A 72,089-nucleotide genomic window follows, 5' to 3' on the forward strand; every position below is an offset into this window, starting at 1 on the left:
TAATTACATCAGTATTACAAATAGGACTTTAAAAAGGGTTTATTTGCTTAAATTAATAATTTAAACAAATAAGTAATATTTTAGAGTGATTGTAGGATGGTTCAGGTGGTATTAATATAATTTCAATAAATTCAAACCTTAGTTCTTTAGACTTTAATAACACCAGTATTATAAATAGGACTTTTTAAAAAGGTTTATTTAATTAATTTAAATGTTAAATCAATAAATAAGTAATACTTTAGAGTGTGTGTATCTTAGATTTACTAGGTTTTTTCCAATAAATTTAAACCTTAGCTCTATAGACTTTAATTACAACCACTATTATAAATAGGATTTTAAAAGGGTCATTTGTTTAAATCAACATTCTAAACTAATAAATAAATAAACATAAATTTCTTATTCGATTGGCTATGGGACACGAGCCGGGGACTGATCCACCCACGGCGGGCCGCCATGGAGGAGGGTGTATAGTAATTGAAGGCCGAAACACCCTGTGATTCTATGGTTTACTACTGATGACGTGTCTCACAATTTAGGATATCGTTGGGTTAAAGGGAATTTTAATCTTAGCTCACACCCTTAACCTTAAATAGGATTTATTCCGTCTCTTATCCCTGAACTCAAAATATAACCGTTAGTTTTAACCTCTTAACCTAAAATTTTAAACCTAAACATAACCATTAGTTTTAACCTCTTAACCTAAAATTTTAAACCTAAACATAACCATTAGTTTTAACCTCTAAACCTAAATTCTTAAACCTAAACATAACCATTAGTTTTAAATTTAAGTTCTAGAACCCTAGATCAGCACAACCCTATGTTCTTATAACCCTAGGTGTATCTGACCTCAAACCGTTCTACGGGCACTATCCCTTAAGACTTATTTTACCCTATCTGGGGTAGGAGTGCTCGGTAATTAATTTCTCCCCAGCCTAGCCCAAAACACGATCGTTAGCCTACTTCAATCTATCAGGCGCCATATCCGTCGATCGTTTGTATGGAGAGCGCTGGAGATGAGGCCTGAGTTGCAGGCCCGTGCACCACGTGGGTCTCTGGGTTTACGCCAGAGCTACGTCTTTTTACCCTAACCTAACCGGCCAGTGCCGCCCTCGGTCACCTTGTCTCCGGCCACCTCCACGGTTGATCTTAACCTGGTGGGCAGAGGTTAAAAAAGTCTAACTGTTAACCTCCTTTTATATACAACATGCATAAAACAACATTAACTTTCTGAATTAACTAATATTCATTTAAATGTAATCTAGACACCCACTCAGGCACCCTAGTAATTGGGGGCAACAGTATTGAAGCTCATACATGAGCACATGCTGTAATGTTTGGACCGAAAGGCACGGGAGATCCGTTGCTTAGGACGACCGAAAAATAAAGGCTCGTAGGCGGCGGCACGCTAAGAGATATGGGGGGAAGCTGTCGGAGGCGTAAGTGCATTGCCACACAAGGGGTCGTCGGGCATGCGTCTAGAGCACGATCTGGAATAGCCAGGATCTAGATTAGGGGTCAAGGCACCCTCAAGGACCAAAAGGAGGGCAGAGGCCTAAAACGACCCAATACTTCTTGCCACCCTCGGAGGTTTGGGCCACCCCGAGACGGAGGGCACTCTTTAGCTTAGGCTCAGACTGCGTGTCCTGACTCTGGTTTATGCTGTCCTCGAGCAACCTTCTGTTGATCGCTGTCTGCCTCACGACGCCCTAAGATAGGCGTCTGCTGGTCCAATCTTGCTTCTTTCAGAGCGTTACAGCTCAGGCAAGAATGATAGAATATGCGTCGTAGGTTATTAGGCCTTAAAACCATTTACAATACTTGATTCAATGTATTCACTAAATAGGTCAAACATCGCTCACTAGGATATGAGGGAGATTGCAACTGTGATCCACCCTTATACAAAATGTTTTGGCTGAAACTTTGGCCCAAACCACTAATTAGAGACGTTTATTATATAATTTAACTTAAAATAGTAAATTATTACATTAGAAGCGATAAAATTCTAAATATTAGGTACACTGCGCCATAGTATATCAGACTTTGCTCTAAAAATAACTACAAAGTCTGATTCATTTATTATAAAATAGGTTAAAAATTGATAATTAGATTTATGAGGATGATTGCAACTGTGATCCATCCTTATACAAAATGTTTGGACTGCAACTGTGGCCCAAATATTAATTTAGAGACATTTATTAGATATTTTAAACTATAAGATTTTAGTTTTTTACCTTGTTGGCGTTCCATATATTAGAGATTCTTTATCCCGTTGGCGTTCCACAATCGACTGCGCCCCAAAGCATTCTGGGCAACCTAAATCTGGAGTGTATTTTAAGAAATAACTCCTAAACTACAAAAGATAGAGTCGTGCTGTTTTTTGCGACGTGATGTTTGTGACACACTGAATGTAAACAATAAATAACTGAATAATACAATAAAAATTTTAAATCTACCATCAGTGTGAAAAATAAGCCTACTAAGGACCTGGGTTGGCCTCCCACTAAGACTTAACTTGGCTGGGGATTTTACTGTCGTTTGGATAAGATTTTCCTCAGGAGAACTACCCATTAGAAGTCTTCTGACCCGATCTGGGGTCACCTGCTGGGAGCCTGAGGTTGCAACACTCTGTCCAATTGGTTCCGGAAACCTTGCGGTGCTAACACAAGGGCCATTGGCAGAGAGGTGAGTCTTGGTTATCTACCAGTCTTCACTGTATTTAGCATAGAATGAAGGTTATGACTGTATTAGAAAAAATGCTAGTTAATTTAAACCTTAGCTCTGTAGTCTTAATTACATCAGTATTACAAATAGGACTTTAAAAAGGGTTTATTTGCTTAAATTAATAATTTAAACAAATAAGTAATATTTTAGAGTGATTGTAGGATGGTTCAGGTGGTATTAATATAATTTCAATAAATTCAAACCTTAGTTCTTTAGACTTTAATAACACCAGTATTATAAATAGGACTTTTTAAAAAGGTTTATTTAATTAATTTAAATGTTAAATCAATAAATAAGTAATACTTTAGAGTGTGTGTATCTTAGATTTACTAGGTTTTTTCCAATAAATTTAAACCTTAGCTCTATAGACTTTAATTACAACCACTATTATAAATAGGATTTTAAAAGGGTCATTTGTTTAAATCAACATTCTAAACTAATAAATAAATAAACATAAATTTCTTATTCGATTGGCTATGGGACACGAGCCGGGGACTGATCCACCCACGGCGGGCCGCCATGGAGGAGGGTGTATAGTAATTGAAGGCCGAAACACCCTGTGATTCTATGGTTTACTACTGATGACGTGTCTCACAATTTAGGATATCGTTGGGTTAAAGGGAATTTTAATCTTAGCTCACACCCTTAACCTTAAATAGGATTTATTCCGTCTCTTATCCCTGAACTCAAAATATAACCGTTAGTTTTAACCTCTTAACCTAAAATTTTAAACCTAAACATAACCATTAGTTTTAACCTCTTAACCTAAAATTTTAAACCTAAACATAACCATTAGTTTTAACCTCTAAACCTAAATTCTTAAACCTAAACATAACCATTAGTTTTAAATTTAAGTTCTAGAACCCTAGATCAGCACAACCCTATGTTCTTATAACCCTAGGTGTATCTGACCTCAAACCGTTCTACGGGCACTATCCCTTAAGACTTATTTTACCCTATCTGGGGTAGGAGTGCTCGGTAATTAATTTCTCCCCAGCCTAGCCCAAAACACGATCGTTAGCCTACTTCAATCTATCAGGCGCCATATCCGTCGATCGTTTGTATGGAGAGCGCTGGAGATGAGGCCTGAGTTGCAGGCCCGTGCACCACGTGGGTCTCTGGGTTTACGCCAGAGCTACGTCTTTTTACCCTAACCTAACCGGCCAGTGCCGCCCTCGGTCACCTTGTCTCCGGCCACCTCCACGGTTGATCTTAACCTGGTGGGCAGAGGTTAAAAAAGTCTAACTGTTAACCTCCTTTTATATACAACATGCATAAAACAACATTAACTTTCTGAATTAACTAATATTCATTTAAATGTAATCTAGACACCCACTCAGGCACCCTAGTAATTGGGGGCAACAGTATTGAAGCTCATACATGAGCACATGCTGTAATGTTTGGACCGAAAGGCACGGGAGATCCGTTGCTTAGGACGACCGAAAAATAAAGGCTCGTAGGCGGCGGCACGCTAAGAGATATGGGGGGAAGCTGTCGGAGGCGTAAGTGCATTGCCACACAAGGGGTCGTCGGGCATGCGTCTAGAGCACGATCTGGAATAGCCAGGATCTAGATTAGGGGTCAAGGCACCCTCAAGGACCAAAAGGAGGGCAGAGGCCTAAAACAACCCAATACTTCTTGCCACCCTCGGAGGTTTGGGCCACCCCGAGACGGAGGGCACTCTTTAGCTTAGGCTCAGACTGCGTGTCCTGACTCTGGTTTATGCTGTCCTCGAGCAACCTTCTGTTGATCGCTGTCTGCCTCACGACGCCCTAAGATAGGCGTCTGCTGGTCCAATCTTGCTTCTTTCAGAGCGTTACAGCTCAGGCAAGAATGATAGAATATGCGTCGTAGGTTATTAGGCCTTAAAACCATTTACAATACTTGATTCAATGTATTCACTAAATAGGTCAAACATCGCTCACTAGGATATGAGGGAGATTGCAACTGTGATCCACCCTTATACAAAATGTTTTGGCTGAAACTTTGGCCCAAACCACTAATTAGAGACGTTTATTATATAATTTAACTTAAAATAGTAAATTATTACATTAGAAGCGATAAAATTCTAAATATTAGGTACACTGCGCCATAGTATATCAGACTTTGCTCTAAAAATAACTACAAAGTCTGATTCATTTATTATAAAATAGGTTAAAAATTGATAATTAGATTTATGAGGATGATTGCAACTGTGATCCATCCTTATACAAAATGTTTGGACTGCAACTGTGGCCCAAATATTAATTTAGAGACATTTATTAGATATTTTAAACTATAAGATTTTAGTTTTTTACCTTGTTGGCGTTCCATATATTAGAGATTCTTTATCCCGTTGGCGTTCCACAATCGACTGCGCCCCAAAGCATTCTGGGCAACCTAAATCTGGAGTGTATTTTAAGAAATAACTCCTAAACTACAAAAGATAGAGTCGTGCTGTTTTTTGCGACGTGATGTTTGTGACACACTGAATGTAAACAATAAATAACTGAATAATACAATAAAAATTTTAAATCTACCATCAGTGTGAAAAATAAGCCTACTAAGGACCTGGGTTGGCCTCCCACTAAGACTTAACTTGGCTGGGGATTTTACTGTCGTTTGGATAAGATTTTCCTCAGGAGAACTACCCATTAGAAGTCTTCTGACCCGATCTGGGGTCACCTGCTGGGAGCCTGAGGTTGCAACACTCTGTCCAATTGGTTCCGGAAACCTTGCGGTGCTAACACAAGGGCCATTGGCAGAGAGGTGAGTCTTGGTTATCTACCAGTCTTCACTGTATTTAGCATAGAATGAAGGTTATGACTGTATTAGAAAAAATGCTAGTTAATTTAAACCTTAGCTCTGTAGTCTTAATTACATCAGTATTACAAATAGGACTTTAAAAAGGGTTTATTTGCTTAAATTAATAATTTAAACAAATAAGTAATATTTTAGAGTGATTGTAGGATGGTTCAGGTGGTATTAATATAATTTCAATAAATTCAAACCTTAGTTCTTTAGACTTTAATAACACCAGTATTATAAATAGGACTTTTTAAAAAGGTTTATTTAATTAATTTAAATGTTAAATCAATAAATAAGTAATACTTTAGAGTGTGTGTATCTTAGATTTACTAGGTTTTTTCCAATAAATTTAAACCTTAGCTCTATAGACTTTAATTACAACCACTATTATAAATAGGATTTTAAAAGGGTCATTTGTTTAAATCAACATTCTAAACTAATAAATAAATAAACATAAATTTCTTATTCGATTGGCTATGGGACACGAGCCGGGGACTGATCCACCCACGGCGGGCCGCCATGGAGGAGGGTGTATAGTAATTGAAGGCCGAAACACCCTGTGATTCTATGGTTTACTACTGATGACGTGTCTCACAATTTAGGATATCGTTGGGTTAAAGGGAATTTTAATCTTAGCTCACACCCTTAACCTTAAATAGGATTTATTCCGTCTCTTATCCCTGAACTCAAAATATAACCGTTAGTTTTAACCTCTTAACCTAAAATTTTAAACCTAAACATAACCATTAGTTTTAACCTCTTAACCTAAAATTTTAAACCTAAACATAACCATTAGTTTTAACCTCTAAACCTAAATTCTTAAACCTAAACATAACCATTAGTTTTAAATTTAAGTTCTAGAACCCTAGATCAGCACAACCCTATGTTCTTATAACCCTAGGTGTATCTGACCTCAAACCGTTCTACGGGCACTATCCCTTAAGACTTATTTTACCCTATCTGGGGTAGGAGTGCTCGGTAATTAATTTCTCCCCAGCCTAGCCCAAAACACGATCGTTAGCCTACTTCAATCTATCAGGCGCCATATCCGTCGATCGTTTGTATGGAGAGCGCTGGAGATGAGGCCTGAGTTGCAGGCCCGTGCACCACGTGGGTCTCTGGGTTTACGCCAGAGCTACGTCTTTTTACCCTAACCTAACCGGCCAGTGCCGCCCTCGGTCACCTTGTCTCCGGCCACCTCCACGGTTGATCTTAACCTGGTGGGCAGAGGTTAAAAAAGTCTAACTGTTAACCTCCTTTTATATACAACATGCATAAAACAACATTAACTTTCTGAATTAACTAATATTCATTTAAATGTAATCTAGACACCCACTCAGGCACCCTAGTAATTGGGGGCAACAGTATTGAAGCTCATACATGAGCACATGCTGTAATGTTTGGACCGAAAGGCACGGGAGATCCGTTGCTTAGGACGACCGAAAAATAAAGGCTCGTAGGCGGCGGCACGCTAAGAGATATGGGGGGAAGCTGTCGGAGGCGTAAGTGCATTGCCACACAAGGGGTCGTCGGGCATGCGTCTAGAGCACGATCTGGAATAGCCAGGATCTAGATTAGGGGTCAAGGCACCCTCAAGGACCAAAAGGAGGGCAGAGGCCTAAAACGACCCAATACTTCTTGCCACCCTCGGAGGTTTGGGCCACCCCGAGACGGAGGGCACTCTTTAGCTTAGGCTCAGACTGCGTGTCCTGACTCTGGTTTATGCTGTCCTCGAGCAACCTTCTGTTGATCGCTGTCTGCCTCACGACGCCCTAAGATAGGCGTCTGCTGGTCCAATCTTGCTTCTTTCAGAGCGTTACAGCTCAGGCAAGAATGATAGAATATGCGTCGTAGGTTATTAGGCCTTAAAACCATTTACAATACTTGATTCAATGTATTCACTAAATAGGTCAAACATCGCTCACTAGGATATGAGGGAGATTGCAACTGTGATCCACCCTTATACAAAATGTTTTGGCTGAAACTTTGGCCCAAACCACTAATTAGAGACGTTTATTATATAATTTAACTTAAAATAGTAAATTATTACATTAGAAGCGATAAAATTCTAAATATTAGGTACACTGCGCCATAGTATATCAGACTTTGCTCTAAAAATAACTACAAAGTCTGATTCATTTATTATAAAATAGGTTAAAAATTGATAATTAGATTTATGAGGATGATTGCAACTGTGATCCATCCTTATACAAAATGTTTGGACTGCAACTGTGGCCCAAATATTAATTTAGAGACATTTATTAGATATTTTAAACTATAAGATTTTAGTTTTTTACCTTGTTGGCGTTCCATATATTAGAGATTCTTTATCCCGTTGGCGTTCCACAATCGACTGCGCCCCAAAGCATTCTGGGCAACCTAAATCTGGAGTGTATTTTAAGAAATAACTCCTAAACTACAAAAGATAGAGTCGTGCTGTTTTTTGCGACGTGATGTTTGTGACACACTGAATGTAAACAATAAATAACTGAATAATACAATAAAAATTTTAAATCTACCATCAGTGTGAAAAATAAGCCTACTAAGGACCTGGGTTGGCCTCCCACTAAGACTTAACTTGGCTGGGGATTTTACTGTCGTTTGGATAAGATTTTCCTCAGGAGAACTACCCATTAGAAGTCTTCTGACCCGATCTGGGGTCACCTGCTGGGAGCCTGAGGTTGCAACACTCTGTCCAATTGGTTCCGGAAACCTTGCGGTGCTAACACAAGGGCCATTGGCAGAGAGGTGAGTCTTGGTTATCTACCAGTCTTCACTGTATTTAGCATAGAATGAAGGTTATGACTGTATTAGAAAAAATGCTAGTTAATTTAAACCTTAGCTCTGTAGTCTTAATTACATCAGTATTACAAATAGGACTTTAAAAAGGGTTTATTTGCTTAAATTAATAATTTAAACAAATAAGTAATATTTTAGAGTGATTGTAGGATGGTTCAGGTGGTATTAATATAATTTCAATAAATTCAAACCTTAGTTCTTTAGACTTTAATAACACCAGTATTATAAATAGGACTTTTTAAAAAGGTTTATTTAATTAATTTAAATGTTAAATCAATAAATAAGTAATACTTTAGAGTGTGTGTATCTTAGATTTACTAGGTTTTTTCCAATAAATTTAAACCTTAGCTCTATAGACTTTAATTACAACCACTATTATAAATAGGATTTTAAAAGGGTCATTTGTTTAAATCAACATTCTAAACTAATAAATAAATAAACATAAATTTCTTATTCGATTGGCTATGGGACACGAGCCGGGGACTGATCCACCCACGGCGGGCCGCCATGGAGGAGGGTGTATAGTAATTGAAGGCCGAAACACCCTGTGATTCTATGGTTTACTACTGATGACGTGTCTCACAATTTAGGATATCGTTGGGTTAAAGGGAATTTTAATCTTAGCTCACACCCTTAACCTTAAATAGGATTTATTCCGTCTCTTATCCCTGAACTCAAAATATAACCGTTAGTTTTAACCTCTTAACCTAAAATTTTAAACCTAAACATAACCATTAGTTTTAACCTCTTAACCTAAAATTTTAAACCTAAACATAACCATTAGTTTTAACCTCTAAACCTAAATTCTTAAACCTAAACATAACCATTAGTTTTAAATTTAAGTTCTAGAACCCTAGATCAGCACAACCCTATGTTCTTATAACCCTAGGTGTATCTGACCTCAAACCGTTCTACGGGCACTATCCCTTAAGACTTATTTTACCCTATCTGGGGTAGGAGTGCTCGGTAATTAATTTCTCCCCAGCCTAGCCCAAAACACGATCGTTAGCCTACTTCAATCTATCAGGCGCCATATCCGTCGATCGTTTGTATGGAGAGCGCTGGAGATGAGGCCTGAGTTGCAGGCCCGTGCACCACGTGGGTCTCTGGGTTTACGCCAGAGCTACGTCTTTTTACCCTAACCTAACCGGCCAGTGCCGCCCTCGGTCACCTTGTCTCCGGCCACCTCCACGGTTGATCTTAACCTGGTGGGCAGAGGTTAAAAAAGTCTAACTGTTAACCTCCTTTTATATACAACATGCATAAAACAACATTAACTTTCTGAATTAACTAATATTCATTTAAATGTAATCTAGACACCCACTCAGGCACCCTAGTAATTGGGGGCAACAGTATTGAAGCTCATACATGAGCACATGCTGTAATGTTTGGACCGAAAGGCACGGGAGATCCGTTGCTTAGGACGACCGAAAAATAAAGGCTCGTAGGCGGCGGCACGCTAAGAGATATGGGGGGAAGCTGTCGGAGGCGTAAGTGCATTGCCACACAAGGGGTCGTCGGGCATGCGTCTAGAGCACGATCTGGAATAGCCAGGATCTAGATTAGGGGTCAAGGCACCCTCAAGGACCAAAAGGAGGGCAGAGGCCTAAAACGACCCAATACTTCTTGCCACCCTCGGAGGTTTGGGCCACCCCGAGACGGAGGGCACTCTTTAGCTTAGGCTCAGACTGCGTGTCCTGACTCTGGTTTATGCTGTCCTCGAGCAACCTTCTGTTGATCGCTGTCTGCCTCACGACGCCCTAAGATAGGCGTCTGCTGGTCCAATCTTGCTTCTTTCAGAGCGTTACAGCTCAGGCAAGAATGATAGAATATGCGTCGTAGGTTATTAGGCCTTAAAACCATTTACAATACTTGATTCAATGTATTCACTAAATAGGTCAAACATCGCTCACTAGGATATGAGGGAGATTGCAACTGTGATCCACCCTTATACAAAATGTTTTGGCTGAAACTTTGGCCCAAACCACTAATTAGAGACGTTTATTATATAATTTAACTTAAAATAGTAAATTATTACATTAGAAGCGATAAAATTCTAAATATTAGGTACACTGCGCCATAGTATATCAGACTTTGCTCTAAAAATAACTACAAAGTCTGATTCATTTATTATAAAATAGGTTAAAAATTGATAATTAGATTTATGAGGATGATTGCAACTGTGATCCATCCTTATACAAAATGTTTGGACTGCAACTGTGGCCCAAATATTAATTTAGAGACATTTATTAGATATTTTAAACTATAAGATTTTAGTTTTTTACCTTGTTGGCGTTCCATATATTAGAGATTCTTTATCCCGTTGGCGTTCCACAATCGACTGCGCCCCAAAGCATTCTGGGCAACCTAAATCTGGAGTGTATTTTAAGAAATAACTCCTAAACTACAAAAGATAGAGTCGTGCTGTTTTTTGCGACGTGATGTTTGTGACACACTGAATGTAAACAATAAATAACTGAATAATACAATAAAAATTTTAAATCTACCATCAGTGTGAAAAATAAGCCTACTAAGGACCTGGGTTGGCCTCCCACTAAGACTTAACTTGGCTGGGGATTTTACTGTCGTTTGGATAAGATTTTCCTCAGGAGAACTACCCATTAGAAGTCTTCTGACCCGATCTGGGGTCACCTGCTGGGAGCCTGAGGTTGCAACACTCTGTCCAATTGGTTCCGGAAACCTTGCGGTGCTAACACAAGGGCCATTGGCAGAGAGGTGAGTCTTGGTTATCTACCAGTCTTCACTGTATTTAGCATAGAATGAAGGTTATGACTGTATTAGAAAAAATGCTAGTTAATTTAAACCTTAGCTCTGTAGTCTTAATTACATCAGTATTACAAATAGGACTTTAAAAAGGGTTTATTTGCTTAAATTAATAATTTAAACAAATAAGTAATATTTTAGAGTGATTGTAGGATGGTTCAGGTGGTATTAATATAATTTCAATAAATTCAAACCTTAGTTCTTTAGACTTTAATAACACCAGTATTATAAATAGGACTTTTTAAAAAGGTTTATTTAATTAATTTAAATGTTAAATCAATAAATAAGTAATACTTTAGAGTGTGTGTATCTTAGATTTACTAGGTTTTTTCCAATAAATTTAAACCTTAGCTCTATAGACTTTAATTACAACCACTATTATAAATAGGATTTTAAAAGGGTCATTTGTTTAAATCAACATTCTAAACTAATAAATAAATAAACATAAATTTCTTATTCGATTGGCTATGGGACACGAGCCGGGGACTGATCCACCCACGGCGGGCCGCCATGGAGGAGGGTGTATAGTAATTGAAGGCCGAAACACCCTGTGATTCTATGGTTTACTACTGATGACGTGTCTCACAATTTAGGATATCGTTGGGTTAAAGGGAATTTTAATCTTAGCTCACACCCTTAACCTTAAATAGGATTTATTCCGTCTCTTATCCCTGAACTCAAAATATAACCGTTAGTTTTAACCTCTTAACCTAAAATTTTAAACCTAAACATAACCATTAGTTTTAACCTCTTAACCTAAAATTTTAAACCTAAACATAACCATTAGTTTTAACCTCTAAACCTAAATTCTTAAACCTAAACATAACCATTAGTTTTAAATTTAAGTTCTAGAACCCTAGATCAGCACAACCCTATGTTCTTATAACCCTAGGTGTATCTGACCTCAAACCGTTCTACGGGCACTATCCCTTAAGACTTATTTTACCCTATCTGGGGTAGGAGTGCTCGGTAATTAATTTCTCCCCAGCCTAGCCCAAAACACGATCGTTAGCCTACTTCAATCTATCAGGCGCCATATCCGTCGATCGTTTGTATGGAGAGCGCTGGAGATGAGGCCTGAGTTGCAGGCCCGTGCACCACGTGGGTCTCTGGGTTTACGCCAGAGCTACGTCTTTTTACCCTAACCTAACCGGCCAGTGCCGCCCTCGGTCACCTTGTCTCCGGCCACCTCCACGGTTGATCTTAACCTGGTGGGCAGAGGTTAAAAAAGTCTAACTGTTAACCTCCTTTTATATACAACATGCATAAAACAACATTAACTTTCTGAATTAACTAATATTCATTTAAATGTAATCTAGACACCCACTCAGGCACCCTAGTAATTGGGGGCAACAGTATTGAAGCTCATACATGAGCACATGCTGTAATGTTTGGACCGAAAGGCACGGGAGATCCGTTGCTTAGGACGACCGAAAAATAAAGGCTCGTAGGCGGCGGCACGCTAAGAGATATGGGGGGAAGCTGTCGGAGGCGTAAGTGCATTGCCACACAAGGGGTCGTCGGGCATGCGTCTAGAGCACGATCTGGAATAGCCAGGATCTAGATTAGGGGTCAAGGCACCCTCAAGGACCAAAAGGAGGGCAGAGGCCTAAAACGACCCAATACTTCTTGCCACCCTCGGAGGTTTGGGCCACCCCGAGACGGAGGGCACTCTTTAGCTTAGGCTCAGACTGCGTGTCCTGACTCTGGTTTATGCTGTCCTCGAGCAACCTTCTGTTGATCGCTGTCTGCCTCACGACGCCCTAAGATAGGCGTCTGCTGGTCCAATCTTGCTTCTTTCAGAGCGTTACAGCTCAGGCAAGAATGATAGAATATGCGTCGTAGGTTATTAGGCCTTAAAACCATTTACAATACTTGATTCAATGTATTCACTAAATAGGTCAAACATCGCTCACTAGGATATGAGGGAGATTGCAACTGTGATCCACCCTTATACAAAATGTTTTGGCTGAAACTTTGGCCCAAACCACTAATTAGAGACGTTTATTATATAATTTAACTTAAAATAGTAAATTATTACATTAGAAGCGATAAAATTCTAAATATTAGGTACACTGCGCCATAGTATATCAGACTTTGCTCTAAAAATAACTACAAAGTCTGATTCATTTATTATAAAATAGGTTAAAAATTGATAATTAGATTTATGAGGATGATTGCAACTGTGATCCATCCTTATACAAAATGTTTGGACTGCAACTGTGGCCCAAATATTAATTTAGAGACATTTATTAGATATTTTAAACTATAAGATTTTAGTTTTTTACCTTGTTGGCGTTCCATATATTAGAGATTCTTTATCCCGTTGGCGTTCCACAATCGACTGCGCCCCAAAGCATTCTGGGCAACCTAAATCTGGAGTGTATTTTAAGAAATAACTCCTAAACTACAAAAGATAGAGTCGTGCTGTTTTTTGCGACGTGATGTTTGTGACACACTGAATGTAAACAATAAATAACTGAATAATACAATAAAAATTTTAAATCTACCATCAGTGTGAAAAATAAGCCTACTAAGGACCTGGGTTGGCCTCCCACTAAGACTTAACTTGGCTGGGGATTTTACTGTCGTTTGGATAAGATTTTCCTCAGGAGAACTACCCATTAGAAGTCTTCTGACCCGATCTGGGGTCACCTGCTGGGAGCCTGAGGTTGCAACACTCTGTCCAATTGGTTCCGGAAACCTTGCGGTGCTAACACAAGGGCCATTGGCAGAGAGGTGAGTCTTGGTTATCTACCAGTCTTCACTGTATTTAGCATAGAATGAAGGTTATGACTGTATTAGAAAAAATGCTAGTTAATTTAAACCTTAGCTCTGTAGTCTTAATTACATCAGTATTACAAATAGGACTTTAAAAAGGGTTTATTTGCTTAAATTAATAATTTAAACAAATAAGTAATATTTTAGAGTGATTGTAGGATGGTTCAGGTGGTATTAATATAATTTCAATAAATTCAAACCTTAGTTCTTTAGACTTTAATAACACCAGTATTATAAATAGGACTTTTTAAAAAGGTTTATTTAATTAATTTAAATGTTAAATCAATAAATAAGTAATACTTTAGAGTGTGTGTATCTTAGATTTACTAGGTTTTTTCCAATAAATTTAAACCTTAGCTCTATAGACTTTAATTACAACCACTATTATAAATAGGATTTTAAAAGGGTCATTTGTTTAAATCAACATTCTAAACTAATAAATAAATAAACATAAATTTCTTATTCGATTGGCTATGGGACACGAGCCGGGGACTGATCCACCCACGGCGGGCCGCCATGGAGGAGGGTGTATAGTAATTGAAGGCCGAAACACCCTGTGATTCTATGGTTTACTACTGATGACGTGTCTCACAATTTAGGATATCGTTGGGTTAAAGGGAATTTTAATCTTAGCTCACACCCTTAACCTTAAATAGGATTTATTCCGTCTCTTATCCCTGAACTCAAAATATAACCGTTAGTTTTAACCTCTTAACCTAAAATTTTAAACCTAAACATAACCATTAGTTTTAACCTCTTAACCTAAAATTTTAAACCTAAACATAACCATTAGTTTTAACCTCTAAACCTAAATTCTTAAACCTAAACATAACCATTAGTTTTAAATTTAAGTTCTAGAACCCTAGATCAGCACAACCCTATGTTCTTATAACCCTAGGTGTATCTGACCTCAAACCGTTCTACGGGCACTATCCCTTAAGACTTATTTTACCCTATCTGGGGTAGGAGTGCTCGGTAATTAATTTCTCCCCAGCCTAGCCCAAAACACGATCGTTAGCCTACTTCAATCTATCAGGCGCCATATCCGTCGATCGTTTGTATGGAGAGCGCTGGAGATGAGGCCTGAGTTGCAGGCCCGTGCACCACGTGGGTCTCTGGGTTTACGCCAGAGCTACGTCTTTTTACCCTAACCTAACCGGCCAGTGCCGCCCTCGGTCACCTTGTCTCCGGCCACCTCCACGGTTGATCTTAACCTGGTGGGCAGAGGTTAAAAAAGTCTAACTGTTAACCTCCTTTTATATACAACATGCATAAAACAACATTAACTTTCTGAATTAACTAATATTCATTTAAATGTAATCTAGACACCCACTCAGGCACCCTAGTAATTGGGGGCAACAGTATTGAAGCTCATACATGAGCACATGCTGTAATGTTTGGACCGAAAGGCACGGGAGATCCGTTGCTTAGGACGACCGAAAAATAAAGGCTCGTAGGCGGCGGCACGCTAAGAGATATGGGGGGAAGCTGTCGGAGGCGTAAGTGCATTGCCACACAAGGGGTCGTCGGGCATGCGTCTAGAGCACGATCTGGAATAGCCAGGATCTAGATTAGGGGTCAAGGCACCCTCAAGGACCAAAAGGAGGGCAGAGGCCTAAAACGACCCAATACTTCTTGCCACCCTCGGAGGTTTGGGCCACCCCGAGACGGAGGGCACTCTTTAGCTTAGGCTCAGACTGCGTGTCCTGACTCTGGTTTATGCTGTCCTCGAGCAACCTTCTGTTGATCGCTGTCTGCCTCACGACGCCCTAAGATAGGCGTCTGCTGGTCCAATCTTGCTTCTTTCAGAGCGTTACAGCTCAGGCAAGAATGATAGAATATGCGTCGTAGGTTATTAGGCCTTAAAACCATTTACAATACTTGATTCAATGTATTCACTAAATAGGTCAAACATCGCTCACTAGGATATGAGGGAGATTGCAACTGTGATCCACCCTTATACAAAATGTTTTGGCTGAAACTTTGGCCCAAACCACTAATTAGAGACGTTTATTATATAATTTAACTTAAAATAGTAAATTATTACATTAGAAGCGATAAAATTCTAAATATTAGGTACACTGCGCCATAGTATATCAGACTTTGCTCTAAAAATAACTACAAAGTCTGATTCATTTATTATAAAATAGGTTAAAAATTGATAATTAGATTTATGAGGATGATTGCAACTGTGATCCATCCTTATACAAAATGTTTGGACTGCAACTGTGGCCCAAATATTAATTTAGAGACATTTATTAGATATTTTAAACTATAAGATTTTAGTTTTTTACCTTGTTGGCGTTCCATATATTAGAGATTCTTTATCCCGTTGGCGTTCCACAATCGACTGCGCCCCAAAGCATTCTGGGCAACCTAAATCTGGAGTGTATTTTAAGAAATAACTCCTAAACTACAAAAGATAGAGTCGTGCTGTTTTTTGCGACGTGATGTTTGTGACACACTGAATGTAAACAATAAATAACTGAATAATACAATAAAAATTTTAAATCTACCATCAGTGTGAAAAATAAGCCTACTAAGGACCTGGGTTGGCCTCCCACTAAGACTTAACTTGGCTGGGGATTTTACTGTCGTTTGGATAAGATTTTCCTCAGGAGAACTACCCATTAGAAGTCTTCTGACCCGATCTGGGGTCACCTGCTGGGAGCCTGAGGTTGCAACACTCTGTCCAATTGGTTCCGGAAACCTTGCGGTGCTAACACAAGGGCCATTGGCAGAGAGGTGAGTCTTGGTTATCTACCAGTCTTCACTGTATTTAGCATAGAATGAAGGTTATGACTGTATTAGAAAAAATGCTAGTTAATTTAAACCTTAGCTCTGTAGTCTTAATTACATCAGTATTACAAATAGGACTTTAAAAAGGGTTTATTTGCTTAAATTAATAATTTAAACAAATAAGTAATATTTTAGAGTGATTGTAGGATGGTTCAGGTGGTATTAATATAATTTCAATAAATTCAAACCTTAGTTCTTTAGACTTTAATAACACCAGTATTATAAATAGGACTTTTTAAAAAGGTTTATTTAATTAATTTAAATGTTAAATCAATAAATAAGTAATACTTTAGAGTGTGTGTATCTTAGATTTACTAGGTTTTTTCCAATAAATTTAAACCTTAGCTCTATAGACTTTAATTACAACCACTATTATAAATAGGATTTTAAAAGGGTCATTTGTTTAAATCAACATTCTAAACTAATAAATAAATAAACATAAATTTCTTATTCGATTGGCTATGGGACACGAGCCGGGGACTGATCCACCCACGGCGGGCCGCCATGGAGGAGGGTGTATAGTAATTGAAGGCCGAAACACCCTGTGATTCTATGGTTTACTACTGATGACGTGTCTCACAATTTAGGATATCGTTGGGTTAAAGGGAATTTTAATCTTAGCTCACACCCTTAACCTTAAATAGGATTTATTCCGTCTCTTATCCCTGAACTCAAAATATAACCGTTAGTTTTAACCTCTTAACCTAAAATTTTAAACCTAAACATAACCATTAGTTTTAACCTCTTAACCTAAAATTTTAAACCTAAACATAACCATTAGTTTTAACCTCTAAACCTAAATTCTTAAACCTAAACATAACCATTAGTTTTAAATTTAAGTTCTAGAACCCTAGATCAGCACAACCCTATGTTCTTATAACCCTAGGTGTATCTGACCTCAAACCGTTCTACGGGCACTATCCCTTAAGACTTATTTTACCCTATCTGGGGTAGGAGTGCTCGGTAATTAATTTCTCCCCAGCCTAGCCCAAAACACGATCGTTAGCCTACTTCAATCTATCAGGCGCCATATCCGTCGATCGTTTGTATGGAGAGCGCTGGAGATGAGGCCTGAGTTGCAGGCCCGTGCACCACGTGGGTCTCTGGGTTTACGCCAGAGCTACGTCTTTTTACCCTAACCTAACCCTAACCCTAACCCTAACCCTAACCCTAACCCTAACCCTAACCCTAACCCTAACCCGTCAGTTTCGAACCCTAGGCCTAAACCTTAACTCTTAGCATAACCGTTAGTTTTAACCCTAAACTCTTAGAACCCTATTAGCTTTAAATATAATGTTTTAAGTCTTAACATTAACTTTAAATGTATTTGACCTCTGACCTTTAACTTTAGGTTTTAGGTCTGCAGGGAACCGAGTCTTCCCAACCTCTCCCCAAACCTATCCTAACCCCAAAGTTCCTTGCCTTGGACCCTGTCCCGGGACCGTTACCCTTATTGTCTTTTACCCTACCTATTTTCCATAACCCTTACCTTACTCGGTGCCCATGTTTGACCTTAAAGTCACAGGCATTTACACTAACATAGGTTATTACACGGTCGTTAGCCTTCGTCGTACAATGGCCTAACTTTAACTAGAAATGACCCCGAATCTCAACCCCCAGGCCCTGATTTAAATTTTAACCCTTAAGCGGGTATCTCGGCTCATGGAGGGTCTTTACAACAATTTAGCTAAAAGCAAAGTCTTTAGCTCTTAAAATTTAAACAGGCGACACCGGTCGACCGTCATAGTGGAGGAGGCTGAAAATGAGGCCTGAGTGGCTGGCCCGTGCACAACGCTGGTTCCGGGTTCTTCCCGGGGCAGCGGATTATTTTACCCTAACCCTAACCCTAACCCTAACCCTAACCCTAACCCTAACCAATTTACCCAACCCTAATTTTCCCTACCCCTAATCCCAAATCTTTTCTTTTATTTCCGGCGTGGGAGCGGGCATGGCCTGGCGTTGCGGCTATTTCCCCTAACCTAACCCTAACCCTAACCCTAACCCTTTCCTACTTTAAGCTTTCTAACCCTATCTTTTCCCAGCCCTAATCTTAACCCCAATCTACCCAACCCTAATTCTCCCTACCCCTAATCCCAATTCTTTCCTTTTATTTCCGGCGTGGGAGCGGGCATGGCCTGGCGTTGCGGCTATTTCCCCTAACCTAACCTAGCCAGTGCCACCTCCGATAGTTGAGCTACCGATGTATCCGCATCATCCATGGAACCTGTCAAAAAGAATGATATTTCATAAAATGATTATAAATAATGAATAGAAAATATTAATAATTATACCTGGACATCCAAAATAATAATCTTTTTTACTTACCTGGATTTACTTACCTGTCTTAATTAAATACAATTCGAAAAGATTGGGAAATGAAAAAAATGGAAAAATAAAGGAAGAGATAATTATAATAATTATTATTATTTTTTTATATATATTTTATATATTTTTTTTTTTTTTTTTTGAATACAAGGAGACCATATTAGAGATTATCGGGGAGAGGAAAAAACCACTGAGGAAAATAAAAATAAGCTCCACACTGAAAAAGTTTCTTGTTATTTTCCTTTTTCCTTTTTTACAAGGGGGCGGAGCTTAGCCTCTGTGTGTGACTCACAGGCAAGCAGCCTCTCAGTTGGAGACAGAGAGCTATAGCAGCAACACGAGCTATTGTTGAGTTTTAGAGCCTATTTCTTTGAACAAAATTGTTCAGAACTGGTAAAGGATTGTTAAAAGACTTTAGTCTTTCCTCCCTTAACAGCCAGTTTGAACTCTTTATTCAAGAGGACAAAACTTTTCTCTCTTTTGTGTATATATATATTTTTCCTCACTTTTCTTGAGTTTGTTTGGCTAATTAGCTTTTGCTTAGCATAGCTTTTTTCCTAGCAAGCTTTTTTCCTCCCTGTTAGTTCTTTATTGAACTCACTACAATTTATTTTCTTCTGTATTCATTATTTTATTTTTCTCTTCCCTTTTCCCTTTTCCCATTTTTTGAATTTAATTATTTTCGGCAAGTCTATGCCTGATGAAGGCTTAAGCAAGCCGAAACGTTGCAGCAACGGACTTGCCATTTGTTTAAATCAATTTATTTTTTTTATTTTGAGCAGCAACAGACTTGCCATTTGTTTAAATAATTCTATTTTGTTTTACTTTGAATATGTCATACCGTGGTCCATTCTATTCAGGACGGGGGCGACCCTACTCCCATCCTGATGATTGGGGATGGAGAGACAGGTATCCCTGTCCTGAGGAATGGTATCACAACGTCAGATACCAGGAATACAGAGTTCCCCAAAACACTAGGGAGTTCAGAAATAGTAAACTGTACCCCAGATTCACTCAGAATTACCCTAGACATATTCCTGAATGGAGCGATTATGACCCCTACTGGAGACAGTGGGGACAGGCTCCAAGACGTAAGAGCCCTCAGCAAAGACCACGATCCACTAGTGGCAAACGACGGGGCACTACAAATGACAAAAAGTCTAAACAAAAACAGGGCAAAAAACAGAAAAAACAGCCCAAACAAACTAGGAGGGGTAGAAATAAAAAACAAACTGCAGAAGCCCAAGATAAAAAATTCAGAAGCTTAGTTAAACAATTATTAGAATTACTGAGATCCTTCCATCATCTTGAGAAGATCTCTATACATGCGGAGGAGGAACCTCCTTCTTTTACTAAGCTCACATATTTTCTGGGTGATGTAGTAAAACCGGCTAATCTGACACCGGAAACAAAAACCCTCCTAGAAGGTAATGCCAAAAATTGGGCATACACCACACGCCTAATCCTGCAAGATCACTACATAAATTTCATTGAGAAAGAGAGTGAAATCTTGCAGAAAACACTGATTGGGGATTGGGACACAGCCCTGAAAGTTGCAATTAAGTGGTACAGAAGGAGATATCCCAAAAGACATATGCAGGAGCCTATAAAGAAAGTAGAGGCACTCCTGCTGTCTTTTGATCAGATTGAAGGACGAAGGGACAGGGACACAGAAAGGGATAGGGTCACCTCTGTTATCACAGAGGAAGATTTCCCACCCCTGTCACAGGCCCCAGAACCCCCTTCTCCTGTACCTACTGCAACTAGAGAGAGAACACCTCCTCCGTCCCTTACCCCTTTTCCCATTGCACTGCCACGTAGGATCCCACGACCTAGGCAACGGATCACAGTGCAAGTGTCTTCACCGAAAAATCCGGCGGTCGCACATCAGGATGAACATCCAGAACTACTGGAAGTTCATAGTGACCCGGGAACTCAAAAAACATCCACAGATATGCCAGTTCCCACAGAAAGGTCACGAACACAAGATGATGTGTCTCATACACAACATGAGGAGGTTCTCTCACACGTAGATACACGTGAGGAGTTCTCCTTGCCAGTGGTTCAGATACATGCAATTCAGTGCAGTAGTAGTTCATCCGATGTAAGCGATACTGAACTGGAGCCTCTTATCAATTTTGAGGATGATCGGGGTGAGTTAGACACCCTCCCACTCATGGATTCCCCTTGTTCGTTGGGGTTCCAGGTGGGGGGATGTCTTTTACCCGAACCCCCTCTAGATCAGTCTAATGTGTTCACAAGCACACCGTCTGAGTCACCAAAAGCGTACAAGCCCATTAGACACCTGCGCACAGTTAGGAAACTGGTTGATTGGGGTCTTAGTGTACGGAAAAAATATTGCATTCTGGGGGACTCCAATGTGAGTAGATTTCCTCATCACTCCTTTGCTGATGTCCAAATTGACAGCTACCCAGGTGCTACATTCCGACATGCAGAGAACCTGATTAAAAAAGCACAGGGGCACGTGGCTGTGGAAAAAGTGATCTTATCCTTCGGGATAAATCACCGTGGTCAAAAAGCTAAGTTAACGGCTATTAAAGAAATGCAGCGGGCTTTAAAGGCAGCAAGGGAGAAATTCCCCAATGCCGACATCATAATCCCGCTTATTAATTTCTCCAGGACATTAAAGAAAGATGAACAGATCATCCTGGATAACCTAAATAGCCACATCCAGAGAAACATGTCTCACCTGCCATTATTGCCCAAGGCGCAATTTAAAGTAGGTGATGATCAAATTCACTGGACATTAAATTGTGCTCGCGCCATATTCGAACAATGGGTCGAGCACTTAAACTTAGCTGCCCTATAAACCCAAAACCGGGATTATCAGATAGGAAGAGTGAAGTTTTAAATTTGTCTAAACACTTCACACCTACAAAAGGGCAAATTCAATTATTGAGCAAGGGCCTTACTTTCATCCCCACACCCAAAATTAACATAAACACAAAAAAACAACTGATTGCTGATACACAACAATATCATAGAAGACTGCTTCTGGCAGCCTTCTATAGATATGAGAAGGAGGGAGAAATCCTTCCATTTGTAGGGAAATCCAGCTGGACTCCCAAATTATCCCAAGTCCCAAACACTATTAGACAAATAATTAGAGCGGACAAATATGCAATCAGTAATATACCCTGGAATTACAGGGTAGTTCCAAATCTAAGTCGGGATGAAAGACAGGCCTTACAACAGCTAAAAAATAACAGATCCATTGTGATCAAGCCGGCCGACAAAGGCAGTGCTGTGGTCATAATGGATCGACATGCATACATAATGGAAGCGGAACGGCAGTTGAACCAGGAAGAATACTATAAAAAACTCTCAGAACCCATCTTCCTTAAAACGGTTCCTGTTGTACGGGACATACTCACTAAATTAAGGGAGGAGGGTTTTATAAATAAAAAACAAGAAATTTACCTGATGGGCCCTGATGATCCACGCCCCAGGTATTTCTACCTCCTTCCTAAAATTCACAAGGAACCACACACTTGGAGTGTTCCCTTTGAGATGCCACCGGGCCGCCCCATTGTCTCTGACTGTGGCAGTGAAACACAGGCCACAGCAGAGTATATTGAATATTTCCTTAACCCGATAAGTACCAGACACCCCAGTTACATTAAGGATACCTATGATTTCATTGAAAAGATAAAAAATCTTTCTCTCCCTCCTGACTGCTTCCTGTTCACTATCGATATAGATAGTTTATATACCAATATTGAAACACCAGCTGGTATGGAGGCGGTCAGAGAGTGGTTCGTTAAATTCCCTGATAAAAACAGACCTGAAGAAGCAATTTTAAAACTGCTGGATATTAACCTCACGAAAAATGATTTCGAATTTAATTCCAAGCATTATCTTCAGGTCAAAGGCACAGCCATGGGCAAAAAGTTTGCCCCTTCCTATGCCAACATATTCATGGCACGATGGGAGGAAAAGGCCCTGGCTGCTTGGGAATTTAAACCTTTTAGTTATCATAGGTTTCTTGATGACATTTGGGGTGTCTGGACTGGGACAGAGGATCAATTCAAACAGTTTGCGGACCACCTTAATAATTTCCACCGTTCCATAAAAATTAAATATACATTGGACAGAGCAGGTGTCAACTTTTTAGACACGGTAACCTACAAGGGCAAAGGGTTTGTGGAGACGGGCAAATTGGATGTTAGGGTCTATTTTAAAGACACTGACACCCATGCACTTCTTCACAAATCAAGCTTTCATCCCAAACATACTTTCAGGGGTATCGTGAAATCTCAGATACAGAGATTTCACAGAATATGTACCCAGCCCGAGGATTTCCTGGAGGCGAAAAGCATTCTCTTTTCAGCACTCCGGAAACGAGGTTATTCCCGCTCCTTTCTGAGAAGTTGTGAGGATCGATTTCTCGAAAAGAGGAAAAACGATAGCAAAGAAATGATCCCATTAATCACAACCTTCTCTAAAGGAAGTGTCCATCTAAATAGGTTGATAAAATCTAATTTTCATCGATTTCAAATGCAAAATGAGGTGTTGGACAACCACAAAATCATTTCAGCCTACCGCAAAAATCAAAACCTCAAAGATATTCTGGTCCGAAGTAGGTTACCTCCTTCTGGAGAGGAAAAGAGGAAACATGCCCCACCTGGAGAATTCAGGCCAAAACGATGGATCCAAAATCCACAAAATAAAACCATCTATGAGATTTCCCCGGCCTTGAAACATGACACAAGTAATTGTGTCTATCTGATTTATTGCACAAAATGCAGTAAACAGTATGTGGGGGAGACCAGGAATACTTTGGCGGTTAGGCTGACACAGCATAGATACAATATTAAACACAAGAAAGATTTACATACTGTGATTGTCCAGCACTTCATAAAACATGGTATCGAATCCCTAAAGTGTATGGGACTACAACATAACAGATGGTGGTCCCACCAAAAGAGAAAACAGGCAGAAAGAACATGGATCAACAATTTAAGTTCCATGTATCCATGGGGTTTAAATGAACAATCTAGGGTCATTTAGGACTCATGTTCAGGAGAACCAGTGGCGGAGATGTCGGTGCTTGGTGACTGTGAGGTAGGCCAGTGCACAACGTGGACGCTGGAGACTGCCCACTCTGCGCTTTCTAGCCCCCACCCTTACCTATCCCTAATCTTAACCTACCCCTAACCATAACCTTTCCTACTTTAAGCTTTCTAACCCTATCTTTTCCCAGCCCTAATCTTAACCCCAATCTACCCAACCCTAATTCTCCCTACCCCTAATCCCAATTCTTTCCTTTTATTTCCGGCGTGGGAGCGGGCATGGCCTGGCGTTGCGGCTATTTCCCCTAACCTAACCTAGCCAGTGCCACCTCCGATAGTTGAGCTACCGATGTATCCGCATCATCCATGGAACCTGTCAAAAAGAATGATATTTCATAAAATGATTATAAATAATGAATAGAAAATATTAATAATTATACCTGGACATCCAAAATAATAATCTTTTTTACTTACCTGGATTTACTTACCTGTCTTAATTAAATACAATTCGAAAAGATTGGGAAATGAAAAAAATGGAAAAATAAAGGAAGAGATAATTATAATAATTATTATTATTTTTTTATATATATTTTATATATTTTTTTTTTGAATACAAGGAGACCATATTAGAGATTATCGGGGAGAGGAAAAAACCACTGAGGAAAATAAAAATAAGCTCCACACTGAAAAAGTTTCTTGTTATTTTCCTTTTTCCTTTTTTACAAGGGGGCGGAGCTTAGCCTCTGTGTGTGACTCACAGGCAAGCAGCCTCTCAGTTGGAGACAGAGAGCTATAGCAGCAACACGAGCTATTGTTGAGTTTTAGAGCCTATTTCTTTGAACAAAATTGTTCAGAACTGGTAAAGGATTGTTAAAAGACTTTAGTCTTTCCTCCCTTAACAGCCAGTTTGAACTCTTTATTCAAGAGGACAAAACTTTTCTCTCTTTTGTGTATATATATATTTTTCCTCACTTTTCTTGAGTTTGTTTGGCTAATTAGCTTTTGCTTAGCATAGCTTTTTTCCTAGCAAGCTTTTTTCCTCCCTGTTAGTTCTTTATTGAACTCACTACAATTTATTTTCTTCTGTATTCATTATTTTATTTTTCTCTTCCCTTTTCCCTTTTCCCATTTTTTGAATTTAATTATTTTCGGCAAGTCTATGCCTGATGAAGGCTTAAGCAAGCCGAAACGTTGCAGCAACGGACTTGCCATTTGTTTAAATCAATTTATTTTTTTTATTTTGAGCAGCAACAGACTTGCCATTTGTTTAAATAATTCTATTTTGTTTTACTTTGAATATGTCATACCGTGGTCCATTCTATTCAGGACGGGGGCGACCCTACTCCCATCCTGATGATTGGGGATGGAGAGACAGGTATCCCTGTCCTGAGGAATGGTATCACAACGTCAGATACCAGGAATACAGAGTTCCCCAAAACACTAGGGAGTTCAGAAATAGTAAACTGTACCCCAGATTCACTCAGAATTACCCTAGACATATTCCTGAATGGAGCGATTATGACCCCTACTGGAGACAGTGGGGACAGGCTCCAAGACGTAAGAGCCCTCAGCAAAGACCACGATCCACTAGTGGCAAACGACGGGGCACTACAAATGACAAAAAGTCTAAACAAAAACAGGGCAAAAAACAGAAAAAACAGCCCAAACAAACTAGGAGGGGTAGAAATAAAAAACAAACTGCAGAAGCCCAAGATAAAAAATTCAGAAGCTTAGTTAAACAATTATTAGAATTACTGAGATCCTTCCATCATCTTGAGAAGATCTCTATACATGCGGAGGAGGAACCTCCTTCTTTTACTAAGCTCACATATTTTCTGGGTGATGTAGTAAAACCGGCTAATCTGACACCGGAAACAAAAACCCTCCTAGAAGGTAATGCCAAAAATTGGGCATACACCACACGCCTAATCCTGCAAGATCACTACATAAATTTCATTGAGAAAGAGAGTGAAATCTTGCAGAAAACACTGATTGGGGATTGGGACACAGCCCTGAAAGTTGCAATTAAGTGGTACAGAAGGAGATATCCCAAAAGACATATGCAGGAGCCCATAAAGAAAGTAGAGGCACTCCTGCTGTCTTTTGATCAGATTGAAGGACGAAGGGACAGGGACACAGAAAGGGATAGGGTCACCTCTGTTATCACAGAGGAAGATTTCCCACCCCTGTCACAGGCCCCAGAACCCCCTTCTCCTGTACCTACTGCAACTAGAGAGAGAACACCTCCTCCGTCCCTTACCCCTTTTCCCATTGCACTGCCACGTAGGATCCCACGACCTAGGCAACGGATCACAGTGCAAGTGTCTTCACCGAAAAATCCGGCGGTCGCACATCAGGATGAACATCCAGAACTACTGGAAGTTCATAGTGACCCGGGAACTCAAAAAACATCCACAGATATGCCAGTTCCCACAGAAAGGTCACGAACACAAGATGATGTGTCTCATACACAACATGAGGAGGTTCTCTCACACGTAGATACACGTGAGGAGTTCTCCTTGCCAGTGGTTCAGATACATGCAATTCAGTGCAGTAGTAGTTCATCCGATGTAAGCGATACTGAACTGGAGCCTCTTATCAATTTTGAGGATGATCGGGGTGAGTTAGACACCCTCCCACTCATGGATTCCCCTTGTTCGTTGGGGTTCCAGGTGGGGGGATGTCTTTTACCCGAACCCCCTCTAGATCAGTCTAATGTGTTCACAAGCACACCGTCTGAGTCACCAAAAGCGTACAAGCCCATTAGACACCTGCGCACAGTTAGGAAACTGGTTGATTGGGGTCTTAGTGTACGGAAAAAATATTGCATTCTGGGGGACTCCAATGTGAGTAGATTTCCTCATCACTCCTTTGCTGATGTCCAAATTGACAGCTACCCAGGTGCTACATTCCGACATGCAGAGAACCTGATTAAAAAAGCACAGGTGCACGTGGCTGTGGAAAAAGTGATCTTATCCTTCGGGATAAATCACCGTGGTCAAAAAGCTAAGTTAACGGCTATTAAAGAAATGCAGCGGGCTTTAAAGGCAGCAAGGGAGAAATTCCCCAATGCCGACATCATAATCCCGCTTATTAATTTCTCCAGGACATTAAAGAAAGATGAACAGATCATCCTGGATAACCTAAATAGCCACATCCAGAGAAACATGTCTCACCTGCCATTATTGCCCAAGGCGCAATTTAAAGTAGGTGATGATCAAATTCACTGGACATTAAATTGTGCTCGCGCCATATTCGAACAATGGGTCGAGCACTTAAACTTAGCTGCCCTATAAACCCAAAACCGGGATTATCAGATAGGAAGAGTGAAGTTTTAAATTTGTCTAAACACTTCACACCTACAAAAGGGCAAATTCAATTATTGAGCAAGGGCCTTACTTTCATCCCCACACCCAAAATTAACATAAACACAAAAAAACAACTGATTGCTGATACACAACAATATCATAGAAGACTGCTTCTGGCAGCCTTCTATAGATATGAGAAGGAGGGAGAAATCCTTCCATTTGTAGGGAAATCCAGCTGGACTCCCAAATTATCCCAAGTCCCAAACACTATTAGACAAATAATTAGAGCGGACAAATATGCAATCAGTAATATACCCTGGAATTACAGGGTAGTTCCAAATCTAAGTCGGGATGAAAGACAGGCCTTACAACAGCTAAAAAATAACAGATCCATTGTGATCAAGCCGGCCGACAAAGGCAGTGCTGTGGTCATAATGGATCGACATGCATACATAATGGAAGCGGAACGGCAGTTGAACCAGGAAGAATACTATAAAAAACTCTCAGAACCCATCTTCCTTAAAACGGTTCCTGTTGTACGGGACATACTCACTAAATTAAGGGAGGAGGGTTTTATAAATAAAAAACAAGAAATTTACCTGATGGGCCCTGATGATCCACGCCCCAGGTATTTCTACCTCCTTCCTAAAATTCACAAGGAACCACACACTTGGAGTGTTCCCTTTGAGATGCCACCGGGCCGCCCCATTGTCTCTGACTGTGGCAGTGAAACACAGGCCACAGCAGAGTATATTGAATATTTCCTTAACCCGATAAGTACCAGACACCCCAGTTACATTAAGGATACCTATGATTTCATTGAAAAGATAAAAAATCTTTCTCTCCCTCCTGACTGCTTCCTGTTCACTATCGATATAGATAGTTTATATACCAATATTGAAACACCAGCTGGTATGGAGGCGGTCAGAGAGTGGTTCGTTAAATTCCCTGATAAAAACAGACCTGAAGAAGCAATTTTAAAACTGCTGGATATTAACCTCACGAAAAATGATTTCGAATTTAATTCCAAGCATTATCTTCAGGTCAAAGGCACAGCCATGGGCAAAAAGTTTGCCCCTTCCTATGCCAACATATTCATGGCACGATGGGAGGAAAAGGCCCTGGCTGCTTGGGAATTTAAACCTTTTAGTTATCATAGGTTTCTTGATGACATTTGGGGTGTCTGGACTGGGACAGAGGATCAATTCAAACAGTTTGCGGACCACCTTAATAATTTCCACCGTTCCATAAAAATTAAATATACATTGGACAGAGCAGGTGTCAACTTTTTAGACACGGTAACCTACAAGGGCAAAGGGTTTGTGGAGACGGGCAAATTGGATGTTAGGGTCTATTTTAAAGACACTGACACCCATGCACTTCTTCACAAATCAAGCTTTCATCCCAAACATACTTTCAGGGGTATCGTGAAATCTCAGATACAGAGATTTCACAGAATATGTACCCAGCCCGAGGATTTCCTGGAGGCGAAAAGCATTCTCTTTTCAGCACTCCGGAAACGAGGTTATTCCCGCTCCTTTCTGAGAAGTTGTGAGGATCGATTTCTCGAAAAGAGGAAAAACGATAGCAAAGAAATGATCCCATTAATCACAACCTTCTCTAAAGGAAGTGTCCATCTAAATAGGTTGATAAAATCTAATTTTCATCGATTTCAAATGCAAAATGAGGTGTTGGACAACCACAAAATCATTTCAGCCTACCGCAAAAATCAAAACCTCAAAGATATTCTGGTCCGAAGTAGGTTACCTCCTTCTGGAGAGGAAAAGAGGAAACATGCCCCACCTGGAGAATTCAGGCCAAAACGATGGATCCAAAATCCACAAAATAAAACCATCTATGAGATTTCCCCGGCCTTGAAACATGACACAAGTAATTGTGTCTATCTGATTTATTGCACAAAATGCAGTAAACAGTATGTGGGGGAGACCAGGAATACTTTGGCGGTTAGGCTGACACAGCATAGATACAATATTAAACACAAGAAAGATTTACATACTGTGATTGTCCAGCACTTCATAAAACATGGTATCGAATCCCTAAAGTGTATGGGACTACAACATAACAGATGGTGGTCCCACCAAAAGAGAAAACAGGCAGAAAGAACATGGATCAACAATTTAAGTTCCATGTATCCATGGGGTTTAAATGAACAATCTAGGGTCATTTAGGACTCATGTTCAGGAGAACCAGTGGCGGAGATGTCGGTGCTTGGTGACTGTGAGGTAGGCCAGTGCACAACGTGGACGCTGGAGACTGCCCACTCTGCGCTTTCTAGCCCCCACCCTTACCTATCCCTAATCTTAACCTACCCCTAACCATAACCTTTCCTACTTTAAGCTTTCTAACCCTATCTTTTCCCAGCCCTAATCTTAACCCCAATCTACCCAACCCTAATTCTCCCTACCCCTAATCCCAATTCTTTCCTTTTATTTCCGGCGTGGGAGCGGGCATGGCCTGGCGTTGCGGCTATTTCCCCTAACCTAACCCTAACCTTTACTCTTACCATAACCGTTAGTTTTAACCCTAAACTCTTAGAACCCTATTAGCTTTAAATATAATGTTTTAAGTCTTAACATTAACTTTAAATGTATTTGACCTCTGACCTTTAACTTTAGGTTTTAGGTCTGCAGGGAACCGAGTCTTCCCAACCTCTCCCCAAACCTATCCTAACCCCAAAGTTCCTTGCCTTGGACCCTGTCCCGGGACCGTTACCCTTATTGTCTTTTACCCTACCTATTTTCCATAACCCTTACCTTACTCGGTGCCCATGTTTGACCTTAAAGTCACAGGCATTTACACTAACATAGGTTATTACACGGTCGTTAGCCTTCGTCGTACAATGGCCTAACTTTAACTAGAAATGACCCCGAATCTCAACCCCCAGGCCCTGATTTAAATTTTAACCCTTAAGCGGGTATCTCGGCTCATGGAGGGTCTTTACAACAATTTAGCTAAAAGCAAAGTCTTTAGCTCTTAAAATTTAAACAGGCGACACCGGTCGACCGTCATAGTGGAGGAGGCTGAAAATGAGGCCTGAGTGGCTGGCCCGTGCACAACGCTGGTTCCGGGTTCTTCCCGGGGCAGCGGATTATTTTACCCTAACCTAACCCTAACCCTAACCCGTGCACAACGCTGGTTCCGGGTTCTTCCCGGGGCAGCGGATTATTTTACCCTAACCTAACCCAGCCAGTGCCGCCCTCGGTCACCTTGTTGGAAGCTATCTCCATGTCCTAGTGGGTAGAGGTTAAAACATTATCTTAATTGTTAACCTCACTATGTAAAAGATAATACCATTTTAATATAGATACCCACCTAGGCACCCTATTAGCTGGGGACAACAGTTTTGCTGCTTATTCACGAGCACATGCTGTGATGATTGGACTGAGAGACACGGGTGATCCGTTGTTTAGGGCGGCCGAACAAACGGGCTCAAATGCGTCGGCAGGGGAGATAGGACGGGACGTTAGACCTCGGGCGTAAGCGCATACGGCGTCAAGGTTCAGCAGGCGTGCTCCGGAGCATGATTTGGGATTAGCCCGAATCTAGTGTAGGGGTCCGTGCCACCCTCGGAAGGAACGGGTAGGCCGATCACGACCCGCGATCTCGTGCCATCCTCGGAGGTCCAGTCCACCCCGAGCCGATAGGCAATCTCTTAGCTTAGGCTCTGGTTGCGTGCCTCAGCCTGTCGCCCAATGCTGTCTTGGGGCATCCTTAATTGATCCCCGTCGGCCTTCTGGGACCCCTAAATAGGCGCCTGCAGGTCCAATCTGTCCCACTCAGAGCGTTAAAGCTCAGGCATGAGTGATTTAACATGCGTCGTAGGTTATTAGGCCTGTGTATAATCTTAATACTTGATGTTATTTATTTATTAAATAGGCTAAACATCGCTGAGTAGGGAAACAGAGGTGATTGCAACTGTATTCACTCTGATATAAAATATTTGGGCTGCAACTGTGGCCTGAATCACAAATTAGAGACGTTTAGTAGATATTTTAATTTAAAAATATAAAAATATATAATTCTTACTTTAGCAGCGATCTGAAATATTGATTTTTAAATGTGAAATGTATCATAGGTTATTAGACTTTAGATTGAAATAATTACAAAATCATATTCTATTATTTTTAAATAGGTATAAACTTGCAAATTACATAAATGAGGGTGATTGCAACTGTGATCCACTCTGATATAAGATATTTAGGCTGCAACTGTGGCCTAAACATTAAATTAAAGATATTTATTAGATATTTTAAACTATAAGATTTTTTACCCTATTGGCGTTCCGTAACCGACTGTGCCCCTAAGCATCATGGGCCACCTTAATCTGGAGTATATTTTAACAAATAACTCCTAAACCACAAAAGATAGAATCGTGCCGTTTTTGGCAACGTGATCTTTGTGACACACTGAATGGAAACAATAAATAACTGAATAATACCACAAAAATATTTAATCTACCATCAGTGTGAAAAATATGCCGATTAAGAACCTGGATTGGCCTTCCATTAAGGCTTTACTTGGCTGGGGATTTTCCTGTCATCCTGATAGAATTTTCCTCAGGAGGCCATTCCAGTAGAAGGTTGTTGATCTGATTTTTGGGGTCATCCGCTGGGATGAGACGGTCTCCACTCGCTTCCCGGTGCAGCACTCTGCCCAAATGGTTCCGGAAACCTTGCGGTGTTAACAAAAGGGCCTTTGGCAGAGAGGTGAGTCATGGTCTTCTACCAGTCTTCACTGTATTTGGTATATTTAGGAGTGTTACTGTATGATGGTTTAGGCTATATTAGGATCATTGCAGTGAATTTAAACCTAATCTTTAATTACATTGGTACCATAATTAGGACTTTATTAAAGTTCATTTCTTAAAATCATTTTCAAATAAATAAAAAATATTTTAAAGTGATTGTATGATGGTTCAGGTTGTATTAGCATAATTTCAATACATTTAAACCTTAGTTCTATAGTCTTTAATTATACCAGTATTTTAAATAGGACTTTAAAAAGGTTTATTTATTAAAATTAAAATTTTAAATCAATAAATAAATAAACATGAATTATTTTTTCAATTGGCTATGGGACACGAGCCGAGGACTGATCCACCTACGGCTGGCCGCCATAGATGAGGATGTATAGTAATGAAAGGCCGAAACACCCTGTGACTCTATGGTTTACTACTGATGACGTGTCTCACAATTTAGGATGTCGTTGGGTTAAAGGGAACTTTAATCTTAGCTCATACCCTTAACCTTAAGTAGGATTTAATGCGTTTCCTCTCCCTGAACCTAAACATAACCGTCAGTGTCTTCAGCTGCTTATTAAGAACTCTAAGCCTAAACCTTTAACCCTAAATATAACCGTCAGTTTCGAACCCTAGGCCTAAACCTTAACTCTTAGCATAACCGTTAGTTTTAACCCTAAACTCTTAGAACCCTATTAGCTTCAAATATAATGTTTTAAGTCTTAACATTAACCTTAAATGTATTTGACCTCTGACCTTTAACTTTAGGTTTTAGGTCTGCAGGGAACCGAGTCTTCCCAACCTCTCCCCAAACCTATCCTAACCCCAAAGTTCCTTGCCTTGGACCCTGTCCCGGGACCGTTACCCTTATTGTCTTTAACCCTACCTATTTTCCACAACCCTTACCTTACTCGGTGCCCATGTTTGACCTTAAAGTCACAGGCATTTACACTAACATAGGTTATTACACGGTCGTTAGCCTTCGTCGTACAATGGCCTAACTTTAACTAGAAATGACCCCGAATCTCAACCCCCAGGCCCAGATTTAAATCTTAAACCATAAGCGGGTATCTCGGCTCATGGAGGGTCTTTACAACAATTTAGCTAAAAGCAAAGTCTTTAGCTCTTAAAATTTAAACAGGCGACACCGGTCGACCGTCATAGTGGAGGAGGCTGAAAATGAGGCCTGAGTGGCTGGCCCGTGCACAACGCTGGTTCCGGGTTCTTCCCGGGACAGCGGATTATTTTACCCTAACCTAACCCTAGACTTTAATTACAACCACCCTTATAAATAGGATTTTAAAAGGGTCATTTGTTTAAATCAACATTCTAAACTAATGAATAATTATCCATAAATGACTTATTCAATTGGCTATGGGACACGAGCCGGGGACTGATCCACCCATGGCGGGCCGCCATGGAGGAGGGTGTCTAGTAATTGAAGGCCGAAACACCCTGTGATTCTATGGTTTACTACTGATGACGTGTCTCACAAGTTAGGATATCGTTGGGTTAAAGGGAATTTTAATCCTAGCTCACACCCTTAACCTTAAATAGGATTTATTCCGTCTCTTATCCCTGAACTCAAAATATAACCGTTAGTTTTAACATCTAAACCTAAAATTTTAAAACCTAAACATAACCGTTAGTTTTAACCTCTACACCTAAAATTTTAAACCTAAACATAACCGTTAGTTTTAAATTTAACTTCTAGAACCCTAGATCAGCACAACCCTATGTTCCTATAACCCTAGGTGTATCTGACCTCAAACCGTTCTACGGGCACTATCTCTTAAGACTTATTTTACCCTATCTGGGGTAGGAGTGCTCTGTAATTAATTTCTCCCCAGCCTAGCCAAACACGATCGTTAGCCTACTTCAATCTATCGGGCGCCAAACTGTATTTTCACTCTACTCCTAGTCACTCACTGAAGAACATTTAGCAACCTTTAGAAATCCGATTAGCACACTGTTAAACTCTTACATAGAGACCATCCCAAAATATTAACTTATGTGCTTCTCTTTACTTCATATTGCTTATTTTTCTAACATCAATTTTTCTTCAAAATCTTTAAAGCGAATTTACAGTTGTGTGTGTGTGAAGTACAATCTTTTGTATGAACCGCCATTGTACAAAACACACTCAAAGAATGCACAAAACAGCTATGGTAAACATCTTTTGTGAATTTATTCATATGGCAGACTAGCAAAAAAAAAATTTTTCTCCATAGACAAATAATGCCTTCACACACACACACACACACACACACACACACACACACACACACACATAATACTCGAAACCAGAAAACATCTGGCAGAAAAAAGCCATTTATTGAAAGTGGGCAGACTCAACCCTTAGTTGAAGGCTTTTACAAAATCAATGTAAAATGAAAAAACAAAAAAAAATCTATGCTCAGTCATCCTCATCAGCTCTTGCCACATTGATTGGTGCAGCTGGTTGTGGTACCTGGTTCTTCATAAAGGATCCACCCTGATCACAAAAACCCAAATATACAGAGTCGAGGTATAAATAAGAATGAGGTTCACAAGTACAAATGTAGAATATCCTGTAAAAACACTCGTACCCTGTGGGTGAAGAAGGAACTAGCTGCTGGGCCTGAACAAAAGAAACCCATTATGATTAAACACTATTATATCTTTAAAAAAACCCTGCTAGCGTCTAAGCGCTCAACACACATGATGCTAAACACACTGGAACCTAAACAAGCACACAAGGAGCGAAACATACAGTTTCCTAAACATGTAAGAAGCTAAACATACATGTAACTATACACCAACACTCGAAAAACACCAAACAGTACTTACAAAAAAACCCTTAAAACATTTACATTTAGGCATTTGGCAGACGCTCTTATCCAGAGCGACTTACATTTTTATCTCATTATACATCTGAGCAGTTGAGGGTTAAGGGCCTTGCTCAAGTGCCCAACAGTGGCAACTTGGTGGTTGTGGGGTTTGAACCTGGGATCTTCCGAACCGTAGTCCAATGCCTTAACCACTAAGCTACCCCTGGCCCCAAACACAACACTTTACAAATCAGTTCCACTAATCCATAAATACACTGAACATAAAATATTACCAAAATCTAGAGCCAAAACTGCACACATACAGACAGTAAGACACAAACTAACAACGCTCGACCCAGTTTCCCAGAATAATTAGCTATTTATAGGTAATCTAATGAACTACCTCGGTTCAGGTGATCACCCGCACATACACACAAACCTACATACACCACAGTGACCTCTAGTGGTGGTCCCTTACAGTAGTAAATTACAGCATACAGTATATCTTTTTTTTACCTTTATGCTATATATAAAAAACTATAGTGTGTTGCATTTATGAAATCAATGAACTGCTACATAGAAAGTGACGTTTTATTTCTCCATTCAACAAAAACATTTTGAACTCCGAAAAAAAAGACGCTGGGTTGAAGGTTACATTCAAACTAAATACTTAGTCCTCCTCGTATTTATGAAATAAAAAGCTGAACATAAATTATCCACCTCCAGCGAAAACAAAAATGCCATCTGTTTGTGTGACGTCATCCTTTTTATCGTGTGTACTGGCGCGTGCAGTCAGCTGTCGACCTGAATGAAATAAGACTATATAAAGCTACAATTCCCTTCCCACCATAAACGCTTTATTCAAAGCAAAGCCAGTAGGCTCTTTCATTCAAACGCAAAAGCGGTGGGTTTCCTTTCCCTGCTCTCGGTAATGTGCAGTTACAAGATCACCATAATCGTCATATTAAAAAAAAGGTAACTATAATAAAATTGATTTAAATTAAAGACTCTATTTATTTCCATAAGCCAAAAGAAGCCGCAGCAGAAGGATTAAAGAGCCACATGCGGAAATATTTTACATATTAATAGTGAAATATTTTACATGTTTAATTTCACAAAATTAACTGTAAATTCCTGTCCATATAATAGAACGTTTACTGTTAATAAAGGTTTTACTGCTAAATTAAACTGAATTTTTAAGAATTTATTGTAAATTAAGTAAAGTTACCTAATCCAGGAGCTCCTCACACCGCTACAGCCACTCGGTTATCTTAAAAACATAAAAGGTGAATTAATTTGACTATTTATGTAACACTGCGTGTGTGTGTTGTTGTTGTTTTACTGCTAAATTAAACTGGATTTTAATGAATTTATTGTAAATTAGGTAAAGTTACCCGATTCAGGAGCTCCTCCATCTCCTGCAGCCACTGGGTTGTTTTAAAAACATAAAAGGTGAATTAATCTGACTATTTATGTAACACTGTGTGTGTTTGTTGTTGTTGTTGTTGTTGTTTTACTGCTAAATTAAACTGAATTTTAATGAATTTATTGTAAATTAAGTAAAGTTACCTCGTTCTGGAGTCCCTCATACTGCTGCTGCAGCTTGGTTTTCTTAAAAACATAAAAAGTAAATTAATTTGACTAATAATGTAACACTATGTGTGTGTTGTTGTTGTTGTTGTTGTTGTTTTTTACTGCTAAATTAAACTGAATTTTAATGAACTTATTGTAAATTAAGTAAAGTTACCTTCTTCTGGAGTTCCTCATACTGCTGCTGCAGCTTGGTGTTCTTAAAACATAAAAAGTAAATTAATTTGACCAATAATGTAAGTGTGTGTGTGTGTGTGTGTGTGTGTGTTGTTGTTGTTTTTTACTGCTAAATTAAGCTGAATTTTAATGATCTCATTGAAAAATTAAGTAAAGTTACCTCCTTCTGGTACTTCTCATTATTCTGCTGCAGCTCGGTAAACTTAAAAGCATAAAAGGTGAATTAATTTGACTATTTATGTAACACTGTGTGTGTTGATTTACTGCTAAATTAAGCTGAATTTTAATGAACTTATTGTAAATGAAGTAAGGTTACATTCTTCAGGAGCTCTTCTTTCTCTTGCTGCAGTTTGATGGTCTGGTCCTTAAAAACATAAAAGGTGAATTAATTTGACTATTTATGTAACACTGTGTGTGTTGTTGTTGTTGTTTTCTGCTAAATTAAATTGAATTTGAATGAACTTATTGTAAATTAAGTAAAGTTACCTCCTTCTGGAGCTCCTCCATCTTCTGCTGCAGCTCGGTCATCTTAAAAACATAAAAGGTGAATTAATTTGACTATTTATGTAACACTGTGTGTGTGTGTGTGTGTGTGTGTTTGTGTGTGCGTTTGTGTTGTTGTTTTTTACTGCTAAATTAAACAGAATTTTAATGAACCTATTGTAAATTAGGTAAAGTTACCATCTTCTGGAGCTCCTCCATGTTCTGCTGCACCTTGGTTTTCTTAAAAACATAAAAGCTGATTTAATTTGACTATTTATGTAACACTGTGTGTGTGTGTGTGCGCGCGCATGTTGTTGTTGTTTTTTTTACTGCTAAATTAAATTGAATTTTAATGAACTTATTGTAAATTAAGTAAAGTTACCGCCTTTTGGAGCTCCTCATCAGACTGCTGCAGCTTTGTTTTCTTAAAAACATAAAAGGTGAATTAATTTGACAATTTATGTAACTTTGTGTGTGTTTGTGTATGCGTGTGTTGTTTTACTGGTAAATTAAACTGAATTTTAATGAACTTATTGTAAATTAAGCAAAGTTACCGCCTTCTGGATCTCCTCATACTGCTTCTGCAGCTCGGTTATCTTGAAAATATAAAAGGTGAATTAATTTGACTATTTATGTAACACTGTGTGTGTGTGTGTGTGTGTGCGCGCGCATGTTGTTGTTGTTTTTTTTACTGCTAAATTAAATTGAATTTTAATGAACTTATTGTAAATTAAGTAAAGTTACCGCCTTTTGGAGCTCCTCATCAGACTGCTGCAGCTTTGTTTTCTTAAAAACATAAACGGTGAATTAATTTGACAATTTATGTAACTTTGTGTGTGTTTGTGTATGCGTGTGTTGTTTTACTGGTAAATTAAACTGAATTTTAATGAACTTATTGTAAATTAAGCAAAGTTACCGCCTTCTGGATCTCCTCATACTGCTTCTGCAGCTCGGTTATCTTGAAAATATAAAAGGTGAATTAATTTGACTATTTATGTAACACTGTGTGGTTTTGTGTGTGTTTATTTACTGCTAAATTAAACAGAATTTTAATGAATTTATTGTAAATGAAGTAAAGTTACCATGTTCAGGAGCTCCTCCATCATCTGCTGCAGTAAGATGATCTTTTCCTTAAAAACATAAAAGGTGAATTAATTTGACTATTTATGTAACTCTGTGTGTGTTGTTGTTGTTTTTTACTGCTAAATTAAACAGAATTTTATTGAACTTATTGTAAATTATGTAAATTTACCTCCTCCTGAAGCTCCTCCATCTTTTGCTGCAGCTTAGTTTTCTTAAAAGCATAAAAGGTGAATTAGTTTGACTATTTATGTAACTGTGTGTGTCTGTGTGTGTTGTTTTTTTACTGATAAATTAAACTGAATTTCAATGAACTTATTGTAAATTATGTAAAGTTACCTCCTCCTGGAGCTCCTCCATCTTCTGCTGCAGCTTGGTTTTCTTAAAAACATAAAAGGTGAATTGATTTGACTATTTATGTAACTGTGTGTGTGTTGTTGATTTACTGCTAAACTAAACTGAATTTAAATTAATTTATTGTAAATGAAGTAAAGTTACCATATTGAGGAGTTTCTCCATCATCTGCTGCAGTTTGATGGTCTGTTCCTTAAAAACACAAAAGCTGAATTAATTTGGCTATTTATGTAACTGTGTGTGTGTTGTTGTTGATTTACTGCTAAATTAAACTGAATTTTAATTAATTTATTGTAAATGAAGTAAAGTTACCATATTGAGGAGTTTCTCCATCATCTGCTGCAGTTTGATGGTCTGTCTCTAAAAACATAAAAGGTGAAAGGCCAGAATACTCCCCAGACTCTAATCCCACTGAGAACTTGTGGTCAATCCTCAAGAGACGGCTGGACAAACAAAAACCTACAAGCACTAATTATGTACGAATGGGCTCCATCAGTCAGGACATCTTGGGCCCAGAAGATGATTGACAGCATGACAGGGTGAACTGCAGAGGTCTTGGAAGATCAACACTGCAAGTACTGATTTTTTTGCATAGTACTATTATGTGCAGCTTAATGCAATTGTAAAAAAAAAACTTTTGACATTCATGAAACGTTTGTAATTATACTTTAGTGTACCAGAGTAACATCTGACAAATACAAATATTTAACTTAAAATTTAATATTAAAATTTAATATTAAAACTAATGTGTGTGTGGCATGAGCAGTAACGAAAGATCAGTTTAAAAACATGAATCGATCATCTCTAAATCACCTCGGGGACCCATTTGTAGTTTTATTCTATCTTCTAGAGAGCGAAAATTCCTGAAGAAATTTTAAGTGTGCCTAGGGTGCCGGGCCAGTTCTAACGTGTGCGGTGTAACTATGATGTCACAGCAGAGGCCGGCCCCAATGTTAGGTCTATAGGACTTCTTGGGGCAGTCTATTGGGGAATTTCGGGGGCACTGTGCGACGACCCCCCACCAAAAGTCATAGCACACCATTCCCGAGTGAGCTGCACGGAATGGTGCAACATACATGAGGCTTTTCTCAAAGCTGCGGGATGCAAAATTTTAGGGAATAATAAATAGATTGTGCAATGGATTTCTGGGAAAACAGTAATAAGTGTGCCTAGGTCACACAGATTAAACCTCATTTACCCAATAAACTTTTTAAGTTATAACAAAAAGTTAGAAACTTTTTTGCAGGAGTCTCCATGCTCTCCATGGCACATTTGATCACATGGTTTTATGGTGTTTCAGTTGATTTTATGATTATAAAACAATACAAATATGAGTATTTTTGTATTGTTTTATAATCATAAAATCAACTAAAACACCATAAAACCTTGTGATCAAATGTGCCATGGAGAGCATGGAGACTCTCCATGGCACATTTGCCATGGAATTACACCCATATATGGAATTGTTCTCTTTAAAATCACTCACTAATTATTGTCGCGTTTCCAGCACGGATCCATGCCGCTTGAGATCTAATTAGTATACTGTTACTTTTGTAGTCTATCTGCAGATTGTTATGGTGCAATTCTGGACAGAGATTAAGTCTTAACTTAAACATTTAATTGTTTGATTTTGTGAGCGAATGGTGTTCAGAGTTCACAGGGGTGCTAACAGGTGCCCATTCAAAAATGAGCCAGTAGGTACAAACGGAGCCACGCCAAATAGCCGCGGCTGTGTGAATTGCGTACGAATGGCGTACGGCTGCCCTATGCACGCCGTAATCCCCCTCCTTTTCCTTCGAGAAAGGCGTGTCAAGCCCTATTTATGCATTTACCTGGTTCCACCACTAGATGGCGCTTCATTCTCAAGGACACGTTAACACAAGCCAGCAATTTAGCTGCGCTGAGTTGCAATCACGTGATTTTAACAACCCACTCCCGCCGAACTGACGCTGCCAAACTGCACTAGAGATGAAGATGGCGGATTAATGGACTATTCGCGGTAAGTGTTTTAATTTATAAAATTTGTTTAAGATTAGTTTACAGTTTATTTCCCAGTTTAGTTTTTTATCGGCCGTTTTGAAAATCACTGGCAGCACCAGCAGCGGTCAGATGTAACTTTGGATAACTTAATGATCTGTTTACCAAGTCTGGAGTTAACATTACAGCTTACTGTCAGTGTCACAAACTCACAATGTCACTACTCTTTAACTAAAAAAGACACTAAAGCTTCGAAAATACTATTTATGTCCCTATTACAAAAGCTGCACTACCGGATGAAGAGTGTTTTATAAAAATGCCTTTAGAGTCTGACCGTGTGTTGTCTGGATAAATTCAGCATTTATTTATTCTTTGGGTAAGAGTTAATCTGCAGGTTATATCTGTGAATATAATGTGATGCAGTTCATGAAGGACACAAGCTGAGGATAGATGTACAGGAGCTTGCGAGCTAAACGCTCATAACCAGGTTTATATTTTTCTCAGTTTGGCTGTGACTTTGCGCGGTAGCGCGAGCGCTTAGTTAACGAGCTGGATAAAAACTCTGAAGTGTTTATCAGTTAAGGAGTGGGGGGAGGGTGTGTGTGGGGGTGGGGGTGGGGGGGGCTTCAGTACTCGGGAAGTTATAGTTCGGCTTCAGAGATGAACTAATATATACGAGTGTTATATCGCCTAACTTATTTGTATGAAATGCGCATTAAGTAAATTCTCGGTTAATTTAATGCAGAAGATAATACAGACAGACCAGGGTTAACACTAAAAAGTTCAATGGTTAAAGTTATCCCAGTTTATTTACATTCCAGAATTCCCCAAAACAGTATTTTACACACTCTGTGGTGAAGGTTTACTAATATCTTTTATATTTATTACAACTAGATATTCTGTAAAGTTTATTTATCTTTGTCTCCACTAAATTCTCCTGTTGTCTTTAAGCAGAGCTCTGCTGTGGAGGATTGGGGGGTCAGACGGATGACGGTTGGCCTTTTGGAGCTACTGGAGGAGCCTGAACAAGCTGTTGAGGGAGCTGTAGCAGGGATGACGTCACAGTGCAACAGTTTTACAGTAGAATGATGTTTGGTCAGGTCTACTGTATGTTCTGAACATAGAATTGCAAAACGTCTGATACTTTAGGGGGGAAACAAAGAATTAAACAGGTCCCTCTTTAATATTTTTTAAAAATGATATTTTAATATAAAAGAACCAGATAGAGACTGATAAGCAGCTGGTGTTATCCGGATATTTTAATGACCTTTAAGCAAAAATTAAACATGTTTTTACCTGTTTTATACAAATTATTGTTTTATGTTTGACTAGTTTTGGAAGAATAAATTTTATTTTTAAAGTCATGTGTGCGTGTTTTAATTGTTGGGGGATTGTTTGTGTATTTAAAAATACATTTACTTAAACCAACAACTTCAATGTGCAAAAAAAGTGACCCGACGTTTTAAATAGTCAAAGAGTTGGGCTAATAATAATGATAATAATAATTATTATTATTATTATTATTATTATTACTGGTTATAGAAGCAAATAAAAACAACAGTTAAACACTTGATCATATGTATCTGTGCTAGTTTGTGTTTGTGATTATGTGACCCATAATCATTTTTCTCAGTATAAAATTTTTGGGGGGTTTTAAGAACTCCATCAAAAGAGCAAAGACAAACTTAGAAGGAGTGGAAGGTAAGAAACCTCAGTAGAGAATACTGACTATGACATGGTGCTAATTGCTCTGTGTGTGTGTGTGTGTGTGTGTATGTTTTGGCGGGGGGAGGGGTACTTCAGACTTACTTGTCTGTGCTCAATAGTTTGTGTTAAACCAACGGAGAAATGCACACACACCTCTCATCCACAAACGCTTTAACTGTTGTCTTGTAAATCGTTGATTAAACCTATGAACACAGCTGTTCAGCATCAGTCCTAAACACAAGCGCAGGGTCTGTTTTTGTCCTTAATTAAAAGACATCAATATGTTAATAATTTACACAATGATAACATGTTTATGTTTAATGTTTATTTTGCGAGAAAAGTTAATAAGCAATATTTAAAATAAAACAAACCAGGAAGTAAGTGTTTCATACATTAAAGTGCTGTGTATAACTAAGTGCCCCAACAGACATAGTAACAGTATACAGAGTGTGTGCGCTGTGGGGGATTGGAAGGTGAACGAAAATAATCATTTACAAGACAAAAGACGTTCAGAGGTGTGTAATGCCCTAAAACGCACCCCCCCCCCCCCCCCACCCTGCCACGGATTGCCCCCCATTCCACAATTGCTATCTTCAAAGAAAAGCCGCCGCCCCTTTTCATTCAAACGCATTAGCGAGTGTTTTTCTTTCCCTACGCTCGGTTTTGTGAACACAGTTGCGTGCAGTAACACGATGGAACCAATTACCTAAACAGCAGCAACAACAACCATTATGATCACACTTTGTTAAAATTATATTGCTTAAATATTTCGCAGCTCTGTCCTCTTTGCATTGCTACGTGTTTATTTACTTTCTTTTCGTATCGCACGTATAATGCACTCTAAAATCGACACTATCAAACTTGGAAATGATATAATATACAATCAAACATCACGTTATTAAATGTAACGAATTTGTCACTACTCTTCTTTTATGCAGCACGGCATAATACAATTTAAAATAATAAAATAAGATAATAAAAATTACACCAAAGTGCTGCAGGTTTGGTGTCCGTGAGCTTTTCCTAATCAGAGTTAGACGGGGGGCATTTTGTGGCTGATCCAGTTACACTCTACTTAGATATTGCACAGAGGAGAGTTCATTTCTGTTCTCTTCATCCTAGCTTAATTTCATCTCCTGAAATAATAGGAAGTTTTGGAAAGTCTGAGTTCATCTCCCCAGCCAGTGTTGTGTATGGGCAGGGTAGCATCATGGCAGGATTGGTGTAACTTTTATTATCTTTTTAGCCATGCTGCGTAAGAGAAGAGTAGTGACAAATTCATTACTTTCGTTACTAGACTATTTTGTCTGCAAGTGAAATACATCGATACGTTAATAATTTACACCACGATAACATTACTGCAGAAGGATCTAGAGACGTGACTTTGAGACGTTCACAGTATATTCGAACCGTAGACAGTGTTTATTTTGCAGAACATTACAAAACAGCCATGTCCAATAAAACAGTGCATCTTTAATAAGCCACATTGGTTTCGGGTTAGAAGTAAAATTAACGAAAGACTGAGAAGCCCCGTAAACTTGACCCTGACAATAATAGTCGATTTTTTTTTATATTTATGTTTTATATATATATATATATATATATATATATATATAATTTTTTTTTCTTTAATGTTCAAATTAACGTTTCAGAGTGACCTTTATAATTTGTCTTGTCATCTGTTTACAGCGTTGGCTGATTTTGTGATTGAGACCCATGGGTTACATTTAAATATTTTTATTAGTAGTAGTAAGCCAGGCTTTAGTAACCCTGGATAAATCACAATATAAGCCCTCTTTCGCGCACGCACTCTCTTTCTCATTCTCTCTCTCTCTCTCACACACACACACGTACACACACAAACAAATAAAACATGAAATTGCGTAAAACCAAATGAAACTATGGCAAAAAATATATAAGCAGTAAAAATTACAGTAGTATCCTGTAGGTGATTCCTGTCCTGATAACAGGCGCTGACCCTCTGGAACTGTTTAGTTCTGTTAGTATTGTGTTCAGGTGTGAATGTTTATGGGGATTTAATCTGTCTCTGCTGCCGCATCTATTCACCGTAGTGATTAGTGATTAATGTCCCATCAGATCTTTGATGGGGAAACGTTATGCTGGTTAAATGACTAAAGAAATACTGATCCGTATGGACAGATATTTGTTCCAGATATTATGCGTTATTAATCGATTTGTTTTGCCAATTTTTGACTATCAGCAAAAAAAAACCATCAGCAAAAACATCAAAAATATAACGAAAACAAACTCAAGCAGAAGTTAAATTTTAAGCTTTACTTTGCAGCAAAATATTATCTACCAGTGTATTAAACGGAAATAGATAAAATACACCGTGATGTAAAATACTGTACATAGCCCGTATTGTATTCCGTACCTACAACGACTGGTATAGATAAATTACAGATGTTACCGTGTCTAAGTTTTATTAAGGATGTCGTGAAAAATATTGCAATAAGTAGTTTTATTAATTAATTTATTTATTTAATCATTAATTAAAAATAGCATAAGCATCATGGGTTGTGTATTGAGTGATTTAAATCTGTTTTATGAATCGTTTTTTATGCCTCTTTTTTTACCACATCATCTATTTATGAAACTATGTTGACGTAAGTTATGTTATATATATCAAATATAGTAACCGGCTGCTTGGACACTGCAGTTAACTAAAGCAGTCAATGCTCCATCTGGCGGAATTATACAGCATTGCAACCATCTTTTTAGAAAGCGCATGGGGGCGTTTATGGGGCGGGGCATCGTTAACTACGTCATCGCGGGGGATCACATTCCGTGCACGGATCGATCATGGTCCTGTCACGGTCCTGTCATGGACCTATTATGCTCCAAGCGGCTGTTTGACGTGGCTCCCACTGTACAGTAACGGCTAACAGCCTTCCAGATTCTGTCCTGTGGGTATGGAAAAGCAAGACTTCTCCATTTTTCTGTCAGTGTACATCACGTCCTCTATGCACAATGGTGAGAATGTCATGGCCCAAATATGACAAGAAAAGCTCAGTGTCTCTATCTAGTAACCAAACCTTTTTAGGCAGTTATTTAAATGCAGACAGTATAATTTTTTATATTTGGTATATCTTAGGGGCCCGTTCACATGTCGCATCTTTTTTGTGCACATTTTGTGTTATTCTAAATAGAGAAGCATGGATACATGTCGCAATTATTGTAATTTCCTTCTTAAATATACATATGCCATGTGTCATTACATAAAGCTTTCATTAATTTATTATTAACTAGAGGTTAACCATGGCTACTCACGTGCATCCTAATGTCATTACCTGTGAATGGATTGTAAGTTGCTGTCGCTCTTCACGTTGCTTCAATGTTTCAGCAGTCCTTACTTCTGCGTGTCGTATGTGCTGTTGCTGTAGACGCTCTACAGTCTAATCCAGGGTTTCAGTAGCTATGAGCTCGGCATAATGTACTCATTTTCGACACTGTTACAATGTTTGTGACACGCTAACAGAATGACATAAAGGTTAATGACTACTGATCCATCAAAGTATGACATAAAATATGACAATGATGCCGCCTACTGTTACATTCAATGTGACATATATATACTGTACATATATATTATATATGGGCCCTGGTGGCTCAGTGGTAGGTGCTTCACCTGCCATGTGGAAGGCCCAGGTTCGATTCCCAGCCAGTGCCCAAACCACCCAGCCACTGGATGCAGTGTCGACCCCAAGCCCGGATAAAATGGAAGAGGTTGCGTCAGGAAGGGCATCCGGCGTAAAACCTGTGCCAAGCCAACCGAAAGACCAACAACACACATATATATATATAGTTTTTGTAATATATATATATATATATATATATATATATATATTTTTTTTTTTTTTTAATGTCTTCTGGCGGTGCTCAATGTCGACACATTTTAACATTTTAACGAAGATATGTTGGCATATTGAATGTCAGACGACCATTGCAGGATCAGGACATTCGCATAGTTAATAGATAACCTACTATCAGGAAATTATCTTAATTTGAAGACCATTTAAACTGAGGCATTACCATGTCTTTCTTTGTTTTGTCCAAGTTACAGTTTTTTCTGATTGCTTAAGCACATTTTTTGTAACTATTGGCTATTTTTGCAAAACTCTACACACAAATAAGAAAACCTTTCACCCAATTATCAAATGCCAAATGCCTAAATGTAATGTAAATGTAAATCAAAACATTTTAGTTCTCTTGCAAAAGAGTATACATCTTGTTTAACTCTACAAACCTTTGTAAAAATGGTATTTTTGTACCAAACAGTTAACACTAACCATCATATTTATAAGCACACAAAGTGCCAACTACACACTGATGGTATAAATAAAAAACACATCTGGCTTTTGCTTTCTCTGTGCACAAGGTAGGTGAATTTGAAGTAATACTTTTGACATAATTTTGTCATACAAACACACAAGGATTCAAATTTTACTTACTGTAAGTATGAATGTTTATTCATACATATCAAAACGAAGCACAAAAAAACATACAATTTCACTGAAAGAGAGAGAGAGAAAAAATATCAATCATGTCGTCTTTCTGGGTCCGGCCACAGAATTTCATCGACATCACAAGCAATGTCTTCTTGTCCAAGGCACCGTGAAAAATATCTTCTTGAGTGCCGTATCCAGGCCTGACATGATGCCTGGTCAATATCCTCACATGCCTCTTCCATTGCCTGTAAAAGAGCCATGCGCTGATGGGGATGACGGTCATAGACCTTCCAGCGCCAGGCAGAGAAGAATTCTTCGATTGGATTCAGGAATGGAGAATATGGGGGGAGGTTTAGTACAGTAAAGAGTTGGTGATCTGTGAACCATGTGCGGACCAAAGCAGCCCTATGGAAGCTAACATTGTCCCATATGATAACATATCTCATCTGCTCTGCTCTCTGAACATTAGTGAGTGTATGATATAGGGTATCCAGGAATGTTGTAAGGGTCCTCCACTAGAGGTCACTGTTTTTAGTTTGTAGTTTTTGTTGGCCGACTCAGTTTCCCAGCAGGCACCTCGGTCAGGTGATGCAGTGCACACCTGAACCGAGGTAGCCATCAACCAATCTATAAATAGCTGTTTAGACTGGGAAACTGGGTCGAGCATTTTTGGGTAAAACCACTGTCAGTTATGTGGGCATTTTGGTTTGTTTTTATTTGTTTAATTTGTATTTTGATTTTAGATTGTGTTAACTTGGGCTCTCTTATTGGCAATGTCTCTGTGTATGTTTTGTGTGTCTGTGTTAGTGGAGCTGATTCGGTCCTGTCCTCCTGTGTTCTTGTGGTTAGCTAGAGCAGGTAAGCAGTTAGGTGTATGTGTGGCTAGGAGCATGATTAGCTAAATGCTATGTTGAGTTTATAGTACAGTTACAGTACTAGCATGCTTCTAGCCATAGCCCTTCTGTGTCTCTAGCTATCCTGTGTTTCCTCTTTCCCGAGTTGCCCAGTGAGCCTAGCCTTTAGGTGTCCCCTAGCCTAGCCTTTGATGTGTCCTCAGCCTAGCCTTTGATGTTTCCTGAACCTAGCCTTTGATGTGTCCTGAGCCTAGCCTTTGATGTGTCCTCAGCCTAGCCTTTGATGTGTCCTCAGCCTAGCCTTTGATGTGTCCTGAGCCTAGCCTTTGCTGGTCCCCTAGCTTAGCCTATGATGGTCCCCTAGCCTAGCCTTGGATGGTCCCCTAGCCTAGCCTATGATGGTCCCCTAGCCTAGCATATGATGGTCCCCTAGCCTAGCCTTTGATGGTCCCCTAGCCTAGCCTATGAGGGCCCCCTAGCCTAGCCACTGGGTATCCCTTGTCTGTGTTTCCTCTCCCCCTAGCGTCCCAGTGTGCCTAGGTTTAGAGTGCGGTCCCTCCGGGCTTTGGAGTAACGACTAGCTTGTGAGTGCTGCCTCGCTTAGCCTTGGAGGGCTGCCTCGCCTAGCCACTGGGTAGTCTTTGTCTGTGTTTCTGTGCCCCTATTCCCTAGTGTGTTTAAGCTAGTAGGTAAGTATAGCTTAGTGCATGTTGGGGCTGAAGACATGCTTAGCTAGGTGTATGTGTAGCTAACTGCCATGGTTAAGCAATGCTTAACCATGTTTAGCTAGAAGCCATGCCTAGCTGATTGCCATGTCTTTAGCCCTTGTCCTGTCCCTCTCTTGGTCTCTCGTCTCGTCGTTACGTGTCTCCTGTCCTCTCCAGTGTCTCCAGTGTCTCCAGTGTCTCCAGTGTCTCCAGTGTCTCCTGTGTCTCTAGTGTCTCCTGTGTCTCTAGTGTCTCTAGTGTCTCCTGTGTCTCTAGTGTCTCCTGTGTCTCTAGTGTCTCCTGTTCTCCCTAGTGTCTCGTTTCAGCTCCACACCTCGTTTATGTCCTGTTGTGTTTGTCCCCCTGTTATGTGTCTCGCCGCAGGGCGTGTTATGTGTCTCGCCGCAGGGCGTGTTATGTGTCTCGCCGCAGGGCGTGTTATGTGTCTCGCCGCAGGGCGTGTTATGTGTCTCGCCGCAGGGCGTGTTATGTGTCTCGCCGCAGGGCGTGTTATGTGTCTCGCCGCAGGGCGTGTTATGTGTCTCGCCGCAGGGCGCGTTATGTGTCTCGCCGCAGGGCGCGTTATGTGTCTCCCCTTGTCTGTGTCTTGCCAGAGAGCTCCTGTTAGCACAAAGTTAAGTATCATTTAAGTTTGTTTGTTCCTTTGGTTGTATCTTTATTTATACTTTGTTTAATTATCATTAAAAAGACTCTTTTTTTGGTTACACCACCCCTCTGCCTCTATGCCTGCTCCTTCCGCCCACGGCGTCAACACCTGCCTTTACTCCCAGAACGTGACAGAATGCTCGACCCACCAAGGCATAGCAGAGGGGGCTGGGACTAAAGAGGCCACAGCTGCAGCACCCTTCAGGCCTCACGTGGAGGCCACAGCTGCAGCACCCTTCAGGCCTCACGTGGAGGCCACAGCTGCAGCACCCTTCAGGCCTCACGTGGAGGCCACAGCTGCAGCACCCTTCAGGCCTCACGTGGAGGCCACAGCTGCAGCACCCTTCAGGCCTCACGTGGAGGCCACAGCTGCAGCACCCTTCAGGCCTCACGTGGAGGCCACAGCTGCAGCACCCTTCAGGCCTCACGTGGAGGCCACAGCTGCAGCACCCTTCAGGCCTCACGGGCAGGCCACCGCTGCAGCACCCTTCAGGCCTCACGGGGAGGCCACCGCTGCAGCACGCTTCGAGCCTCACGGGGAGGCCACCGCTGCAGCACGCTTCGAGCCTCACGGGGAGGCCACCGCTGCAGCACGCTTCGAGCCTCACGGGGAGGCCACCGCTGCAGCACGCTTCGAGCCTCACGGGGAGGCCACCGCTGCAGCACGCTTCGAGCCTCACGGGGAGGCCACCGCTGCAGCACGCTTCGAGCCTCACGGGGAGGCCACCGCTGCAGCACGCTTCGAGCCTCACGGGGAGGCCACCGCTGCAGCACGCTTCGAGCCTCACGGGGAGGCCACCGCTGCAGCACGCTTCGAGCCTCACGGGGAGGCCACCGCTGCAGCACCCGCCGAGCGCCTCGAGGAGGTCCCAGCAACACCAGCAGGCCTCATGTGGAGGCCCCCACCTTCGTCCAGTAGCCCTTATTCAAGGCTCACCGCCTTCGGAGCGACACCCCAGCACAGCGTCCAGCACCCGGCTTCGATGTCGGGCACCCACCGCTGCACGGCGGAGGAAAAGCCAGTACTGCATCGGCCGCCCGGATTGGGGGACAACACAGCACTGTCTTCAAGGGCTCTACTTCTCAGAGCAATACAGTGCTGCCCCCTCCGCCCGGCCTACAACAGCGATCCGGTGCTGCCTCCGCCACACAGTTGACTATGGGAGCTAGCCCGTCGGGGTCGGGTGAAGGGACACCAGGGAAGTGCCCTGGGACCACCAATAGCGCTCCGGAGGAGCGGTTTAAGGGGGGGGGTACTGTAAGGGTCCTCCACTAGAGGTCACTGTTTTTAGTTTGTAGTTTTTGTTGGCCGACTCAGTTTCCCAGCAGGCACCTCGGTCAGGTGATGCAGTGCACACCTGAACCGAGGTAGCCATCAACCAATCTATAAATAGCTGTTTAGACTGGGAAACTGGGTCGAGCATTTTTGGGTAAAACCACTGTCAGTTATGTGGGCATTTTGGTTTGTTTTTATTTGTTTAATTTGTATTTTGATTTTAGATTGTGTTAACTTGGGCTCTCTTATTGGCAATGTCTCTGTGTATGTTTTGTGTGTCTGTGTTAGTGGAGCTGATTCGGTCCTGTCCTCCTGTGTTCTTGTGGTTAGCTAGAGCAGGTAAGCAGTTAGGTGTATGTGTGGCTAGGAGCATGATTAGCTAAATGCTATGTTGAGTTTATAGTACAGTTACAGTACTAGCATGCTTCTAGCCATAGCCCTTCTGTGTCTCTAGCTATCCTGTGTTTCCTCTTTCCCGAGTTGCCCAGTGAGCCTAGCCTTTAGGTGTCCCCTAGCCTAGCCTTTGATGTGTCCTCAGCCTAGCCTTTGATGTTTCCTGAACCTAGCCTTTGATGTGTCCTGAGCCTAGCCTTTGATGTGTCCTCAGCCTAGCCTTTGATGTGTCCTCAGCCTAGCCTTTGATGTGTCCTGAGCCTAGCCTTTGCTGGTCCCCTAGCTTAGCCTATGATGGTCCCCTAGCCTAGCCTTGGATGGTCCCCTAGCCTAGCCTATGATGGTCCCCTAGCCTAGCATATGATGGTCCCCTAGCCTAGCCTTTGATGGTCCCCTAGCCTAGCCTATGAGGGCCCCCTAGCCTAGCCACTGGGTATCCCTTGTCTGTGTTTCCTCTCCCCCTAGCGTCCCAGTGTGCCTAGGTTTAGAGTGCGGTCCCTCCGGGCTTTGGAGTAACGACTAGCTTGTGAGTGCTGCCTCGCTTAGCCTTGGAGGGCTGCCTCGCCTAGCCACTGGGTAGTCTTTGTCTGTGTTTCTGTGCCCCTATTCCCTAGTGTGTTTAAGCTAGTAGGTAAGTATAGCTTAGTGCATGTTGGGGCTGAAGACATGCTTAGCTAGGTGTATGTGTAGCTAACTGCCATGGTTAAGCAATGCTTAACCATGTTTAGCTAGAAGCCATGCCTAGCTGATTGCCATGTCTTTAGCCCTTGTCCTGTCCCTCTCTTGGTCTCTCGTCTCGTCGTTACGTGTCTCCTGTCCTCTCCTGTCCTCTCCAGTGTCTCCAGTGTCTCCAGTGTCTCCAGTGTCTCCAGTGTCTCCTGTGTCTCTAGTGTCTCTAGTGTCTCCTGTGTCTCTAGTGTCTCCTGTGTCTCTAGTGTCTCCTGTTCTCCCTAGTGTCTCGTTTCAGCTCCACACCTCGTTTATGTCCTGTTGTGTTTGTCCCCCTGCTATGTGTCTCGCCGCAGGGCGTGTTATGTGTCTCGCCGCAGGGCGTGTTATGTGTCTCGCCGCAGGGCGTGTTATGTGTCTCGCCGCAGGGCGTGTTATGTGTCTCGCCGCAGGGCGTGTTATGTGTCTCGCCGCAGGGCGTGTTATGTGTCTCGCCGCAGGGCGTGTTATGTGTCTCGCCGCAGGGCGTGTTATGTGTCTCGCCGCAGGGCGTGTTATGTGTCTCCCCTTGTCTGTGTCTTGCCAGAGAGCTCCTGTTAGCACAAAGTTAAGTATCATTTAAGTTTGTTTGTTCCTTTGGTTGTATCTTTATTTATACTTTGTTTAATTATCATTAAAAAGACTCTTTTTTTGGTTACACCACCCCTCTGCCTCTATGCCTGCTCCTTCCGCCCACGGCGTCAACACCTGCCTTTACTCCCAGAACGTGACAAATGTAATAATGTGTGCAGTGTTATATGGGCCCAGGATTGCATGATGGTGCACAACACCATTTTGACTCATAGCTGCACACATAGTTATATTACCACCACGCTGTCCTGGCACATTGATTATAGCACGTTGTCCAATAAGGTTCCTGCCACGTCTCCTTGTTTTAGTTAGGTTAAAACCTGCCTCATCTACATAAATCAGTTCATGACCCATGGCATCTGCCTCTAGCTCCATCACTCTCTGGAAAAGACAAAACAAATGCAGCACAGCAGGTTCATACACAGCACTACAGGATGGACTTCCACATTCAGTACCAATGATATTATAGCTTACCTGAACATATTCATATCGCAGTTGTTTTATGCGCTCACTGTTTCTTTCAAAAGGGACTCTGTAAATTTGTTTCATTCTTATTCTATTTCGTGCCAGTACACGAGATAATGCAGAGATGCTCACGTTGTTTATGTTTTGGAATGTGATGGTATCCTCTATTATGCGCTGCTGTATTTCTCGCAGCCTAATGGAATTATTGGCCAACACCATATTGACTATATGAGTCTCTTGTTCTTCAGTGAACATTCTTTGTCTGCCCCCAGATGCTGGATTTCTAGCAACTCTGTAAAGTAACAAATTCAGTTTTTACATGTCAAGTACTGTATTGTTTTTCATTAGGGTATGGTGCTACTAGAAAACTTACTGTAGTATGAAGTAACTGTACTAACCGATTCTCATTTCGAAATGTCCTTATGATACTTGCTACAGTGTAGCGGCTGAGGTTAGGCTGAACCCGTTGGCCAGCTTCCCTTAGGGTCATTCCATGGTTGATTACATGGTCTACTATTGTTGCTCTGATGTCATCAGGAATTCTGATTCTTCTTATCCTTCCTCCTTCCTCTTCACCTCCTTGTCCTCTTCCTCTAAATTCACCTCCTAGTCTTTGTCCTCCTCCTCTTCCACCTGCTCCTTCACGTCCTCGTCCTCTTCCTCTTCCTCGCCCTCCTCTAATTCTCACTCTTCTCAGTCTGCCCTCCATTGTTCTCCACATTGAAAGCTTACCTGTGGCTTATTTATAGTGCTCAAGCTGATTGCAAAGTGAACTAATTATATAAAACTGTTTTCACATGTGCAGTGTGGTCAAACAGTTACACAAAAAGTGTAAAAAATGTCCATAAATGTGTATAGTTTTACTAGGAGTGTTCTGATAATTTGGAAATTGTGTGTAAAGTACTGAGTTGTGTTTACAGTTCTGCAAAAGGAGTGCTGTGGATTAGATTGTATTTATACATTTGCAAATTGTGTGTTATAAAAGTGCAAACTGTGTGCAAAGCAGTGTTTGTGCTTTTAATTTTGCAAACTCAGTGAATAGTTTTTCTACAACTATTAATAATTTTAGAAATTGTGCTACAGGAATCATTATTACTGTTTAAGCAATCAGAAAAAACTGTAAGACATTACAAAAACTATATAAGAAACTTACTCTGAATTTTAAGCCACAATTTTGCACATCTCATTTCATCATTATAAAGATAATATGAAGCACATATACACACATTCATCATGAAAGATCTTTTGTAAAACTAAATAAAAATATAGTTGCAAGCAACAATGACAGGCCCAAGCACCCTGTGCCATTGCCACCCCGGGGGCACCGCACAACCTGTGTGTTATTTGAGTTATTTACAACCTCGAAAAAGTCATCGCCACCCGGTTGCACCGCACAACCTGCACACATCTCACACTATACAGAGCTAATGTCAGTTTGGGCCCTAAATATTTTTTGAGTGTGTGTGTGTGTGTGAGAGAGAGAGAGAGAGAGAGAGAGAGTTGTGTGTGTGTGTGTGTGTGTGTGTGTGTGTGAGAGAGTTTGTGTGTGTGAGAGAGAGAGAGAGAGAGAGAGAGGTGTGTGTGTGTGTGTGCGTGTGACGTGTGGATGTGTCAGTCTGTTTGTGATGAGTAAATGTATTTCTGCATGTTTGTGTGTGTGTCTGTGTGTTAACATTTGTGATGGTGTGTAAGACATGTGACTTGTTAGTGTGTGTGGGTGTATTTGTTTCTGCGTGCTGGCGTGAGATCAGAAATATGAGTGTTAAAATTTGTGATGTGTTATATACGAGTGTGTTTGTGTAAATGTGTGTGTGTGTGTGTGTGTGTGAGTGTGAGAGTGTTAACATTGTGATATAAGTGTGTTTGTGCGTCATGAGTGAAGTGTATGTGTGTGCGTGTTTGTATGTGTGCGCATGTGAGTGTTAACCTTTGCAATGGTTTTGTATGTATGTGTGCATGTGTGTGATGTATGAGTGTGTTTGTCTGTGTGTTTACGTGCGTGTGTGTTTGTGTGTGTGTGCGTGTGTGCGAAATGTGTTTGTGCGTTTGAGTGTTAACATTTGTGATTTGCACATGTGTACAATAGGCCGCAGATGCTGGAAGAAAAGCATCACACTATGATGATGTCACTGAATGTGATGTCACTGAAGTTTAAGTTCAAGTTTCTTTATTTGTACCAAAGGTAAAATTGATTTGCAGTCGAGAGTCCTCTCTCACAACACATACAGTTTAAAACAGAGCAGGTTGTACTTTGTGAGAAGGTTCAGGTCATTCCACATCCCTAATACCATTCTTCGGATGTTTTACAAATCTGTAGTGGCGAATGTCGTTTTCTATGCTTTGGTCTGTTTGGGATGTAACATGAAAGCAGCAGACAGAAACAGACTGGACAAGGTCATTAAAAGGGCCAGATCTGTCCTGGGCTTGGATCTGGAGTCTGTTGATGTCATGGCAAAAAGGAGGATTCTGTCCAAAATACACACAATCCTGAACAATCCTTCTTACCCACTACTGTATACAGAGTTCTCTCCGACCAAAGAAGCAACTTCATCCAGACACTGATGATGACCAGATGTTCTACAGAGCGCCATAGAAGATGTTTCCCCCAATGGCCATAAAATTATATAGCTTTTCTCTGTAACGTTTTCACTACGGGACAGGAACTATGTGGAGTTATATATATCAATAATAATATTTTATGACACCATTGTACCCACAACTCAAGTTCAAAGTGCAATATTTAATTTATTTACACTGCATTTCTAGTGCATCATGTAACTTCATTGTGTATTGTATTTAATTCTATTTTATTTTACTTCTATTTATTGTGATTTTTCTTTAAACTTTTATTTCTTTAATTTTATTTTATTTTTTTCTCACTAATATATTTTTTTTTCCTAATCTAATTTTTTCCCCCCGGTAAATTAATCAGAGCAACTGACAAAGCAATTTCCCTCTGGGATTAATAAAGTTCTTTGAATCTTAAGTCTTAAAATTAAACCACACATAGTAAAACAAACAACAAGTACCATAAACTTTAAACATAAGTGCCCAAACACAATTCTTCAGAGTCCAATTCTCCCGTGAATAACTATTAATACCTTATTTAACTGTCTAATCGCTGCTGGAATGAAACTATTTTTATATAGTTTAGTTTTATAACCAAAAACCTCCAACCAGAGGGTAGAAGACAAAACTCTGCATGCTAGTGATGAGTGATGTCACCTAAAATTTAATTTGTTATTCTCCTTAGCTGCCTAGTGTACACAGCCTCCAAACTGACTAATGACACCCCAATCAGGCTGCTGGACCACTTAATTATCTGATTTAGAAATTTATTATTTTGAATTTTTTTGTAATTCTTATTTTTTTTTCAATTTTCTCGCTAATTTAGACATGTCCAATTCCTCCCCGTCATTTGAGGGCTCCACATTAAGGCTACTATGACCATTTAGCTGGGAGGCCGAAAACTATCCTGTGTTTCCTCTGAACCACGTGACGCCAGCCGACCGCATCTTTTCGAACAGCCCACTCACGCACTGTTAGGGGCGGCGTAACACATTTAGAGGACAGCGCTATCCACTCCTTTCGCGTGTGCGAGCTCACAGATGCCCCTGATTGGCTGTAGAGCCAGGACTAATGTGGAAGCACTAAGTACCTCTCATCCCACCCCCCAGAGAAAGCTCGGCCAATCAGCTGTCTCGCTGATTTAGAACATTTCTATACTTGACAGAAAGATTTCCAAAAAAATTGATTATCATATCTTTCATCTTTAATATATTTAACTGAAGGTAGAATTCCTCACACCACCTGAGAAAATCTACAAGTACTGGACCATGACCTGTTTCATTACCATGAAGTTGACTGACAATGACTGAGTCATCTGCATATTTAATAATGGTTCTATTTTCCCATCTACTCTGACACATATTTGTGTAGAGGATGTATAACAAGGGTGAAAGTTCACATCCCTATGGGGAGCCAGCTGAATATAATGTCACATGTAATGAAAGTTGTTCGGCTCAATGAGCTCTAAATATGTACAGAGTTTTGTGTGCCAACGTGAAAGTGTGTATGAGCTCTGCAGCACAATCTGTTGTGAGAGCCCCGGGCCACGCCCATGGCCCAGACCCTCAGGCATCCGAATGGCAGCAGATTCCAACCTGTCTGCCAAGTTTCATAAGTTTTTAATCGTGTTTAGACCCCCGAAAAGTCCAAAAGAGTGGAAAAATAATAATAATTATCCTTAGGAAAACAAGAGGGTCCTGCGCACCCTATGGTGCTTAGGCCCTAATTCATGTTTGAATGAGCTTTAAATGAAAAGCTGGAATCTATAATCACACCGAGGTTTTTAACTGTTGCACTTGATATCCATATAGAGTTAAAGCTTGCTTCTAGCTGCTTGTGGTCCTAAGACTAGAACTTTTGTCTTATCAGGATTAAGCAGATTTCGGCATAAGTACAAAACTGCAGCCTAGACAACTTTGGTACCTGAAATGGTGTTTGTTTGTTTGTTTTGTTGTTTGCTATAGCTAATCTTGGAATCAAATAAAGGATGCTTATAGTCTCCAGTTTAGCATCATGTAAAATGCATGTCTAAATCATCACACAGTCACTTCCATTAACACTCTTTATGATACAACAGTTTCAAAATTGCAAACTACAACTAATATTAAAATAAATATTACAATAACATTAATTATTTAAACTATAAATGTGATTTTTATGTGTGAATAGCATAATTAATATTTGGGTAAACATATACATTAATAAACAAACAGTTTTTTTTTACAAACCATAAAGCCCATATTCAGCCAGGGGCGCAATTGCTCATTGAGTTTTTGACTTATACTATTTTGTATTTAATGCATTTTTGCATTACAGTTATCTCTATGGATGCTTATTCATCAAATATCATTAGATCTACGGGACAGAACATGGCTGTTATCTGGCTGCAGTTTGCTATCCCAAATTCTGAAGCTGCAGTGTGTAAGGGACTGCCCCTAGAGGGCACTGTGGCTATGTTTGTTTTTTGTGTGTAGTTTTGTTAGAAGACCCAGTTTCCCAGAAGTCACCTCGGTCAGGTGTTGACGAAGTTCACCTGAACCGAGGTGGCTCATTAGGGACATTATAAAAAGCTGTTAGTCCTGGGAAACTGGGTCGGGCATTAATAATGTCTAGTGGGCTTTTGTTTTATTTTGTTTGAATTCAGTTTTTGGATTAAACTGGCTCTGAGGGCATGTTTAGGTTAAATGTGATTATGTATATTTTTGGTTTTGCAGTCATTTGTGGTTATTAATTATGTGATTAGTGTTCTTTGGTTTGCAGTCATTCCTGGTTATGTCGTTTGTATGTATTTAGTGTCTTTTCCCGGTGTTTAATATAAGCTCTAAAGCCTGGGTCTGCTCTACGAGTCCGCGGGTGTGTGAGGATGTGTGTGTAAAGCTCTTGGAGGTAGGTAGGAAGTGCGTGTGTAGTGTGTGTGCCGCTCATAGGAGCGCGGGTCTGCGGGTGTAGTGTGTGTGTGCCGCTCATAGGAGCGCGGGTCTGCGGGTGTAGTGTGTGTGTGCCGCTCATAGGAGCGCGGGTCTGCGGGTGTAGTGTGTGTGTGCCGCTCATAGGAGCGCGGGTCTGCGTGTGTAGCGTGTGTGTGCCGCTCATAGGAGCGCGGGTCTGCGTGTGTAGCGTGTGTGTGCCGCTCATAGGAGCGCGGGTCTGCGTGTGTAGCGTGTGTGTGCCGCTCATAGGAGCGCGGGTCTGCGTGTGTAGCGTGTGTGTGCCGCTCATAGGAGCGCGGGTCTGCGTGTGTAGCGTGTGTGTGCCGCTCATAGGAACGCGGGTCTGCGTGTGTAGCGTGTGTGTGCCGCTCATAGGAGCGCGGGTCTGCGTGTGTAGCGTGTGTGTGCCGCTCATAGGAGCGCGGGTCTGCGTGTGTAGCGTGTGTGTGCCGCTCATAGGAGCGCGGGTCTGCGTGTGTAGCGTGTGTGTGCCGCTCATAGGAGCGCGGGTCTGCGCGTGTAGAGTGTGTGTGCCGCTCATAGGAGCGCGGGTCTGCGCGTGTAGCGTGTGTGTGCCGCTCATAGGAGCGCGGGTCTGCGCGTGTAGTGTGTGTGTGCCGCTCATAGGAGCGCGGGTCTGCGCGTGTAGTGTGTGTGTGCCGCTCATAGGAGCGCGGGTCTGCGCGTGTAGTGTGTGTGTGCCGCTCATAGGAGCGCGGGTCTGCGCGGGTCGTGTGTGTGTGCCGCTCATAGGAGCGCGGGTCTGCGCGGGTCGTGTGTGTGTGCCGCTCATAGGAGCGCGGGTCGTGTGTGTGTGCCGCTCATAGGAGCGCGGGTCGTGTGTGTGTGCCGCTCATAGGAGCGCGGGTCTGCGCGGGTCGTGTGTGTGTGCCGCTCATAGGAGCGCGGGTCGTGTGTGTGTGCCGCTCATAGGAGCGCGGGTCGTGTGTGTGTGCCGCTCATAGGAGCGCGGGTCTGCGTGTGTAGTGTGTGTGTGCCGCTCATAGGGGCGCGGGTCTGCGTGTGTAGTGTGTGTGTGCCGCTCATAGGGGCGCGGGTCTGCGTGTGTAGTGTGTGTGTGCCGCTCATAGGAGCGCGGGTCTGCGTGTGTAGTGTGTGTGTGCCGCTCATAGGAGCGTGGGTCGTGTGTGTGCCGCTCATAGGAGCGTGGGTCTGCGTGTGTAGTGTGTGTGTGCCGCTCATAGGAGCGTGGGTCGTGTGTGTAGTGTGTGTGTGCCGCTCATAGGAGCGCGGGTCGTGTGTGTGTGCCGCTCATAGGAGCGCGGGTCGTGTGTGTGTGCCGCTCATAGGAGCGCGGGTCGTGTGTGTGTGCCGCTCATAGGAGCGCGGGTCGTGTGTGTGTGCCGCTCATAGGAGCGCGGGTCGTGTGTGTGTGCCGCTCATAGGAGCGCGGGTCTGCGCGGGTCGTGTGTGTGTGCCGCTCATAGGAGCGCGGGTCGTGTGTGTGTGCCGCTCATAGGAGCGCGGGTCGTGTGTGTGTGCCGCTCATAGGAGCGCGGGTCTGCGTGTGTAGTGTGTGTGTGCCGCTCATAGGGGCGCGGGTCTGCGTGTGTAGTGTGTGTGTGCCGCTCATAGGGGCGCGGGTCTGCGTGTGTAGTGTGTGTGTGCCGCTCATAGGAGCGCGGGTCTGCGTGTGTAGTGTGTGTGTGCCGCTCATAGGAGCGTGGGTCTGCGTGTGTAGTGTGTGTGTGCCGCTCATAGGAGCGTGGGTCGTGTGTGTAGTGTGTGTGTGCCGCTCATAGGAGCGCGGGTCGTGTGTGTGTGCCGCTCATAGGAGCGCGGGTCGTGTGTGTGTGCCGCTCATAGGAGCGCGGGTCGTGTGTGTGTGCCGCTCATAGGAGCGCGGGTCGTGTGTGTGTGCCGCTCATAGGAGCGCGGGTCGTGTGTGTGTGCCGCTCATAGGAGCGCGGGTCGTGTGTGTGTGCCGCTCATAGGAGCGTGGGTCTGCGTGTGTAGTGTGTGTGTGCCGCTCATAGGAGCGCGGGTCGTGTGTGTGTGCCGCTCATAGGAGCGCGGGTCGTGTGTGTGTGCCGCTCATAGGAGCGCGGGTCGTGTGTGTGTGCCGCTCATAGGAGCGCGGGTCGTGTGTGTGTGCCGCTCATAGGAGCGCGGGTCGTGTGTGTGTGCCGCTCATAGGAGCGCGGGTCGTGTGTGTGTGCCGCTCATAGGAGCGTGGGTCTGCGTGTGTAGTGTGTGTGTGCCGCTCATAGGAGCGCGGGTCGTGTGTGTGTGCCGCTCATAGGAGCGCGGGTCGTGTGTGTGTGCCGCTCATAGGAGCGCGGGTCGTGTGTGTGTGCCGCTCATAGGAGCGCGGGTCGTGTGTGTGTGCCGCTCATAGGAGCGTGGGTCTGCGTGTGTAGTGTGTGTGTGCCGCTCATAGGAGCGCGGGTCGTGTGTGTGTGCCGCTCATAGGAGCGCGGGTCTGCGCGGGTCGTGTGTGTGTGCCGCTCATAGGAGCGCGGGTCTGCGCGGGTCGTGTGTGTGTGCCGCTCATAGGAGCGCGGGTCTGCGCGGGTCGTGTGTGTGTGCCGCTCATAGGAGCGTGGGTCGTGTGTGTGTGCCGCTCATAGGAGCGTGGGTCGTGTGTGTGTGCCGCTCATAGGAGCGCGGGTCGTGTGTGTGTGCCGCTCATAGGAGCGCGGGTCTGCGCGGGTCGTGTGTGTGTGCCGCTCATAGGGGCGCGGGTCTGCGTGTGTAGTGTGTGTGTGCCGCTCATAGGGGCGCGGGTCTGCGTGTGTAGTGTGTGTGTGCCGCTCATAGGGGCGCGGGTCTGCGTGTGTAGTGTGTGTGTGCCGCTCATAGGAGCGCGGGTCGTGTGTGTGCCGCTCATAGGAGCGTGGGTCTGCGTGTGTAGTGTGTGTGTGCCGCTCATAGGAGCGTGGGTCGTGTGTGTGTGCCGCTCATAGGAGCGTGGGTCGTGTGTGTGTGCCGCTCATAGGAGCGTGGGTCGTGTGTGTGTGCCGCTCATAGGAGCGTGGGTCGTGTGTGTGTGCCGCTCATAGGAGCGTGGGTCGTGTGTGTGTGCCGCTCATAGGAGCGTGGGTCTGCGTGTGCAGTGTGTGTGCCGCTCATAGGAGCGTGGGTCTGCGTGTGCAGTGTGTGTGCCGCTCATAGGAGCGCGGGTCGTGTGTGTGCCGCTCATAGGAGCGCGGGTCGTGTGTGTGCCGCTCATAGGAGCGCGGGTCGTGTGTGTGTGCCGCTCATAGGAGCGTGGGTCTGCGTGTGTAGTGTGTGTGCCGCTCATAGGAGCGCGGGTCGTGTGTGTGTGCCGCTCATAGGAGCGCGGGTCGTGTGTGTGTGCCGCTCATAGGAGCGCGGGTCGTGTGTGTGTGCCGCTCATAGGAGCGCGGGTCTGCGTGTGTAGTGTGTGTGTGCCGCTCATAGGAGCGCGGGTCTGCGTGTGTAGTCTGTGTGTGCCGCTCATAGGAGCGAGGGTCTGCGTGTGTAGTCTGTGTGTGCCGCTCATAGGAGCGTGGGTCTCCGTGTGTAGTGTGTGTGTGCCGCTCATAGGAGCGTGGGTCTGCGTGTGTAGTGTGTGTGTGCCGCTCATAGGAGCGTGGGTCTGCGTGTGTAGTGTGTGTGTGCCGCTCATAGGAGCGTGGGTCGTGTGTGTGTGCCGCTCATAGGAGCGTGGGTCGTGTGTGTGTGCCGCTCATAGGAGCGTGGGTCGTGTGTGTGTGCCGCTCATAGGAGCGTGGGTCTGCGTGTGTAGTGTGTGTGTGCCGCTCATAGGAGCGTGGGTCTGCGTGTGTAGTGTGTGTGTGCCGCTCATAGGAGCGTGGGTCGTGTGTGTGTGCCGCTCATAGGAGCGTGGGTCGTGTGTGTGTGCCGCTCATAGGAGCGTGGGTCGTGTGTGTGTGCCGCTCATAGGAGCGTGGGTCTGCGTGTGTAGTGTGTGTGTGCCGCTCATAGGAGCGTGGGTCGTGTGTGTGTGCCGCTCATAGGAGCGTGGGTCGTGTGTGTGTGCCGCTCATAGGAGCGTGGGTCGTGTGTGTGTGCCGCTCATAGGAGCGTGGGTCGTGTGTGTGTGCCGCTCATAGGAGCGTGGGTCTGCGTGTGTGTGCCGCTCATAGGAGCGTGGGTCTGCGTGTGTAGTGTGTGTGTGTGCCGCTCATAGGAGCGTGGGTCTGCGTGTGTAGTGTGTGTGTGCCGCTCATAGGAGCGTGGGTCGTGTGTGTGTGCCGCTCATAGGAGCGTGGGTCGTGTGTGTGTGCCGCTCATAGGAGCGTGGGTCGTGTGTGTGTGCCGCTCATAGGAGCGTGGGTCGTGTGTGTGTGCCGCTCATAGGAGCGTGGGTCGTGTGTGTGCCGCTCATAGGAGCGTGGGTCGTGTTGTGTGGCTCTCGTAGTAGCAGACAAGGTTTTATTCCACCAGCAAGAGCCTGGAGTATGTGTATACAAGATGTGTTTTTAAGCCTTTATCACAGCCCTATGAGGGTGAAATTTCTAGCCTAGAGGGAGTGTGTGTATGTCCCAGGTATTAGAGCCTGTGTGACAACACAGAGCGAGTGTGTGTATGTCTCAGGTATTAGAGCCTGTGTGTAATCAAGCCTGTGTCACAACACAGAGCGAGTGTGTGTATGTCTCAGGTATTAGAGCCTGTGTCACAACACAGAGCGAGTGTGTGTATGTCTCAGGTATTAGAGCCTGTGTGTAATCGAGCCTGTGTCACAACACAGAGCGAGTGTGTGTATGTCTCAGGTATTAGAGCCTGTGTGTAATCAAGCCTGTGTCACAACACAGAGCGAGTGTGTGTATGTCTCAGGTATTAGAGCCTGTGTCACAACACAGAGCGAGTGTGTGTATGTCTCAGGTATTAGAGCCTGTTTGTAACTGAGCCTGTGTCACAACACAGAGCGAGTGTGTGTGTATGTCTCAGGTATTAGAGCCTGTTTGTAACTGAGCCTGTGTCACAACACAGAGCGAGTGTGTGTATGTCTCAGGTATTAGAGCCTGACTGTGAGAGTCTCTGTCCCCACTCTAGGTAAATGTTAAGTGTTAAGGGTTTTCTTGTATCCCCATGTGATTTGTTTTATAAATACCTCAGTGTGATGTTGTCCAGAGCCAGTGTTTTGTTTGTTTAGTTTCATGTGATTAGTTTGTTTTGTCAATAAAAACTCTTTATTTTGAAAAGAACCCTCTGCATCTATGCCTGCCCTTTGTAAGCCCACGGCGTCCCAACAGCCCGATCCACCTGAATCGTGACACAGTGTACACCACCTGCCTGTGTGCTGCTTGTGTCTGCATCGCCAATCTTACTCACTCTTATCGATTTCTTCTTTACAACATTAGAGAATACGCTCATTTTATTTTTGCCTTTTGTTTTCACCACAGGGCCATGTTTGAGATGAACAAGGCTCAGCAAGGATGCAACATTCGGTGACTTCACCAACTTGGGGGAGTACACGTCATCAGTGACCAGCTTCATCAACAAGTGCACCGATGATGTCACTGTCTCCAAAAACATCATCTTACCCCCTAACCAGATTTAACCTCCGTGGATTACTGCGAAGGTGCGGGTTCTGAAGACCCGAGACTTCCTCAGAGCAGGGAACAAGGTGGCCCTAAGAACAGCAAGACCTAAGAACTGTCCAGGGCCATCAAAGAGGTGAAGCACGTACATGCCCAGAAAATCCACAACCACTTCAGGGACAGAGGTGACACACAGCTCATGTGGCAGGGCATACAAGCCATTTCATTTACATTTACATTACATTTAGGCATTTGGCAGATGCTCTTATCCAGAGCGACTTACAAAAAGTGCTTTAAAGTTTACATCATTGGATACATACTTACATTGGGTTAACTAGGTTAATAACTAAGTGCCATTAGTTCAACACAACTGGGAAATTATAAAAAATTTTTGTGTGTGTGTGTGTGTGTTTGGGGGGGGTTAGTCCAAGTACTGAAGAAACAGATGCGTCTTGAGTCGTTGTTTAAAAATAGTCAAAGTCTCTGCTGTACAGACATCTAAAGGAAGTTCATTATACCACCTATGTGCCAGAACAGAAAAGAGCCTGGATGAATGCCGCTCATGAACTCATGGTGGGATGAGGCAAGCAGTGCTGGAGGATCGGAGGGAACGTGGTGCAGTGCGTGGTGTAATTAGCTCAGAAAGGTAAGTGGGTGCTGGGCCATTTTTAGCTTTGTAGGCAAGGATCAGTGTTTTGAATTTGATGCTGGCAGCTACAGGAAGCCAGTGCAGGGAGCGGAGGAGTGGGGTGGTGTGGGAGAACTTGGGAAGGTTAAAAACGAGACGCTCTGCTGCATTCTGGATCAGTTGCAGAGGACGAATCGTGGACAGAGGCAGGCCTGCCAGGAGTGAGTTGCAGTAGTCCAGTCTTGAAATAACAAGGGACTGAACAAGCACCTGAGTAGCCTGTGAAGAAAGAAATAGGCGAATTCTTCTGATATTGTAAAGAAGGAATCGACAAGAGCGAGTAAGGCTAGCGATGTGTGGGGAAAATGACAAATGATTGTCCACGGTTACCCCAAGATTGCGGGCGGTGGCTGAAGGAGTGATTTGGTTGTTGTCCAGGGATATCACAAGGTCTTGACCTGGGGATGAGTCACAAGGGATAAACAACAGTTCGGTTTTACTGAGATTGAGCTTCAGCTGATGAGCAGCCATCCAGAATGAGATGTCTGCCAGACATGCTGAGATCCGGGTGGAAACCTGAGTGTCAGAGGGAGGAAAGGAGAGAACAAGTTGGGTATCGTCTGCATAACAGTGGTATGAGAATCCATGTAATGATATGACCTTACCAAGAGACCGGGTATAGAGGGAGAACAGAAGAGGACCAAGTACTGAGCCCTGCGGGACACCAGTAGAGAGTCTACGTGGGGCAGATGTAGATCCCCTCCATGTTACCTCATATGACCTATCTTTTAGGTAAGAAGCAAACCATTGCCACGCTGTTCCACAAATTCCAAGGCTTGTAAGAATAGATAATAGAATCTTGTGGTTCATCATGTCAAATGCAGCTGACAGGTCCAGGAGGATGGGGAGAGATGAAAGTTTAGCAGATCTAGCAGCATGGAACTGCTCAGTGACTGACAAAAAGGGCAGTCTCTGTGAAATGTGCCACTTTGAATCCAGATTGGTTTGGATCATTAATGTTGTTCTGTGAGAGATAAAAAGACATTTGGTTATAAACAGCTCTTTCAAGAATTTTGGAAATAAAAGAGAGCAGTGATACCGGGCAATAGTTGTTAACTTCTGACGGGTCCCGGCAGGGTTTCTTGAGGATGGGAATAACCCTCGCCTTCTTAAAAGCGGCTGGAACATGACCAGATGATATGGAATGGTTGATGATGGCTGTGGTGAAGGGAAGGAGGTCCCGTGAGATGGCCTGGAGCATTGTGGAAGGGATTGGGTCTAATGAACAGGTGGTGGGGTTGGATGACGAGATGATCTGTTGAATCTCATCAGATGACAGGTTGGAGAATTCTGCTAAAGGAGGGAAGGAAAGGTCCAGAGGTTCTGCCGTAGGAGTTTGGTTGAGAGCGAAGGACTGGCGGATTGCTGCAATCTTCCCATCGTAGAATATGGCAAAATCATCAGCAGTCAGAGAGGAAGGAGCAGGAGGAGTCGGTCAGTTGAGTAGTGAGGAGAAGATGTTGTGGAGTTTGCCAGGGTCATGTGCAGAGGCTTCCAACGTTTGTCTGAAGAAGGTAGTTTTGGCAGGTGTAAACCTCCACCAAATACATGTTAACGTAGTCATATTAGTGTTCTCATGGCACAGAAATCTTCTTATTAGATTACAGTGTCTTACAATATTATAAAACCTTACAGTGTCCCCTTAAATTCTAAAAGAATTTACTACAATTTGTCAATAAAATGACAATAAATGAACAATCAAGCATTGGCATAGAGGAGTGTAACTAATGTTAAAAAAATGTGAAAAAATGTAACTAATCAAAACCCAGTGCCTGTGTAAAGAATGAGAAGATATGCCTCCTTTCGTGGTGTCTTCATGACGTCTGTGGTTATGTTAAGCTACAGGAACTGATAATGAACTTCCTCTCTGTCAGTGTAATATTTAACTCTACAGACCGAGCCCTGAACTTTATTTTGGGCCTGTGCCTTCAATCCTTCACTACAGAAGATACATATCAGCATATGAATCAGTAAGATTGCAGATTAAAGTTACATATGGATGATTTAGTAATATCTCTGATGAATTGTGCCAGAATTCCTCCTTGTCTGATGCTGCTATAAGAAAGCCTTTGGTTAGATAAAACAACATTCATAAATTTCATTGGACACAATAAAGTCAACCATCAGCTGCTCCAATGAAATTTCTGTATCTAAAATAAAAGAGAAGGTTGTTTAATAGTATCACGCATTATAATGATTAGTTATGCTCCGTGCTTCCTTTCAGTGTACTTTTGTTCTGTTAGGGAAATTATGATTAAATCTTGCTGCTGCTGTTTTTCTGTAAAAGAAATATAGTTATGGGTAAACGAGGCTTTTGCTTAATTTGGAGCAGCGGAGCTCAACGCTGCATAATTTGGGATCCAACTTGTGCCAATAGTTGGTTATTTCTCAATTAAGAATTAATCTATTTGCTTACTTGTTTTTGTTACTGCAGTCATTACATTGTGTGCACAAATGTAATAATTTCATAAGCATGCTTTGATTGATGGTAAATTGTATTGTATCAAAGTTAGGCGGACACCTCAAGATGGTCGGGTTTAATTACTGACACGTTAAGCTCGTTTCATTGAATTATTCCAGAATATATACCTTTTATTATTTTATTTATTTATTTTTCTTTCGGGTAGTGTGACGTTTGAACAGAGTGTCTAAGTGTATATTTAAAACTGAAGAGTACTGTAATTATCAAAAATGTGCAATAGCTCCGCGTCCGATAACACTATCAGGAATATAAATTCTTTTTTAAATTCATGTGCCTCTATTCAATTCAATTCAGTTCAATTTTATTTGTATAGCGCTTTTAGCAATTTTCATTGCCGCAAAGCAGCTTTACACAATCAAAAGAATTATTTAAGTTTGTATGAAATGTGAATTTGCATGAATCAAAATGGTCAGTTTCACCCTAACCCTAACCCTGGTGAGGAAGCCGAGGGCGACAGTGGCAAGGAAAAACTCCCTGAGATGGTAATAGGAAGAAACCTTGAGAGGAACCAGACTCAACAGGGAACCCATCCTCATTTGGGTGAAACAGAAAGCAGTAAATGATCTGCATTTATACAGTGTGTTAGGTGGCAGGCAAATTAACCCGCAGTTTACCTTTTGAAAAGAATCATGACAGAGCAGTGTTTCCGTTTGTGTGTGTGTGTGTGTGTGTGTGTGTGAAGGCAAGCGGAGGAGGGAGGAGGCACACGCTCTCAAATCAAACAGAATCAGTGCTTTCAATCTGAGAAACAGGATCTTTAACATGGAAGATATCTACAAAACACACACACACACAAAATAAAAGATGCTTTAAGCGCACATATGGTCAGTGTTATAGTAAAAACTATACAGTAAACACTATAGTAAGCGCGCACACACACACACACACACACACATATATATATATATATATATATATATATATGAAGTGGAACCTTGGATTACGAGCATAATTCGTTCTGGAAGTGGGCTCATATTCAAAAACACTCGTAAAACAAATTCAGTTTTCCCATAAAAAATAATGGAAACTCATTAAAAATAATTAATATAAAATATTAACAAAAAATAAAACAAATTAACCTGCACTTTACCTTTAAAAAAAGTAGAAATAAATCCCGACAGATAGGTGTTTCCGTTTATGCGCACAGGCGCTGTGTGTGTGTGTGTGTTTGTCTATGTGTATGAAGCAAAAGTAAAAAAAAAACGTTGGCTTAGTTGGCATAGAACTATCGAACAGTCAACGTTGGCTTAGAACTATCGAACCGTCAAGTCCACAGAGAAACAGTTGCCAACACCAGTCAAGGCCAGAACCATTTTCTTGGTAGAGAGAATCATCCCCAGACACCAGACCCATCCCAGAGAGACACACAGGGCATCCATGTGACGAGATCTTTAGCCAGAAGCGGGGCACCAGGATGGGTCAGACAGGTCCGGAGGGCAGAGGGAGTCTGGATCACTGGCAGCTCGGGAACGACATGTGTAGCTCGACAGAGAGAGAGAGAGTGAAAGAAGGAGACAGGAGGAGAGAGGAAAGAGAAAGAGGGGGGGAAAGAGAAGAAGAGGAGAGATGGCAATTAGGTATGGTTACAGTCACACAATATATAATGTGGATGTATATTAACTGTAGAGTGCAAGCAGAGACTCCGGCAGGACTAACTATGACAGCATAACTAAAAGGGAGAGCCAGAAGGAAACACAAACATGAGGGCTCCCTGACACGTAAAGCAAACAATCACCTCACCGTCAGCAAACCTGAGTGATAAATGAGATTGAGGAAGACAGCATCCAAACATACCAGTTCACCATAATACTCTACGTCCATGAGTACCCCAAATCTGCTCCTTTACCTATGGCAAATCTATTTATAAAAATGCTTGGCTAAATAAATACGTTTTTAGCCTGGACTTAAACACTAAGACTGTGTCTGAGTCCCGAACACTATTTGGAAGACTATTCCATAACTTTGGGGCTTTGTAAGAAAAAGCTCTGCCCCCAGCTGTATTTTTCATAATACGCGGTACTGACAAGCAGCCTGCATCCTTTGATCGAAGTAGGCGTGGCGGATCGTAAGACACTAGCAGTTCGCTCAGGTACTGTGGCGCGAGACCATTTAATGCTTTATATGTCAAGAGTAGTATTTTAAAATCAATGCGAAATTTCACATGGAGCCAATGCAGTGAAGATAAGATAGGGGTGATGTGCTCATATCTTCTGGTTCTAGTGAGGACTCTCGCTGCTGCATTCTGGACTAGCTGAAGCTTATTTATGCATCTAGCTGAACAACCAGACAGTAAGGCATTACAATAGTCCAACCAAGAGGTGATAAAAGCATGAACTAGTTTTTCTGCATCGTTTAGCGACAATAAATTTCTTATCCTGGCAATATTTCTGAGGTGAAAGAATGCTATCCTGGTAATATTATCTACATGAGCTTCAAATGAAAGGCTGGAATCAATAATGAACTTTTTTAATAATAAAATTTTTAATATTAGGCATAAAATTGAGGTTTTGAAACCGAACAATGTAATTGATGCAGATGTTAATCTAGCCATGTCAGACCAGAACCTAGAATACTTTACTCCCCTTGAAGAGAATGAACTAATTTCACTCATCTCTTCTTCAAATTCATCAACCTGTATATTAGATCCTGTACCGACACATTTTCTTAAACAGATAGTACCAGCAATAATAGAACCCCTGTTGAGAATAATTAATTCTTCACTCAGCATTGGTTATGTTCCAAAATCTTTTAAATTAGCAGTTATCAAACCAATAATTAAGAAACCTGACCTCGACCCCTGTCAGCTGTCCAGTTACAGACCAATATCAAACCTCCCCTTTATCTCTAAGATCCTGGAAAAGATAGTAGCGGAGCAGCTATGCTCATATATACATAGAAATGGCATACATGAACTGTATCAGTCAGGATTTAGGCCTCATCACAGTACAGAGACAGCGCTCGTTAAAGTAGTAAATGACATTCTATTGGCCTCTGATCAGGGTTGTGTAACTATGCTTGTATTACTTGACCTCAGTGCAGCTTTTGACACTGTTGATCACGCTATTCTTCTTCACAGATTAGAAAATGTAGTGGGAATTAAGGGTACAGCCCTCTCCTGGCTCAGATCCTATCTGACCCATCGTTATCAGTATGTAGACTTAAATGGTGATTATTCTGCATGTTCTCTAGTGGAGTTTGGCGTTCCGCAGGGTTCAGTTTTAGGTCCACTGCTTTTTTCCCTTTACATGCTTCCTCTGGGCAACATAATCCGTAAGCATGGTATTAGTTTTCATTGTTATGCTGACGATACACAGTTATATGTCTCAGCAAAACCTGATGAGAAAAAACAGCTTACTAAAATTGAGCAATGTGTGCAGGACATAAGAAATTGGATGCTAATTAACTTCCTTCTGCTAAATCCGGATAAGACAGAAGTTCTAGTCATAGGACCGCATACAGCTAGGAGTAAAATTTTAGATCACACCGTAACTTTAGATGGCCTTTCTGTTCCATCAAATGCAACAGTGAAAGACCTTGGTGTGATTATTTCAATTCAATTCAATTTTATTTGTATAGCGCTTTTAGCAATTTTCATTGCCGCAAAGCAGCTTTACATAGTCAAAAGAATTATTTAGGTTTGTATGAAATGTGAATTTGTATGAATCAAAATGGTCAGTTTGTCCCTGGTGAGCAAGCCGAGGGCGACAGTGGCAAGGAAAAACTCCCTGAGATGGTAATAGGAAGAAACCTTGAGAGGAACCAGACTCAACAGGGAACCCATCCTCATTTGGGTGAAACAGAGAGCAGTAAATGATTTGCATTTATACAGTGTGTAGGGTGGGAGGCAGTTCAGCTATAATAGCTGATGTTAATTGATGTTAATATGGAGTCCAGGTAGTTATTGAAGACCCAGGTAGACTTGTAAGAAGTTCCAGTCATGAACTATCGAACTGTCAAGTCCCCAGAGAAACAGTTGCCAACACCAGTCAAGGCCAGAACCAATTCCTGAAAAAATGTAATTCCTACTACATTTTGTAGTAGGAATGTAATTCCTACTACATTTTCTAATCTGTGAAGAAGAATAGTGTGATCAATGGTGTCAAAAGCTGCACTGAGGTCGAGTAATACAAGCATAGTTACACAACCCTGATCAGAGGCCAATAGGATGTCATTTACTACTTTAACGAGTGCTGTCTCTGTACTGTGATGAGGCCTAAATCCTGACTGATACAGTTCATGTATGCCATTTCTATGTAGATATGAGCATAGCTGCTCCGCTACTATCTTTTCCAGAATCTTAGAGATAAAGGGGAGGTTTGATATTGGCCTGTACAGCTAGACAGCTGACAGGGGTCGAGGTCAGGTTTCTTAATTATTGGTTTGATAACTGCTAATTTAAAAGATTTTGGAACATAACCAATGCTGAGTGAAGAATTAATTAATCTCAACAGGGGTTCTGTTATTGCTGGTACTATCTGTTTAAGAAAATGTGTCGGTACAGGATCTATTATACAGATTGATAAATTTGCAGAAGAGATGAGTGAAATTAGTTCATTCTCTTCAAGGGGAGTAAAGTATTCTAGGTTCTAATCTGACATGGCTAGATTAACATCTGCATCAATTACATTGTTCGGTTTCAAAACCGTAATTTTATGCCTAATATTTACAATTTTATTATTTAAAAAGTTCATGAAGTCCTCACTATTGCATGTTGTTGTTGTGGAGATTTCTGCAGTGGTCTTATTACTGGGTAATTTGGCTACAGCATTAAATAAAAATCTAGGATTATTTTTGTTATTTTCTATAAGAGTGGAGAGATATGTTGATCTAGCTACACTAAGAGCTTTTCTATAGTTCAGGATGCTTTCCTTCCATGCTATTTGAAGTACTAACAATTTAGTTTGACGCCATTTACGTTCTAATTTCCGAGCGGTCTGTTTTAAAGTGCGCGTGTGATAGTTATACTAGGGAGCAAGTTTCTTATCTCTAATAATTTTTCTTTTAACTGGAGCTACATTATCCAAGGTATAGTGAAATGTCGACTCTAAATATTTAGTCGCCTGATCGAGTTCTGTGGGGTCAGACGGTGATTTAATCGAAGTTGGGAACTCTGGGAGATTACTGATAAAACTCTGTTTAGTAGTTGATGTGAATGTACGTTTTATACGGTAGTGCGGCGCTGTGCGTACATTATTACTGTGACACACTTGAATTGAGACAAGATAGTGATCTGAGATAACTTCAGATAGTGGAATTGTGAATAAATTTCTTATACTTAATCCGAATAATATTATTAAATCTAAAGTGTGACCTGCTTTATGAGTGGGTCCTACTATACACTGATTTACTCCTACCGAGTCCAGTATGGACATAAATGCTGTTCTCAGAGGGTCTTCTCGGTTTTTAAAATGAATATTAAAATCTCCAGCAATTAACACTTTATCTACAGAAATGACTAGGTTTGAGAGGAAATCTGCAAATTCACTAAGAAATTCAGAGTACGGCCCTGGAGGTCTGTAAATGACA

General features: G+C 41.7%; 3 protein-coding genes and 1 long non-coding RNA gene across 5 annotated transcripts; all 4 read right to left on the bottom strand.

Moving 5' to 3' along the window:
- Window positions 1-34,364: 34,364 nt before the first annotated feature.
- LOC128508938 (uncharacterized) lies at window positions 34,365-36,334 on the bottom strand. Of its 2 annotated transcripts, XR_008355984.1 has the most exons (4): window positions 36,301-36,334; window positions 36,135-36,176; window positions 34,685-34,716; window positions 34,365-34,590 (listed from the first exon to the last, which is right to left on the bottom strand). It is a non-coding gene; the product is annotated as an uncharacterized LOC128508938 (long non-coding RNA). The 2 variants fall into 2 exon arrangements; XR_008355985.1 differs by lacking the exon at window positions 34,685-34,716 and having other exon boundaries at window positions 36,301-36,326.
- A 117-nt stretch (window positions 36,335-36,451) lies between these two features.
- Window positions 36,452-39,173, bottom strand: LOC128509254 (golgin subfamily A member 6-like protein 22). Its single transcript, XM_053480891.1, has 15 exons — window positions 38,903-39,173; window positions 38,735-38,782; window positions 38,576-38,617; window positions 38,409-38,450; window positions 38,239-38,286; window positions 38,073-38,114; window positions 37,901-37,942; window positions 37,711-37,752; window positions 37,539-37,580; window positions 37,355-37,396; window positions 37,160-37,201; window positions 36,990-37,037; window positions 36,834-36,875; window positions 36,654-36,695; window positions 36,452-36,517 (listed from the first exon to the last, which is right to left on the bottom strand). Exons 1-15 carry the CDS (start codon window positions 38,924-38,926, stop codon window positions 36,452-36,454), a joined length of 654 nt encoding a protein of 217 aa, XP_053336866.1. The 5' UTR covers window positions 38,927-39,173.
- A 12,888-nt stretch (window positions 39,174-52,061) lies between these two features.
- On the bottom strand, window positions 52,062-53,515 carry LOC128509685 (uncharacterized). Its single transcript, XM_053481517.1, has 2 exons — window positions 52,802-53,515; window positions 52,062-52,695 (listed from the first exon to the last, which is right to left on the bottom strand). The coding sequence occupies exons 1-2, from the start codon at window positions 53,122-53,124 to the stop codon at window positions 52,062-52,064; spliced, it is 957 nt and encodes a 318-aa protein (XP_053337492.1). The 5' UTR covers window positions 53,125-53,515.
- Window positions 53,516-57,731: 4,216 nt separating this feature from the next.
- On the bottom strand, window positions 57,732-58,694 carry LOC128509687 (proline-rich protein 2-like). Its single transcript, XM_053481518.1, has one exon. The coding sequence runs from the start codon at window positions 58,692-58,694 to the stop codon at window positions 57,732-57,734; it is 963 nt and encodes a 320-aa protein (XP_053337493.1).
- Between the last annotated feature and the right edge of the window lie 13,395 nt (window positions 58,695-72,089).

The sequence above is a fragment of the Clarias gariepinus genome, chromosome 21, assembly GCF_024256425.1.
Source record: "Clarias gariepinus isolate MV-2021 ecotype Netherlands chromosome 21, CGAR_prim_01v2, whole genome shotgun sequence".
Taxonomy (NCBI): domain Eukaryota; kingdom Metazoa; phylum Chordata; class Actinopteri; order Siluriformes; family Clariidae; genus Clarias; species Clarias gariepinus.

Coding starts and splice junctions, on each gene's coding strand:
- LOC128509254 (XM_053480891.1), bottom strand. CDS start 38,926: ATGATGGAGAAACTCCTCAATATG. Junction 38,115..38,238: donor TGGAGGAGCTCCTGAACATG/GTAACTTTACTT, acceptor TATATTTTCAAG/ATAACCGAGCTGCAGAAGCA. Junction 36,876..36,989: donor AAGAAGAGCTCCTGAAGAAT/GTAACCTTACTT, acceptor TATGCTTTTAAG/TTTACCGAGCTGCAGCAGAA.
- LOC128509685 (XM_053481517.1), bottom strand. CDS start 53,124: ATGTGGAGAACAATGGAGGGCAGACTGAGAAGAGTGAGAATTAGAGGA. Junction 52,696..52,801: donor ACATTTCGAAATGAGAATCG/GTTAGTACAGTT, acceptor GTTACTTTACAG/AGTTGCTAGAAATCCAGCAT.
- LOC128509687 (XM_053481518.1), bottom strand. CDS start 58,694: ATGAGCGGCACACACACACGACCCGCGCAGACCCGCGCTCCTATGAGC.